The sequence below is a fragment of the Silene latifolia genome, chromosome X (genome assembly GCF_048544455.1).
Source record: "Silene latifolia isolate original U9 population chromosome X, ASM4854445v1, whole genome shotgun sequence".
NCBI classification, from domain to species: Eukaryota; Viridiplantae; Streptophyta; class Magnoliopsida; order Caryophyllales; family Caryophyllaceae; genus Silene; species Silene latifolia.
Genome location: NC_133537.1, coordinates 18,367,120 through 18,439,208, shown reverse-complemented (window position 1 = coordinate 18,439,208; position 72,089 = coordinate 18,367,120). Strand labels below are relative to the sequence as shown.

Sequence of the window (72,089 nt, the reverse complement as noted above, 5' to 3'; positions counted from 1 at the left end):
AAAACCCAAAAAATCCAAATAAATAAAAAAAACCCAAAAATCCAAATAAATCAAAAACCCAAATAAATCACCCACTCCTCTCATCTTCATTCACCACCACCCACCACCACCCCACCCGACACCAACTAACCACCCACCACCCCCGCCGCCGCCCCCACCGCCGCCGCTCCACCGCCGACTTTTTTTTTTTTTTTTTTTTTTTCAACTCGGTTTTTTTTTTTTTTTTTCGTTTTGTGTTAATTTGTATGTTTTGAGTTGTTTTTTCCATTCATTATTTTTTTTGTCTTTTATTTTATTTTATTTTAGTTGTCTTTTATTTTGTTAGTTCTCATTTTTTATTCATTTTCTTAAATCTCTTCTTGTTATACGTTTTTTTTTTAAGATTTCGTGTTTTAAATCTCGTTTTTTTTTGTGAGATACTTTTTTTTCATCTAAGACAAAAATGGACTAAAGTTATACAAAAATGAACCAAAGTTATACAAAAATAGACCAAAGTTATACAAAAAAAGACTAAAGTTATACAAAAATTGGACTAAAGTTATACAAAAAATTGGACTAAAGTTATACAAAAATGAACCAAAGTTATACAAAAATGAACCAAAGTTATACAAAAATGGACTAAAGTTATACAAATATGGATTAAAGTTATACAAATATGGGCTAAAGTTATACAAATAAGGACTAAAGTTATACAAAAATGGACCAACGTTATACAAAAATGAACCAAAGTTATACAAAAATGGACTAAAGTTATACAAACATGAACCAAAGTTATACAAAAATAGACCAAAGTTATACAAAAAAAGACTAAAGTTATACAAAAATTGGACTAAAATTATACAAAAAATTGGACTAAAGTTATACAAAAATGAACCAAAGTTATACAAAAATGAACCAAAGTTATACAAAAATGAACCAAAGTTATACAAAAATGGACTAAAGTTATACAAATATGGATTAAAGTTATACAAATATGGACTAACTTTAGTCCATTTTTGTATAACTTTGGTTCATTTTTGTTTAACTTTGGTTCATTTTTGTATAACTTTAGTCCAATTTTTTGTATAACTTTAGTCCATTTTTTGTATAACTTTGGTTCATTTTTGTATAACTTTAGTCCAATTTTTTGTATAACTTTCGTCCATTTTTGTATAACTTTGGTTCATTTTTGTATAACTTTGGTTCATTTTTGTATAACTTTGGTTCATTTTTGTTTAACTTTAGTCCAATTTTTTGTATAACTTTAGTCCAATTTTTGTATAACTTTAGTCTTTTTTTGTATAATTTTGGTCTATTTTTGTATAACTTTAGTCCATATTTGTATAACTTTAATCCATATTTGTATAACTTTAGTCCATTTTTGTATAACTTTGGTTCATTTTTGTATAACTTTGGTTCATTTTTGTATAACTTTGGTTCATTTTTGTATAACTTTAATCCTTATTTGTATAACTTTAGTCCTTATTTGTATAACTTCAGTCCAAATTTGTGTAATTTTAGTCCAAAATTGTATAACTTTATTCCATAAGAGTATAACTTCAGTCATTTTTTGTATAACTTTAGTCCAAATTTGTATAACTTTAGTTCAAAATTGTATAACTTTAGAACTATAAATTCAAATTTGAAACAACACATAAGAAGATGATATTAAAAAAAACAATAAGTCAAAAAAGTACAATAAAAAAACTTCAATAACAATAATAAAAAATTAACCAATAATTAAAAAAAAAAAACAAATAACAAAAAAAAAAACCAAAACCAAACCAAACAAAAAAACCAACAAAACAAACTTGAATGGTTGTATAACTTCAATTTATACAATGTATAACTTTAGATGTTAATAGTGTAACTTTAATGTAAAAAGTGTATAACTTTAGTTATAAAATGTATAACTTTAATGTTTTAAGTGTATAACTTTAGTCATAAAATGTATAACTGTAGTCATAACATGTATAACTTTAGTCATAAAATGTATAACTTTAGTCATAAATAGTAAAAAAATCAAACAATAAAAAAAAAAATCAAAACATAACACAAATCATAATGTTTCAATGGTACAAATTTAGTCGTAAATAGTATAACTTTAATGTTTCGAAGGTATAACTTTAGTCGTAAATAGTATAACTTTAATGTTTTAAGTGTATAACTTTAGTCGTACAAGACAGATTTGAAAAAATATAAAACATGATATCTAAAATATACAAATAACATAAAATCAAACAAAAACCAAAAACTTGAATAACAATAATAAAAAACTAACCACTAAGTAAAAAAAAACCAAATAACAAAAAAAATACAAAAATAAACCAAACAAAAAAATACAAAAATAAACCAAACAAAACAAATAACAAAAATAACAAAAACCAAAATAACAAAAATAACCAAATAAAAAAAAAACAAAAAAAAAAAACATGAAATATGGACAACACAGCCGAGATCTAAACAAAACACAAAAAAAAAAAAAAAAAAAAAAAAAAAACGACAAGGAGAAAGGAAGAGCAGGGAGGGAGAAAGGAAAAAGGAGAACGGTGAGGCGGCAGCAGGGAGGGAGAAAGGCGGCAGCAGGGAGGGAGAAAGGCGGCACTACTACAGAATTCATCAAGGACATCGGACTTCTAGACACATGGACATCGGATTATAGGCCGATGTAGAGTTCAGTCCCGTCCATATGGGGTGTAATGGACATGGGACTTTAAACCGATGTCCATTAATAAAAGGACATCGGATTTTTAAATATATCCGATGTCCATATGAGTAATGAACATCAGATTTTAACAGTAATCCGATGTCCATATGTGTAATGTACATCAGATGTTTATAGAAAGCCCATGTCCTTTGAAGCTAGAATTACATCGAACTTTTATAAATCCGCTGTCCTTTATATTTGTTTTTTTTTAAAAAAAAAATTTAAAAAGAGCAGGCCAATTCATATTGCATTACACCAATTTGAATGCCAAAACATTAATACAAAACATGCCAACTGCCATTCAACCAAAATGATCGATTTCAATTAATAAAAACCGATCCCAATCAACATACAACGCAACCGTCTCCATCATCCGAATTCAACAACTAAAGAACAACAACAAAGGGCATAACAAATCCCAGCCAACATAACATATGGTCTTGCAGATCATGTAATCAGTTTTTCAAAATGCAACTACCTAATACATTACTACGCTAGCTAGCTATCTACGGCTAGATATTGAGAAAATAGTTCGCCCACAAGTCCCGAACCTCATCTAATTCTTCTTGTGAATATGGCGTGGTGTCTTGAAAAACCCGTAATGCATATTAATGACAATGGGGCGATCGGACATGGCCTCACAAGGGCGCTTCATATAAGCTAATAATTAAGGGAAGAGGGTGCGGACTAGCTCATTGAATTGCGTGACGGTTCGCCCACAATGCGTATAGGCAAAGCAGTCAAAGTAGGATAATTACTTGAAAAAATACCGAGTTTTGCTATAATGTCGAAACTGACCTCATTGATAGCTTTTGTTGGATTAGAACGCGTGACGATTTCCGATGTACCTCATGACGTAGTACCCGCATTCTACAACACCTTGTTGACGAGCACACTAAAACAACAACTCGACAAGAATTAAACCAATAACATGACTTTGTCAATTAAAAGTGATTGATGATCAGACATTGAATTTGTCGTCATAATAAGCAACAACTTACATTATGTTGCAGCCATTGCGGTGCTTGAGAACGCATTCTTTCCCCACCATTGTAGCCGTATACTCTTACCGATCTAAATATAAACATGGTTTCAAATAAATGATTGTCAGCCAATAATAGTTGCCATTTTTAATGTTCTAATCAGTTGAACATTTATTTATGTGCATATCAATAAATGAACTATTAAGATGAACTTACGCATTAATTAAAGATCTCAACTTTGACGGCACTGACTTTCCTAGTGAGTCGAACCAATGCACTTGATTATGATCAGCAACGTCAGTCACAACGAGCATCCAATGATCACTGTAAATAATTTGTAACTTGTTTACATGATAATCAATCAATAATGTGTATTTCTGAACTATCAAGCAGAAACAAGCCAGTGCTGCCAATTCAATTAAAGAAACCAATCATAAACACTAATTGCAAACAACACATTTCTAGAGCCTAAATTATCCGCCTAAAAAGCACTTGCCACTGTTTATACACCATAAAGACTTTTTAGATGGTTGTGCGCCTCAAATACAAGCAATGTGCAATATAAATCGGTCCTCTTAGACACTTTAGCATGACACGTAGAACTCAGAGCTGGCAACTGAGAACTGGCAAGAATAAATAAAATCCCTCAACTGAGAACTGGCAAGAATACCTTAATAGTGTTATATATTCCACTAGTAGCCAGAACAGAGTCACATGGATGGGAATGGACACAATTGACCACTGAAAACAAGGCGAATAGAATTTAAAAGGCAAGGTTGATCAGCACTTACTCATCGTAATATGGAGCGATGTAAAATTTCCTTTTCAAGTCTTTCATCCTTTTAGAAAGTATGGTTACTGCTTTATCTGAGGCATAGCCTATTTGTGAAATAATTTCTGGACATAAGAACCCGTACATTTGCTGGTCACAGATGCTATCCAAGTACCTATAACAATATACGTATAAGTATAACCAACATTTACGGTAAATAATCAACCTTTTCCATGGAAACAGATTAAAAGTTAAAGGAACGAGCGTAACGAGATGCAATAATTGTAGTATACATACCCAAGAAAAGTGTCAATGACTCCAAGGGAGATCTTATTCATGTTCAACAATGAAGCTATGTCTTCCTTGGCGAGGCGCAACCTTTTCTTGGATCCTAGGACATTCTCGATCAAATTAACATCGGTCACTTGATTATCGCGCATCACACTAACTACCCTTGCCATATGCCGGGAAGTCATTAATGGTGCAAAATATCATGGCACGTAGGTTAAAAGTCTCACCACGATAAGCATCATATACCTCTACCCCTTCATCCCATAATAACTTTAAATCATCCATCAATGGTTCCAAGTAAACATCTATGTCATTTCCAGGTTGCTTAGGCCCGGAAATTAGTAGTGACAACATAAGATATTTACGTTTCATGCATAACCAAGGAGGCAAATTATAAATTGTTAGCAAAACAGACCACGTACTCCAATCGACTACTTAGATTACCAAATGGATTCATACCATCAGTACATAGTCCAAGCCTTAAATTTCTAGCATCAGACCCAAATTCAGGAAACAAATGATCTATGCTTTTCCACTTTGAGTTGAATCAGGCGGGATGACGAATTTTGTCATCTAAAATTCTACCATCACCACCAGCATGCCAAATTAAGTTTCTCGCCTCTTTTAAATTTGCAAACATTCTTTTAAATCTTGGGATAATGGGAAGATACCACAAGACTTTAACTGGGACACCTTTACTATTTGTGGAATTCTTTTTCGGCAACTTATAACGTGAACTCCCACACTTTGGACATTTGTCTAATTCTTTATAATCTTTCCGAAACAAAATGCAATCGTTACGACATGCATGTATTTTTACATAATCAACTCCCATTGGACACAAAATTTTCTTAGCATCATACGTACGCCTAGGGAGTTCATTGCCTTCCTAACATCCGACCCAAAAACTCAAGCAAAGTTGTGAAACTTTTATCACTCCATCCATTTTTAGCCTTTAAACTATACAATTTTAAAGTTGCTGATAGGCGTGTGAAAGTTGAACCAGGGTACAAGGGTTTTATTGCATCACCAAACACCTATCAAACATCTCAATTTCACTTGGGTCTACAAATGGATTTTTTCAAATCATTTATAAGATTGTCTATTCGATCAACATTTTCATCAAAATCCTCTCCCTCAAAGTCGCTATCATCCCCTAAATTACTACACAAAGTGGGCGACATCCTCCCCATGCCAAATCCACCTTGTATAACTCTTGTCAATACCATTAATTAGGAGGTGACTTTCCAATTCTACCGCATCAACATACTCATTATTCCCACATTTAACACATGGATGAAAAAGTTGTTCCACATTCTCTGCATTATTCATAGCATGTCTAACAAAATATTCCACCCCTTCCCTATATCTTGAATCCAAACGATCAACAAACATCCATTCGCGATCCATATCCATACTCCAAATTTACTGCAATAATAGGGAAGAGGGTTAAAATCTGTTTACTATTTTCAGAGTTCATCACTTCACCTAATTACTTAACTCTCTACTCCTTAATTAACATTCTACCTTACTTTTACTCCTTACTTTGTTTATTTACATGCTTTTTATGCTACAAACAGTATTGACCTGAAAATAGTAAGCAGATTTTCAAACATGCTAATCACAGACCATACATTCACTACACATTCACACATGCTAATCACATACCATAGAAACCCCCAATTTGAGCATACATTCACATACATTCTTTCACAGACCATATATTCACACAACTACCAACTAATCTGCTCATACAACCACATCAAAAGAGACCCAATTCAACTAAACATTAGAATGATAAGTTTGATAATCAAGTTTAAGAAACTCCAATGAATCATTTGCTGCCAATTGCCCTCACTGGTAACTTTTCAGATTCTGATCGATCTGAGGTTCAGGACTAGTAAAAGTGTGCTCTTTGAGTTACATAAAAAGGGAATACGTACATGAAATGGAAAGGAACACGTCTTTGGATTACTGACACTAATGTCGGTAATATTCAATCTTTACCGTTTGAGTTATATATGTATATTAGTATAATATTTACGGTTTTTTTTTTTGTCGAAATGATCTTTACAAGTTTACAAAGACTTAGTTTTTGACACTATTTTTTGCTGCTTAACGGCTTGTAGCATGAGGCAATGTTAGATGCTGCACTGCAAGGGAATATATGTGCCAAGTTTCCTGTTAAACTATTTGAGCAATTTTCCTTCTTTTGTGTACTGTTCTTAACAGGAAGCAGCAGGAAATCAGGTATTATCTGCATTCGTGGAGATCGTGTTTGATAATATGGACATTTGCATACTTGTATTCAAATAGTCAAGTTTCGAAACTTTCTGAATGATTATTAAAAAACTAAATGGCAAAATTCAAGCAAAGAAGTGCCAAAATAATTAATACAGCGGCTCATCTGTTTATACACAAATTCATCACTTAAACAAACAGCAATTCAACTAACAACGAGTATCATTCATATATAAACCAGGAATATAAATGCATGTAATACAATCATAGCAATGTATAATAATAAACCCCCAATTAGATTATCAATTAAATTATAACCTTATAATTCATTTCTTCAGTCAAAATTACAAACAAATCAAAAACCATTTCAGTAAAATATTCAAATAAACCATAAAATGATCGAGAATAAATATATAAATGATAGGGGAAGATTAATTACCTAATAATAAAGAGCGAAGAACGAAGCAGCAGCAGCTAGGGTTTGATGTCGCGAGGTGATGAGAACGAAGACTGATGATATCGCCGGTGAAGAGAAGAAGGATGATGTCGCCGGTGATGAGGGAAGAAGGGATGAACGATGAAGCAGCAGCAACAGCTAGGATTTTGGGTTTTTGATCGGGTTTTGAAGTGAACAAGCTAAGGGATGAAGGATGTATAGAGAAGAAACGGATGGTCGAGTAAAGCTAAGGGTTTGGGTTTGTCTCAGTATGCTAGTAAAATAATTTGGGGCGGGGAATTGTTTTCATTTGCGCCCAAATTGAGGATTATATGGACATGGGTTGTAATTTAATCCGATGTCCATTATAATGGACATGGGTTGCAAAAAATAACCGATGTCCATATAATATAATTACATCAGACTTTTATAAAAATCCGATGTGCAAACTTATTACATCTGTTTTTTCAAAAATCCGATGTCCATCCACTGATGTCCTTGATGAATTCTGTAGTAGTGCGGCGGCAAGAAGGGCTACAAGATCCGGTGTCGGGTGGTGGTGGGCGAGTTGTGGCTGCCGGCAGAGGGTGGTCGGGATGTTGTTGGTTGTTGTTGCTGGTTGTTGTTGCTGGTTGTTGTTGTTGGTTGATGGAGGGAGGGAGGTGGGAAGGGAGGTCGGATGGTGGGATGGTGGGGTTATCGGTGTGTGGCGGCAGCAAGGAGGGCGGGATGTGGGTGTTGTCGGTGTGTGGCGGCAGCAAGGAGGGCGTAGTGGGTGTTGCGGGTCGGGATCGAGGGAGGTCGGGATGTGGGTGTTGCGGGCTGGGAAGAAGGGAGGGAGGTCGTGGTGGTGTCGGGGACGGCTGGTGAGGGTGGTGTCGGGGACGGCTGGTGAGGTTTTTTTTGGTTATTTTTTTGTTTTGTTTTAGTTTGGGTTTTTTTTTGTATGAGTTTGGTTTTTTTTTTTTTTAGAGAGGGTGGGAAGAAAATGATAGAGAAAGAGTGAATGTGAGAAATGAGAGAGGATGAGTGAATGAGGAAGTGAGTTGGGAGATTAGAATGGTGGAAGAGTTGTACAAAATTAGGTAGAGTTGTACAGAATTAGTGAGGGAGATTAGGAAGGGAGATTTGTAGCCCTCCATTGAGATGTAATCTCATCCCTCCATCCCTTCCATCCAAAGGCCCTTATAAGGACTTAGGGACTCAATGGATGTAAGGGACTCAATATATATATATATATATATATATATATATATATATAGAGAGAGAGAGAGAGAGAGAGAGAGAGAGAGAGAGAAGGGTTCTTATAAGGCCACTACATCTTATGAGTCCCTAAGTCCTTATAAGGGCCTTTGGATGGAAGGGATGGAGGGATGATATTACATCTCAATGGATGGCCATAAATCTCTCTCCCTAATCTCCCTTCCTAATCCATGTACAACTCCATCCTAATTTGTATAACTCCATCCTCCTTCTAATTCTCCCTTCTCACTTCCTCATAATTCACCCTCTCACTTCTCTCTCATTCACTCATTCTCTCTCATTTCCCTCTCATTCTCACAAAACAAAAAAAAAACCAAATCAACAAAAAAAAACCCAAAAAATACCCACTCCCTCTTCCACACCTCCGGCTGACCACCACCCAACCCGGCCACCACCTTCCTTCCTCTCCTCTTTATCACCCACCACAACAACCTCACGACCACACCCTGTGACCACCCAACAACCTCACGACCACACCCTGCGACCACCCACGACTGACCACCCACGACCCAACACCACAAACACCACCGCCCCTTCCCCACACCAGATCTGTTGCCCGTGCCACCCTCCCTCAACCACCCCGCACACACGCATCACCGCACCTCCTGTTGTCGACCCCATCAACACCCTCTGCGTCCAGATCTGGGCGAGTCACCACCTCACGCCGCAAGAACGACCTTTCTTTGCCGCCACTTCTCCTCTGAACCGCACGCACCAACACTCACCACCACCATTTTCGTTTTTCAATTTTTATTTCAGATTCGTTTGCTTTTTTCGATTCGTTGATGCTTTTTTCGATTCGTTGCTTCTCCTCCTCAAACCGCCGCTTTTTTTAGATTTTTATTTCAGATTGTTTAATTTCTCATGGTTTTTAATGGTGGTTGATGAGTGTTGGTGCGTGTTTTTTTTGTTGCTTTATTTTTTTTTTTTTATTAATTTCAGATTTCGTAAATATTATTTTTGGTTTTTATTGTTTAAATTTCAGATTTGTGGTTTTTGGTGTTGTTCTTTGTTTTTTGTTTTGTTTTTGTTCTTTGTTTTTATTTTTTATTTTTTTATTTGGTTGTTATTGTTATTTGATTTTTTGGACTAAAGTTATACATTTTGTCTATTAGAGTTATACACTGCGTGCATTAGAGTTATACACACGATATTTAAATTTGGTTTTTTTTATTGTTATTTGGTTTATTTCAGATTTCGGGTTGGGTTGGGTTGTTGGTTTTTTGGTTTTATTATTGTTATTTGGTTTTTTGTTTTTGTTATTATGAGTTTTTTTGGTTATTGATGGTTGTTATTTAAATTTTTTTCAGATTTAATATTTGTTGATTAATTACGATTTTTCATATTTATTTGGTTTTTATAAAAGTTATACTATTTACGACTAAAGTTATACACTTAAAACATTAAAGTTATACACTGGGTGCATTAAAGTTATACATCTTGTCTATTAAAGTTATACACTGCGTACATTAAAGTTATACAATTTTGGACTAAAGTTATACAATTTTGGACTAAAATTACACAAATTTGGACTGAAGTTATACAAATAAGGACTAAAGTTATACAAATAAGGACTAAAGTTATACAATTTTGGACTAAAGTTATACAAATTTGGACTACAATTATACAAAAAATGATTGAAGTTATATAAATAAGGACAAAAGTTATTCAAATAAGGACTAAAGTTATACAAAAATGGACTAAAGTTATACAAAAAAGGACTGAAGTTATACAAAAATAGACCAAAGTTATACAAAAAAAGACTAAAGTTATACAAAAATTGGACTAAAGTCATACAACAATGGACTAAAGTTATACAAAAATGAACCAAAGTTATACAAAAATGAACCAAAAGTTGTACAAAAAATTGGATTAAAGTTATACAAAAATGAACCAAAATTATACAAAAATGAACCAAAGTTATACAAAAATAGACCAGAGTTATACAAAAATGCACCAAAGTTATACAAAAAATGGACTAAAGTTATACAAAAAATTGGACTAAAGTTATACAAAAATTGGACTAAAGTTATACAAAAATGAACCAAAGTTATACAAAAATGAACCAAAGTTATACAAAAATTGACTAAAGTTAGTCCATATTTGTATAACTTTATTCCATATTTGTATAACTTTAGTCCATTTTTGTATAACTTTGGTTCATTTTTGTATAACTTTGGTTCATTTTTGTATAACTTTAGTCCAATTTTTTGTATAACTTTAGTCCAATTTTTGTATAACTTTAGTCTTTTTTTGTATAACTTTGGTTCATGTTTGTATAATTTTAGTCCATTTTTGTATAACTTTGGTTCATTTTTGTATAACTTTGGTCCATTTTTGTATAACTTTAGTCCTTATTTGTATAACTTTAGCCCTTATTTGTATAACTTTAGCCCATATTTGTATAACTTTAATCCATTTCTGTATAACTTTGGTCCATTTTTGTATAACTTTGGTTCATTTTTGTATAACTTTGGTTCATTTTTGTATAACTTTGGTTCATTTTTGTATAACTTTCGTCCTTATTTGTATAACTTTAGCCCATATTTGTATAACTTTAATCCATATTTGTATAACTTTAGTCCATTTTTGTATAACTTTGGTTCATTTTTGTATAACTTTGGTTCATTTTTGTATAACTTTAGTCCAATTTTTGTAAAACTTTAGTCTTTTTTTGTATAACTTTGGTCTATTTTTGTATAACTTTGGTTCATTTTTGTATAACTTTAGTCCATTTTTGTCTTAGATGAAAAAAAAGTATCTCGCAAAAAAAAAAAGAGATTTAAAACACGAAATCTTAAAAAAAAACGTATAACAAGAAGAGATTTAAGAAAATGATTAAAAAATGAGAACTAACAAAATAAAAGACAACTAAAATAAAATAAAAGACAAAAAAAATAATGAATGGAAAAAACAACTCAAAACACACAAATTAACACAAAACGAAAAAAAAAAAAAAACGAGTTGAAAAAAAAAAAAAAAATGTGAGCGGCGGTGAGGCGGCGGCGGCGGGGGTGGTTAGTTGGTGTCGGGTGGGGTGGTGGTGGGTGGTGGTGAATGAGGAAGAGAGGAATGAATGATTTATTTGAGTTTTTTGATTTATTTGGATTTTTTGGGTTTTTTATTTATTTGGATTTTTGGGTTTTTTTTTATTTTTTTGGGTTTTTTTTTAGAGTTTGAGAGAAGAGAGAAATGAAATGTGTAAGATGAAAGAGAAATGGATGAGTGGAAAACAAATATATAGTAAATTAGTGATTAATTAGAGTGGATTAGTGAAGGAGGAGAGAGATGGTGAGATTAGCTTATAAACACACTTTTTTGGGGTTGATCTCATCCCTCCATCTCCCTCCATCCAATGGCTCACAATAGGACTTATGGACTCATTATATATTTTGGCCTTACATGATCTCTTCTATATATATATATATATATATATATATATATATATATATATATATATATATATATATATATATATATATATATATATATAAGAACGACCAACAACTCGACTATCACTTGCACTTTTCTCATGTCATTACTCAAATATAAACCAACATGCCTATCTATTTATTCCTCCATCAATTACCTTGTCAACAAACATCAGTTATCAAACACCCAAAAGTAGTAGATTAATCACTTACACACAAACAACATAGCATTCGTTTACATTAATTTCTTTAAGTCATTCCCATTACTCAATCATGCAGCAACAATTCAATTATATAACAACATTATATAACAACTTTTGGACAATTACTTGGAAACGAAATACAACAACATGATAATTTATCAACAATTGCCAACAGTTACACAATAGTCACTACTAATTACTCACAAAACTACTCAAAATACCATAAGATTGTCATAATTAAGTCATTTTCCCATGCGACATTACTCTTCCTCTCTTAAAAGGAACTTCGTCCCCGAAGTTCACCATCAAAACAACTGTAACTATTACACAAGGCGATAAATTTTATTCCACATTGATATTATGAACAATTCATATTATACAGTGAGACTCACAATGACCATGACACTTCCTTGACATTACATAGATATGACTTTTATATGAAAACCATCAGAAAAGTGAATAATACAATTACGCATTCTGTTATCCATTGCCATACATGACATCAGATGATTTCTTATGCAACCACACAAATTATGCAACAAGAATTATAACCACCATACGACATGTTACTTGAGGTAATTCAATTTAGTATGCAAGATTTATAAACCATACCTAAATTGTTTAAACCACATATTTATATACAATCTCATAAACCACACTTGAGACCCGACGATGCTGTCTCCCACCAAAACAATGAACATTTATCATAAGGACCACAATCACGGAGACCGAAAACAATTTTAGAGCGGAATAACCATCATACAGGGTTACTTATGCAGCATTACAAAACATGCAACAAGGCTAAAACCACCGTTCAACATGTTACCTGAGGCAATTTAGTTGATGATCTCAACAAGGGTGAAAGCACAAAACCATGTTTATATCGTAAAAACCGTACTTGAAACACAACAACGTGATCACCAACAATAATGAAGGAACATATTATCAACAAAGTACACAAGCATGACAACCCAAACCAAATTTAGGACGAAATAACCAACACACAGGGGCACTCGATCGAGCTGAGAAGTTACTCGATCGAGTTGACGTTACTCGATCGAGTTCATCAGCTACTCGATCGAGTACGTCGAGATCAGAATGCATTTCTAAATCACCCTTTTAGTTACTCGATCGAGTGAAGGGCACTCGATCGAGTAGCCACAGGTCAAAATTCTCCAAACGCGCACTTTGCATAACCAAGGACACACATGTAAGTCGGAATTTCATTTCCGACAACAACTACCTGCATAACAAGTCCGAAAATCATCCAAATACGGCCTTATGGCCAAAATACAAACCAAAGTATAACAAATATATCAACCACAACAAGTGCCAACTAACTATAAATCCATGAAAACAAAGAGGAAACAAGAGAAACATCATCACTCCAAGGTCGGCTCCTCCATCATCTCATCACCACCACCTCCACCGGGTGTGCCAGCTCCTCTAGTCTCCTTGCCTGTGGTAACGCCTGTGCCTGCATCTGCTCCCACTCGCCTAGGTGCCAAGCAACCGAAAAGGGTAACTCTGAGGCTCTCCTCAAGTAGTCAAATCCACCCCAAAAGAGTGAAAGACTCCAATGTCATCACCAACACCTCTCCACCACACCGATTGGGCCGAGTCTGTCCCGATACCCTGCACATAAGCCATCTCGTGTAGGTTCCGGAGTGTCAAGGTGGCAAATACCCTTGTTGTAAGCTCGCTCACCCGCATCTTAGGACTGAAGGGTAGATGGAAAACTGATGCTGTGGAGGCACGAGCTGCTTTTGTCAGCAACTCTCTCCTTCACCCGTCTCGGACCCCTCCCTACCCTAGGTCGCCGATCCTCAGGTCTAGCCTGTACCCTCTTTGTCGGCTCTGGCATCACCTCCAAAATATCGGCATCAATGAGGTAGTACTGCCGAGTAGGAACCTCCTCATCATCATTGAAATCCGATGCCACTACCGCCGCCATCAAGGTCTTAGTCGCAGGAAGGTGCTCGGGGTCAGGAATCCTCATCCAGCTCATCCCCCATACTCTCCAAGCCAACCCACCACCCTCCAACGTTCTCAACCACTTCTGGTCGAGGAAGTAGTCTCGGTCCAAGGTAGGCACAGACGGTGCCATGGGTGTAAGGGTCGAGGAGGCCTCAAAGGTGGTCAACCTCTCAGCCAACCGTGTGGCAATTGCACCACAACTCAAGTATCAGGTCCCAGAGGTGACCATCAAAGTTAGGCTAGCACAGACTATGGCCGAGGCACTGTAAGAAACTTTCGGGGCTCGGGTGGGGTTGAGGTAGGTAACAAGTGATACGTGCATTTTATATAGCCTTTTTAAGTCTCTTATGCACGTATTTCTATGCGATTCCCATAGTTTCATGCTACGAAATGCCCCGATTAGTCTACTTTGGTTTGTTTGGCTTTATTTGCAGAAATGGACCTGAAAGTAGCGGAATCGAGCCTTTTACTGTCCTTTTAACTGCATTCAGAAGATGAGTGGATTTGGAGCGGAAATACTATTGCCTTGGGATGCGTGAAGTCATCTTGGAAGCAATTCAACGTTCAAATGAGCTGGCTAAGTGGTAAATGCTCGATCGAAGACTTTTGCTGATTTACTCTATTCGATCGAGTAGATTACATGTGAGAAGATCTCGATCGAATAACTTCTATGTTCGATCGAGAGGTGCTAAATAGGAGTTCCTCGATCGAGTACTTTTGTACCTCGATCGAGAGATTTTTGCAGGAAGTTGCTCGATCGAGTGGTTCTAATATACGCGATCGAGTGACTAGTTATTAGACGCGAGATTTTATTATCTTACGTCGTGTTTTAGGTTTAATAAATATCTCCCCTATAACTAGGAGAGACATAATTAGGTTTAGTTATCTTTCATTCAGGATTAATCAGGCGTTACTCCCCTCCTTTCTGGATCTGAACTTTTTTAATTCTTTCTTCCCTATAATTCTAGTATTATTTCTCTTCCTTTCGTCTTTATACTATGGTTGCTATTGTTTTATCCTTCTCTATTGTTTCATTAGTTATTATGCGTAATTAATCCCTTAATGCTAGGATTAGGGGAACCATGGTAGTATAACGATAATGCGATAGTTGGTTTAGGAGATTTAATATGAGAATTGATTCGTAGTAATATAACTGTAATCGTTTAGTTGGATGCATGCAAATGAATTAGTTAACCTGGTTAAATTCAGACCTAGATCGAGAGATTGGACTGAACAGACCTGCTATGAACAATAGATTACACTAGTGAGGGTGAAAGCTAAGCTAGTAGTACTTTAGGGCGGATAGCGGACCGAGAGGACCTTTCCTTTACCCTTCTCACATCAGACCGACTGACCTACTTTTAGCTGATCTGTATAATATCATGGTGAACCGACACCCTATTATCTCTCTTCCTATTTTCTCTCAATCCTTGCTTTTATTTCAATTTATTAGTTTACACAAAACAACTCAAACCCCCCATTTTGTGACCTTAGATAGACCGAGTAACAAGTAGATAGTGTCCGCCTCCCTGTGGATACGATACCCGACTTACCTCTGCTGCATTAGTAGAGCCAGTTGGTTTTATTTTTGATAGGGTTGCGACAGCCGTGTCAACAAGCAACATCACCTCATGTGAGTTTAGCTTACTCACATCCTTCCGGCCATAGAGCAAACAAGTCAAGGCACGAAGAAAGTTCTTCAAGGTGACATGTTGAACATCGTTTATCAACATATTACTAGAGGTGGGGGCACTCTTACCGGTAAAGCAAGGCATGTAACTACTGGTTCCACATTTAGTCGGGATATCCCTAAGGGCTCCCTTCTCCGGTCGGGCAAGGCCAAGCTAGGTAGCAAACATGTCCATGGTTAAGAGGAAACTAGTGTTCATGAGACGAAATTAGACGCTCTTAGCCGCCGCATCATAGAGGAAAGAACTCATGAACTCCAAGGTCAAGAAGGAGTAAGAATACTTCCTAAGGTGATACAAACTAGTCAAACCCAAAGTCTCAAATATATGCCTCACATCCGTCTCCACCCCTAAGTCCTCTAAGATGGTGGTGTCGATACAACGGGTTGGTTTCATGCGACGTTTCTGTAACTCGACAAAAGCATCTCTTTGCTTGAAATCAACAAAGACAATGGTAAGGTACTCAGATCAGGCACAGATGGAACAGTGGGTCCCTGACTCCCCTCACCAACCTCGGGCTCAAAAGCCCTTCCCCTCTTACTCTGATGGGTGCCAACTGTAGGTCTCGGCATCTGTTCAAATATACTTTTAGGTAAACAAACGGACATTACTTGAAGAAAATAAACTTTCTATGTATACGTATGGAAGAAGAAACAACTATATACATACACTTTCACCAAAACAACCCAAAAGTTTTAAGCATCTTACTTCCACAATTCATAACAGACGTTCTTTATAGCTTCCAAAATATGAAAAGTGTTAACATTAATTAACAAACCAACTACCAAATTAAGGTATTAATCTTTTCAAATTAGCTTCACAAATAGGCAATATCATAAAAACTTTCGGGCGGATTTCAGCTTGGGGCACTTTTAAGACGGAGTTTAAGACAAAATTTTGGGCAAAACTGATCAAAATCAACAACAAATATGATACCCACAACATACATTACTCAATTTTCCCTTTTCCATACTCAAAAGACAAACACAAATTCAATTTGAATCCCAAACCCTAGAAATTTCGGTCCACATATACCCCCATATTGATTCGATTTTTTTCTATTTCTAGCATCAATAATCAACATATTAAAGCAATTATACCAAATTACAACCATTGTAAACAAGAATACATGAGCATAAATCGAATTTTCAGAAAAATCCAGCACTTTATATAGTTCTATTTGATTAAAAACAAAGAAAAAGATGGACATTCTTACCCTGATTGATTAGCAAGTGAATAGACGAATTAAACAAGAAGAAACAAGCAAATCTGGCACCAATTCACCAAGGTTATGAGAGAAAAAGAGAGATGATAGAAGTTAGGGTTTAGAGTTATGAAGAAACAAAAGAAGAAAACAGATAGGAAGGGTATAAGAATCCTGTCTTATTCCGGGTACTGTAGCACTTACTCGATCGAGTAAGTAGGGTATTCGATCGAGTGGCCTCTACTCGATCGAGTTGGAGCAACTCGGTTGAGTTTTCGCTGGTAGTTCCAAATTTTCCGACCTAATAACTCTACAACTAGATTGAGTAAGGTCTACTTGGTCGAGTAGGCACTCGTACTCGGTCGAGTAAAGATAGGTACGAGGTCAAAAGTTACGAGTTTAGTTAACGATCCCTGCAAAACAACAACTCGTGTCAATTCCAAAATATATTTGGAAATCGTCACAGATTATTTCATCCAATCACGACACATTACTACCACTTAAATGCAACGTAACTATTTCATTCAAACACTACATGTATCCTTCCATCCTATATCAATCATTATTCAAGACAATTTACTATGAATCAGCTTATACATACATATACAATCATCACATTATTCCATATTTGTTTGCGCATTTGTAAATGCAATTATCCGACTTATGTGTACACTATTTGAAGTATCCATCTAGCAACATAATTACCACTTACTACATAAGTATGCTCAAAATTTCTAATATGTCACAACAATTTATCAATCAAACATCTAACATAACTATGCCATGTCACAAGAGTACACAACAACATTTATCCATTGCATCTCCAAATATTACTTGCCAACTTCAATAACTAAAACCCATATAAAGACTCACAATTCATTATCATCACCACATTGTCCAATACTAGCATGCAACTATTAACACCTTCACTATCTTTATCACATCCATGCACACTTCCAACTATTCACAAATCTTCACAGTTCATCGTCACTACTGTTTACATGCACTAAACATTATTATAGACTCCATCACAACTATTTCTAACCTATTTATCATACACATCTACTCACACAATTCCCGACTCGACATCCCCATACTCGGTGGCTGGCCTAAGCATATTGGGGTCATGATTTTGAAATGAGGGCGCCTTCTCACCCAAAATCAAGCATCAGCTGGGGCTCCAAACATACATACACCAGGTTCATTTTATTAGACTCACTACGTTGATTGGGCTCATTAGTTACAGGTTCTAAAATCGTCGCTCTAATACCACTTTGTAACACCCCCATCTACCAAGGAGCCTTAACAAGATCTTCCCTAGCAGATAAGGGCGTTACCATCTCGGTTGACCGAGGACAGTAATAATCAAATGTCGATAATAGAACGATTATGTTATATTACAAGTGATTTAAACCAAACAAACGATACAAAAGATACAACTCGTGACAACTACCAACTAGGTGAAACTATCTCTGCCATGACTCGTGATAGACTCGTCCCTCCAAGCACCCTGCCGTGATCCATACATCAACCTGCTAAGACTGACTGCTCACCATAGTGGATCACGGGAGACACAACACAAGAAGACAACACAACAATACCACACAAGGTCAGTAACTGAGGTAAAAAGCACAAAAGCAGACACAACGAAAACAGTAATACACATACACCACCTCCTCCAACAAACGACGCATCTCTGACTGCCCGAACGTCCAGTCCTTCTAGTGGGGCCCCGCAGCCATTCCCACCTAAGCCCCGTTCATCTATCTGAGCGATAACCCATGTTTCTTAATGTGCACATCCCCTCTGTGGCGGGTTCCACAGAGGGCTAATCAAGGGCGTGAAGCCACTCCCGCAAGTGACTCTACTCAGCCAAGGACGCACCTCGAGAACCACAGACAACTATCTATAATCAATCACACTATACAACAGCAGCAGCCAACAACAACCAATCTACACCACCAACAACGACACTAAACCAATTATACAGCAACAATAGACACTCTAGACAACCAACAGCACTGAGTAGGAAAATCTACCTTTAGCAAACCGCTGCGAATCCGCGCACGACCATTAAGAACACAAGCAGCCACCACAATCACCTATTACAACCAGCATAACCACCTATTATAACTACCACAAACATAACTGAAATCAAGGGAGACGATGATGATGATGACAACATACCTATACAAAGCAATCCGGCATCAAGACCACTACCCGACTCAAGCATCCCATCCCTATGGTGTAATCACTTTCAAAGGCCTCAAGGGGATGAACCACGGTGAAGGAGGAGTGGAATGATGACATCTAGGTTTAGGAAGAAAGGTAGAAAAATGATTTGGGTTTCACAACTTAAGATTTATAATTCCCCGCTGAACTCACGTTACTCGATCGAGTAACTCACTTACTCGATCGAGTGGCCTCTACTCGATTGAGTTCCCAAGCTACTCGATCGAGTAGCCTCCGCTAGATCGAGTAACACGAACTCAAAGACTCACACCGTCACAAGATTTCACCCGTAAGGTTTCCGAAGGTCTTGATAGGTGTCTTAGGTCAGTCAACGTCGGTCAACGGGTCTCTAAAAGGATGGGTATTACACAAATTATGACATAGAGTCTCTAATTCTATCATTAATAAGCATTCAAACTAGTACTATCTCTATGTGATAAGATGGTATGCTATCTTTATTTTTTCTAACTTCATAATCTTTCCTCGTATATAGAACATGACAATTGGATGGTAACTTTCATTATTTAGTGCACTACTCCTGTTATGTTTCTCTTATTTTACGCAATTGCTAAATCCCACACACAATTTTACTACATCCTACACATTTTGGCTCTTTCTTCCAGCATTACCCCTCATCTTTAAAAAAAAAAATCAAAAGAAAACCCAAAATTTCGACGACATCCATGCATCCCCTAGCCCGAGCTCCCGACCACCCATCCCCTAACCCCGACCTACCCCTATCCGTCGACCGTCCCACGCCGCCGTGAGTTCCCTTTTCGAGGCGCATCCTCTACTATTCTCGTCGAACACATCGTGTAGGGGTCTTTCAACCAGATCTAATACCTGATTTAACATAATCAACTAATCAAGTGGAAGATGTTTCTTGCCATCAAGTCACCAACAAGTCTGATTGTTTGATTGTTCAATTATTGTGTTGAATTGAACTCGTCAAATTTCTAGGGTTTTTACAGATATTTGGGTATTCCGATATTGAACCAAGATAAACAGAGATAATGAAGGAACACCGGTTCACATATGGAGGGTGGTGCGTGGTAGGGCATTTCGCCGGTGGTGGTGGTGTAGTGTGTGGATGGTAGATTGGTAGGGATGAGATGAGGAAAGGAGTGGTGGGAGAAGAGGGTGAAGGTTTTCTCCTCTCTTTTGGGATATTTGTGGGTAAGAAATGTGAGGGGCAAAATTGGAATAAGTCGGTAATTTGTGTAGGATTAAGTAAAATGGTGTACGGGATTTAGCACATCCCTTATTTTATTGTAATTACGTGAAAATCATGCTATGTCAACGTTTTAGCCTTGCGTTTTATTCGTTATGTTACACGCATGATACTATTTTGTTAGTGTAAAGTCTTAAAAAAAATGCGGTGTGTTTATACTTTATACATGTGTATTATTTTGAGCATGCATGTACGTTTTCATTACCATGGTTAATGCATAAATCAGAACAATCTAACTTTTATTTGGTTGCGGGAGTCGTCGTCAATTATTCTCCAATCTTTGTAGTTTTTGTTCACATACTTAGTCAGTAGCGTATGCATGCATGACCTATCTTGAATTTATAAATATTGATTTACAGTGATACAAGTAGATTATTTATATGATGGTATGAATTATAATTTACTGGCTTGGTTGATCATAGTTAATAACATATGCATATTTTTTTTTGATGGCTCATCGTAAATTCATACTTTGATAATTATTAATGTCGATTATATATATATTACGAAATTATAATTAATCATCTTATCATATATTTATATAATAAAATACTTAAAGAGTAATATAGTCATGTTTCCCGAAGGAATATTGCGATGTTTGTTTAGTCTTTCCAATATAAATGAGACACCAGTTAGTGTCTCATATCACATCTATTGTTTATCTGGCCAGATACAAAAGAATTATTTTGAATTCATATGATGAAATGTTGCTAATTGGAAGTTTAGCACTGTAATTATCGTCAACTTCAAATTTGGCACATGATATGACATTGCTAACCAGAAGTTTAGCATGAGAAACAAAGTCAACTAAAAATGTGGGATGTGATCAGAGAATTTATTGAAACACGGCCAATGCTTATGAAAGATTGCCATGGACTGAGGGAAACTAAGAAAGTTGACATGAAATTGACGGTTAAGGCCATCCAGGTTCTTATTATACCCGTTTTGATAAACCTGAAGTTTATCTTAAAGGAAAATATAAGTGCTGAAATTCTCTCGTGTAAATTTATGAAAGGCAAGACATTACACGGAGACTAAGTATATTTATTGGAGATCTAACAACTACTCGGAGTGTAATAAAGAACTTAAATATTCATGTATTGATTGACACTATATTAAATGGTTTGTAACCACATAATGATTGTTCTGAGTAGTTATTGTGTAGAAATCATTGTTTGGTTATTATATGAAATTGTTAGTCTCCGAATTGGGCATTGTATTCAGTGCATTTAAAATCCAATATATTGTTATTGAACAAAAGATGCCCGTATAAATTCTCATCGGTAATATGAGAAATTAAGGTCTAAGATGGTTATAGTTTTTACCACCTTAGAGGGGGAATGATAAGGATAAGCTGGTAAAAACAAACAAGTATGTTATCCCCAACTGAACCTGAAGTTCAGCGGTTTGTTTTCAATATGAAATACATCAAATAGAGGTTCACGGAATTAGAAATGATGGTATTCATTTGGTTATGAAGATGTATTATGATACCAGTTTGATCATTTTATCAAAATGTGATATGTTACATTAAAATCTATGATTTAATTATAGACAGATTAGCCCTATATGTGGTATACCGAGCTATAAATTAGTCATAGAAAGTATATGTAATGAAAATGGAGATTCTCGCCAAATTGAACAATAACCGCACATGAAAAGTAGTGTGAAAGTCATATCGGTTCACATGTTTCAGGTAATAAAAAAAATGGCAAACATGAGCAGTTGGTATTCCTATGGAGTAAATTAAAGAAATGTGGATGTCGCGGGAGTGACATAGGTATCTGAATGATAATAGATGGCCTATAAAGATAAGGAATGGTACCAAATATATTCAGATATCAATGATTCAGTACTGATAATATCACGAGATGTTGAAAATTGAAATTATATCGATGTGGTTAAGGAACCGATATGCATTTGCGCGCGGAATTTAATGGACTAGATAATGGGGATCTTATAAATAAGTCTAATTTTATTGTCGACATATAATCTTTGATTATAAATGAGCTCATGGACCTGAAGTCAATCCATTGACGTGGAGTCAATCGAAATTATGAATATTGAAAAAGGAAATTGTACAGTTTGCATTTCGAGTCATCATCATGTGCATATAGATAGTAAGTTCATCATTGCATTTAAGTTTTAATATTTACATTATTACATTGTTTAGAATATGTTATTTAGAAATTTCTTTTATATCATATGCATGTACATGTTAATAAATGTTTAAAAGGGAAAAATGTTATTTTATGAGATACTATAACGAGGATAACTGCCTATAGGAGCCTCTTATAAACGATCATCAAATAATGATGTTTGATTAATTGAATTTTGGGAACTCATGATTATATATAAACCTCTACGATACGATTGAAAGATTATCGTAATTATTTTCACGATGGAATATTCAAACTCCTGAAGAGTTTACTTGAATTATTATTATTGCCTCAACCTAAAGTTTGAGCATATGAGAATTCATACATGAATGAATTTCTTGCCGAATATGTGAAAATACTTTATGGTCCAGAAGTACCATAATAGTTGGGAGTAGTGAAAATCTACAATGAGGATGTCAATCCATACAACAAGGTGATTTGGCAAGAAAGGTTAATTATTGTTCAAGATGAAATGTGAATTATTGGATTGATTCTCCTAAATACAATGAATTCAGGATTGATAGCTACACTCTTTTTTCCTTCGACTAAGTTTTTGTCCCAATGAGTTTTTCCTAGCAAGGTTTTAACGAGGTAGCACAGTAAGCGCATTGATACGCTATATGATTATTAAGATGAGTTATTCTTGACATATAATACTATGTCATCTATCGAGAAGTTCTCTATCACTATTGTGGAAGTATTATTTGAAATAAAAATCCAAGAGTCATATGAAGATTGAAATTATCATGGATTTGAAGATATCAAGTTTATCAACTACAATGGATTTTATTCAACGGTCGAGAAAATACGTCAAAGGATGGTTCATTTTAAGATTTATCAAGTTATGTAATCATCAGGGGGAGTTGACATACGCTGTACTCTTTTTCCTTATTCGTGGTTTTGTCCCACTGGGTTTTCCATGGAAAAGTTTTAACGAGGCAGCTATTATTATGCGTGTTTGAAAATTATTGTACTCTTTTCCTTTCTAGCGTTTTTCCCGTGGGGTTTTTCTAGTAAGGTTTTTAACGAGACATGTTCTTCAGTAATGGACATCCAAGGGGGGGGGGGGGTGTTATGAAATATTATTATTATATGGATGTCCATCTTATAGGATTATAGAATATATTATCTTTATGGAAACTCTACCTTTTGTATTGTATATATATACCCTTCATAATAGAATAAGAATACAGTTTTGTCTCTCTTATATTCTCTTTAATTTCTCTTTACAATTCTCTTCTCTCTTTATTTCACAACACACAAACAATATTAATTTTCTAGTTAAGGATGTGTCTTGATCGCAAAAGTTGAGGAAATTGGATGAGATGGGAAAAAAAAAAGAGAAGGAAAAGAGGGGGGAGGTGAAATGCAGTGCAAATTCTCTATCCCATTTTGTGTCTCATCTAATGTCTCATTACTTTTCCTTATGATACATCATTACTTTAATATAAATCATCACTATTTTTATTAATTGAAGTATGATGATGTGTCATGAGATTAAGATGGTGGGGTACAAGATGAGACATAGATGTGGAATAAGTGATATGGGTAGTTGATGTTTGGATACAATTCCCTCCAAATTTTTCCTATTGTAAAGAGGTTTTGGTTTGCCTTTCAGAAGGGAAAATGGATCTAAATCCCTTCCCCTCCACTTCCGTCCACTAGACCTGGCAAGCGGGTCAATCGGGTCAGGTCATTTCGGGTATGCGGAGTCCGGGTCGGGATGGGTCATTTTGGGGTTAACTATTATCAAGTTATTTGTGGATAATAATCAGTCTGCAACAATAAAAGTTTGGGTCAGGTTATACTGGATCGGGTCAATTCGGGTTCAGTCAAGTTCCGGTCTTCAGTTAGAGTGTCAGGTCAATTTTACCATGTCTATTTTCCACCATAATCTAGTATCCAAACAAGGAATTTTAATCTCCACTCTTCTTCCCTTTCTTTTCTCTCCAAAAGGGTCGGCCCAGTTGATAATTTAATTTAGCGTGGGTTTTAGCATAATTATCAGCTTGACTTAGTGGTAAGAGTTATGGTATAACTTGTCAAATGGTCTTGGGTTCGAACCTTGCATCATGTTTAATTTTGTTAAATTTTTACACAATGGGGTTGTTCAATTTTCAACAAAATAAGGTTAATGGGAATCGAACCCAGGTTGCATTGCTTCTTTATTATGCAACTAACCATTGTGACATTTACTTGTTGTTGAAGAATTGAAAAGACAATTTATTTATGTACTACATTTCTTTTAGAATTGAGACATAAACTAGCCTTATAAATATTACTTAAAATAGTTAATATACGTTTTTCTAATTATTCTTTTACGAGTAATAAAAATGGTACCGGGGCCTCACTTTAAGATTTCGCACAGAACCCTCAAAACTACAGGGACGGCCCTGCTCTTCAATATCCTCAATCCAAACACGCTGCATCCACCATTGACTCAACTAAATCCTAATGCGTTCAGGAGCTCATCTTAGATCACAAGTGTAGTATAACACAAAAATTCAATTACAAGAAAAAGAAGAATAAAGGAATCAAATGAGATGTTATACGTACTTTCACTTGAATTTCCACCTTGTGATTTGATTTGTGTGGTGTTGTTTTAGTTTTGAAGATTTGAAAATTAAGAATCGTACTAAATTATGTGTTACTCTGTATCTAATTGTGTAACGGCAGCAATTTACCACCATTGGCTCATATCAACATCCTTTTGTCTAGTTCAATAGGCACTATTGTAATAATGCACTCCATGATTCGTGTTTTGATAACAATACTCCATTTTGCTTGTGACGGTTACAAGCTTGTGATCTCTTAGATTCTTACAAGTCAGAACCCTCTTCCACTTGTCCTCTCACTTGTCTCTTTGTCTCACGTCACAAGCTTGTAACGAATTTTGTCCGTAACAAATGAGAATTTGTGTTTTGACAGTTGTTGGCTCACAATATGTCTAACATCGGTGTATAGTGAATAGTACTATAGAGTATAGTGTCCAATAATTTTGTTATACTTTCTCGTCTTAATTGTTTGTTTATCTTTTCTAGTTATTTTAAAAATATTAACGTATGCGCTTTATGTATTGTTGTCACTTATACATAGTTATAATGAGGCATACAATCAATTATTTTATTATGTGATTATTATACATTATATTATCGTCTACAACATATCAATTGATCGTTAATCAGATTTTTTTTCCTAATTACTTTTAATAATTCTTATGCGTATTTTTGTTCGTTCTAAACATATTACCCTTTACACCCAATGGCATGAAAATAGAACACTAATTTTCACCGTTAAATTTGGAGAAACTAATAATTAAATTAAATTAACAACTTAGAAATCATGGAGGCAGTAAAAATGGCAAAATAAAAACTAAAAATATTATCATGGGTAAGAAACTGTGACACGTGGCACCTACAGACCAACGTGGCCAAATGAGTAGATACCACATAGCATATACTAATTTGGGAAACGATTATCATGGAGTTGATTTCTCTGCTCCCTTGCTTTCTTTATCTCCATGTATTTTTAAAGCACACTGAATTTTCACACATTTGCAATACGCAGACAAGTTTTCTTGTGTAATTTCTAACAAAGTAAATATAAAAAAAAAGGTAAACATGGGTAGCAAAAGAGCGGGTTTGATGAGGTGGTTGTTGTTGGTCGTCGTGGTAGCGTTGGTGGTCGCTAAGGTTGCCAACGCTAATGAAGATGAATCTTGGACTGGTTGGGCTCGCCAAAAGATTTATGGTTCCGGGTAATTTTCCCGCTTTTTTGCATTTTTCTAAACACGGAATATTATGTAAGACGCTCATATCGACTTATATAGTACTCCGTATTAATAGTGACAAGAAGCTAATAACCTGATATGGAGTAACTTATTCGTGTATAAGTCGTGTTATCAGAAATATAACACCCACCTAGTGGGGAAGCCAGGATTTACGGTTGAGGGGCAAAAAATTTTAGCGGGGCGAACTAATGATGGCATAATGTATAACTTTTAAGAAAAGTTGGAAATTGGGAGTAAAACTTTCGAATTTTTCATTGGCCAACAGGGCGAAGTTGGCTCAGCTCACTTGATATTATAAACGAGTTGATGTAACAAATAAATTGTGACCCAAATCCATTAATTATTTCCTGCTGGATTGTCCAGCTTATAATTTCGTGTTGGGTTGTGTCGTTCTAGGGGCTACGTTAGCTACGTATTAGCTAATAGAAGTTTTTTCGAACTTGGAGGGTTTCCTTAGATACTTTTTCGTCTTTGCAATGAAAATGTGATTCTAAATCTGTTAAAATTTACGTTTTTAGGCCTCATCTCAATATCCATTTCAATTTTAGTTTCCGTTACCAATCTAAGACGAGGGAGCCTCTTGATGAATCTAGGTGTGATACGAATCTAAAATCCCCGCAGAAAATTAATTAAGATTCTCTCCATTTGTTTTTCCATGAGAAATGGAGCTACAATGGTACACTCTTTATCGTTGATTGAAATTTCATGTTAGGACGATCTAACAGTCATAATCTATATCTATATAAAATAATAAAACAACAACCATACCATATTTTTATCCCCTCCAAAACTTCACTCCACATTTAACATAGATTTTAGGATTCTTTAAAAATAGGTCCGCTAACTAAATAGCCCAATATATAAAATTTATTTTATGTTGTTAACATAAAATTTATACCACCATATTTTATTATTGTTTTACTAACTTCTCTATATTTTAAGGTCTCCATAATATCATAATTAGTTTTAGAATTTTGTGGTTTTTTTAAATAATTTTCATATCTTATATAGTATATATAATTGTTTGATGGCATGAATTTAAATTTTTTAAGCATCATGTTTTTACTCGATTAAACAATATTGTTTAATCATGCAATTTAGATAATTGTTAGTCTCAAAATCATTCCTTTTATGTTTTTAAACCGGGGTGAATAGCCATTTGTTAAAATGGTCAATCATATTGAAGTGTTCATAACCTTCAATCTAACTATCTATACTAATTAATAAAACAATAACAATTGACATAGTATCTTGATTAATTTTTTGTTACTATGAACTTAATGTTTTGTTGCCGATCTTCGATTATCATGTTATTATAGCATCTCCCCTTTCCTTGCACGAGTAAGTTGAATAATCTAACAACTAACAAATTGAAATTGAGAAGCATTGGGTAAATGTCTTTAGAGAATGTCTCATAATAAATTTATTATGAGCTTATTTTATAATTATAATACAAAATAATACCATGGGCAATAAAACAGATGAATACATGATTAAAAATAAAATGGGTACACTTATTATAAGAATATATATACAAAGTTAAAGAGTCATTTCAAGTCATGATTAACAATATATTTATATAATGGTCATGAAAACGATAAATGATTACAATGTTATATCAATAACTTCTTTAGAGACTATCTCCGATTTTCCTCAAAAAAATTTATTAGTTAATGCAATTTATACGAATGAAATTTGATTATGAGTAGGTTGACATTGTTTAAACATTAATAAAGGATTAAAGGGTATGTATTAAAGAGTTTTGATTGGATGTATATTTAACGTTAACGAACATGAATGGCCTAATTCTAGAGTTTACACTCTAGAGTTTCAATGGCCTAATTCTCAATCACAAATTATACTATGATATGAGACCCTAATATGGCGATACTACAAAAAAATGACCATTTTATGGTAAAAATTTAGCTTTTGATATTAAAAGTTACCACTATTTTGTTACTAACAGTGACTACTTAAAAAAAACAATTATTTTTACACATAATGTTCACTATTTCTTATAAATTGGTCACTTTTACCAGTCTATATTCTACTTACATTGATAAAAGTGATCAATTTCTTATTTCATATAAATAATAAAACACAAACCATAAATATCTTTTTTAATTTCCCGCCTAAATACTCACCTCATACTAAGCACAATTTTAGCAAAATTCATTAGCCCACTAATCAACTGGCCCACAATGATCATCAAATTTATATCTACTAACTCATACACGACTAATATTAGCTATGAAATGAGCCCACCATGTTAACAAAAATGAACCTCAAATTGATTTTTAAATTGATTTTGTACCAATTTCTACCAGTCAAATATTGAATACCTTGAAACTAAAAAATAAATTCAACTTTGTTTATGACTTTTGAATGTGTACATCAAAAGATATGAGACACGAGTAATGTTATGGGACATAAAGACCAAATATGTTTCGCGATTAACGGGTCGTAAAATAATTTCAAAAGATCAGAGAGGTTTTAGTATGATCATTTACATATACTGATTAGTATATCAAATATAAAATAATTTATAGAGATATCATAATGTGTAACTCATAAGCGTTCTTTCCTTTTATAGCAAGTTTTCAAGTGTATACGTTAACTGATATTGTTTTGACTTAATTCGTAATTCTACTTTTTATTTTGTCCTAATTTTAATTTTAATTTTTATGCAAACATTTCAAAACTTATCCTATATGGTAAAATTTGCCGATATTTGAAATTATTAACATGCTTTAACATAGGTGTAAACATGTCGGCATATGCATGCTCTAATCAAAGATATGAGATACGACGGGTGTAACCATAATATACAACAAGAGTATAACTATGTTTTTACAATTAATACTCTCTTAATACTAATGTTATTTTGAAAAAAAATGAATACTATAATTTAAATATGTAGATTATACTGTTATAGAAGTATTGTATTTGTAATTGTAATTGTCAAGTATATAATTTCCATGTAACATATGGGAAATCAATTACTTCAAATAAGAAACCAAAACAATGTTGTAAATCTAAGAATTTACGAAAAATTTTAAATATACAATCTATACACGCCCGTGCAACTTTGCACGGGTCATAAACTAGTTTCATTATAAAAAGTACGCCTTTGGTAAAAACTTGAGAATAAAAGATAGTTGTAGCACTTGGGATTTGCATTTTATGTCAAATTTATCATGTTTATGTTTCTCATCACACGAGGATTTGTGATTCCATGACATTAAAAGCATTACTCGAAATTTTCTTGACAGAAAATGGACCGTAAAAGAAGGGGCTGAAAATATGGTGCATAAAGCTGAAGATTCAGCTTCTGGTAACTTAATTTCCTTTACCGTCACCAATTTACGCAATCTATTAACATTGACGATTCGTCTTACTTGTATTCCTCTAATTTGCAGAGGCTTCAAATTATGTATCGGACAAGGCCAAAGGCGCAAAAGACTCAGCTTCCGAGACGATGTCCAGTGCTAAGGGAGGTGCTAAAAAAATGATGCACAAAGCTGAAGATTCAGCTTCTGGTAACTTAATTTCCTTTGCTGTCACCAATTTACGCAATCTATTAACATTGACTATTGTTCTAACTTCTATTCCTCGAATTTTCAGAGGCTTCAAACTATGTATCTGACAAGGCCAAAGGCGCAAAGGACTCGGCTTCCGAGACGATGTCCAGTGCTAAGGAAGGTGCTAAAAAAATGATGCACAAAGCTGAAGATTCAGCTTCTGGTAACTTAATTTCCATTGTTGTCACCAATTTACCCAATCTGTTGACATTGGCTATTCTTCTTACTTCTAATCCTCGAATTTTCAGAGGCTTCAAATTATGTATCTGACAAGGCCAAAGGCGTAAAGGACTCAGCTTCCGAGACGATGTCCAGTGCTAAGGGAGGTGCTAAAAAAATGATGCACAAAGCTGAAGATTCAGCTTCTGGTAACTAAATTTCCTTTGCCGTCACCAATTTACGCAATCTATTAACATTGGCTATTCTTCTTGCTTCTAATCCTCGAATTTTTAGAGGCTTCAAATTATGTATCTGACAAGGCCAAAGGTGCCAAGGACTCAGTTTCCGAAACGATGTCCAGTGCTAAGGGAGGTGCTAAAAAAATGATGCACAAAGCTGGAGATTCGGCTTCTGGTAACCTATCATTTGTTATGACCAATTTACGCATACAATCTATCAACATTGGCTATTGTTCTAACTTCAATTCCTCGAATTTTCAGAAGCTTCAAATTATGTATCTGACAAGGCCAAAGGCGCAAAGGACTCGGCTTCTGAGACGATGTCAAGTGCTAAGGGAGGTGCTAAAAAAATGATGCACAAAGCTGGAGATTCAGCTTCTGGTAACTTATCCTTGTCTATGACCAATTTACGCATGCAATCTATTAACACTGGCTATTCTTCTTACATCTATTCCTCGAATTTTCAGAGGCTTCAAATTATGTGTCTGACAAGGCCAAAGGCGCAAAGGACTCGGCTTCCGAGACGATGTCAAGTGCTAAGGGAGGTGCTAAAAAAATGATGCACAAAGCCGAAGATTCGGCTTCTGGTAATTCAATAGTCTTCTTTTCTTTATTTACAGCAGCTTCATCTAAATTGGCAATTACTTATACTGTAACTGTGTAACGTGTTTGTATTCTTATATTCCACTCTCCATTACCATTTTCAGATGCATCAAAATATGTCTCTGACAAGACCAAAGGTGCTAAGGACTCGGCTTCGAAGACGGTGGATAAAGTTGAAGATTCGGCTTCCGGTGACTAATTTTTCCTTTATATTCAACCATTTGCTTAAGCAATTTGACTATGATATGTTTCAATACTTTGATTACACTTCACACATTCCTTTTTACTTGTGTAAACAACCTATATGAAAAGATAGACTACGTGAATAGCGAATACATATAAACGTTCTTGTATTCTTCTCCAATTTTATTTTCAGAGGCATCGAAATATGTATCCAAGAAGGCCAAAGGAGCCAAGGACTCAGCTTCCGAGACAATGTCAAGTGCAAAGGGAAAAGCTGAGGTGGTGTACAATGAGGCAAAGGACAAGGCCAAGGGCGCTAAGGATTCCGCTTCAAAGACAATGTCAAGTGCCAAGGGAAAAGCTGAAGGCATGTACGATGAAGCAAAGGACTCGACTTCCAAGACGATGAAAAGCGTAAAGGGTAAAGCTGAAGGTATGTATGATGGGGCGAAGGACAAAGCCAAAGATGCAAAGGACTCGACGTCCAAGACGATGGAAAATGCAAAAGGGAAAGCTAAGGGGATGTATGATGGGGCAAAGGACACTGCCGGAGGAATGTACGAAGGAGCGAAGGACAAGGCCAAAGATGCAAAGGATTCGGCTTCTGAGACAATGAAAAGTGCAAAGGAGAAGGCCTCAAATGCTGCCGGTGAGGTTGGCTCAAAGCTCAGGGGGAATTGAGAAGTTTTTCCAATATAGTTTTGCTAGGTATTTAGGCATAAATGTAATGTAAGGTACTTAACCTTTTAGAGTATGACATGGTGCCTGTATGCCCTTTTTGGACAGGGCACATATAAGAAGCAAAATACAATGTCATAATACTGTTAGAATGTAGTCTCCTAATAATAACTAGGGGTGTTTCCATACTCGTAATAAAGTATGTGACCACACTCGTTGTAGAGTAATTACTCGTAGTAGAGTATGAGACCGCACTCGTTGTAGAGTACGCTGCAAAGTCGGTTTTATATATGAATATATAGTTTGTACATATAAGTTTTGGTAATCTCATGGTTTTATGTTATTTGGAATCTAAAGAGAAATTTTTATATACGTGAGTAATCCTTATTTATCCCCTTATTATTCTAGTGTTTGACTTGTGAGTTGTAGATCACTTGTTTGATGTCAAAATTGATCGGTGTGAATGATAATGACCTTCATCTTTTATATAAGTGGTTTGGAGTAAATAAGTGATTAAGAGTTCGATTTCTAAGTCTTGTGAATGAGAATGTATTTATTCATTAAGTTGCTTTCAATAACTCAAAAGAGGATGATTTTGATATGGAGCTGGAGAAGGGAATGGACATCGCAGTTAAGGAAGGAAATGATGAGATGTACACGAAAACAAATGAGGAAGTTAAGGATTTTTCGAAGGCAACTGCTATTTTCTGGAGACAAAGAGCAAAATTGAGATGGATGGTGGATGGGGATACGTGCACTAAGTACTTCTCGGCAGGCAGAAACTGGGTTAAGGGTATAGCAGGCAGAAACTTCATTCTCGGCATTAAGGGGGAGGATGGAACATAGGTGTATGATCCTGAAAGAGTATGTAATATTTTCCAGGCCAACTTTAAGGAGCTTTATAATCCTATTTGTAGGAGCCAGATTGCTAATAATTCATTGATAATGGAAGAGCTCGTGAGTAGATGTACAATTACTATTTGAAATGATGATGCTGACTGGCTGAAGCGACCATTCACTGCACAGGAGGTGAGAAGTGCGGTTTTTCAAATGAGCGCTCTTAAATCTCCGGGCCCGGATGGGGTACCGGCTGTGTTCTATCATAAATGCTGGTTCCTTGTTAAGAAGGATGTCACAAAAGCTATCCTTTCGATCTTGAACTCTGGTATGATCCTTAAGGAGCTTAATAGAACATTCATTACCTTAATCCCTAAGTGCCATAACCCGGAAGGTGTACATGAGTACCGACCGATTAGCCTATGTAACGTTTTAATAAGGATTGTGTCAAAGTGTATTACTAATCGGTTGGCTAGGGTGATGGGTTAGTTAGTAGGAGAATTCCAGAATGCCTTCATCCCCGGTAGGCAGATATCGGATAATATCCTAATCGCACATGAAGCCATTCACAAAATAAAGTCACACAAGAAAGGAAAAGGGGAAAGGTTAGCTTTTAAAGCAGATATGAGTAAGGCTTATGATAGGGTAAATTGGGATTTTCTAAAGGCGGTTTTGCTTAATGTTGGTTTCCCGATAAATTTAGTATCTCTAATTATGAATTGTGTGACTACGGTGTCCTATCAAGTCTTGTTCAATGGTGCACCGCTGCAGTTGTTTCAACCAAAATGTGGACTTAGGCAGGGTGACCCACTTTCTCCATATATTTTCGTGTTATGTATGGTGTATGGAGGTCATGTCAAAGAATGTGGTGCGATATCAGCATAATGGAAAGTTAAAGGGTATCAATTTAGGAAGGGGAGAACTCCAGTTAACACACTTGTTTTAGCGGATGATGCGGTCTTTTTTCTACAGGACAAAGAGGATTCGATAAAATTTTTTTGTAATCTTCTGAACAACTATTGCAAAGTGTCGGTCAGATTATAAATGAGGAAAAGTCGGGTATTATCTTTAGTCCGAGCACGAGACTTTTACAGGCAAGGAGATGTATGAAAATCCTGAAGATAAAGGGAAATAAGGGGATGGGTAAATATCTGGGTTTACCTATTGAGTTTCAGGGATAAACAAATGAGTTATTCAAGGGTCTGGTTGAACATGTTATGAAGCGGATCTCGTCGTGGAATGGAATTTTTCTGTCCCCGGCTGGGAGGTTGACTATAATCTCTTCCGTCTTATCAAATCTCTCCAATTTCTTTCTATCGGTATTTAAAATACCCGTAAGTGTGACAAATAGACTCAACTCTATTTTGTCACATTTTTGGTGGGCGGGGTGTAGAACAGGGAAAACCATCCACTGGTGTAGTCAGAAATTCCTTAGTCTTCCGAAAAGTGAGGGTGGCCTTGGTATAAGAAATATTGAATGCCTGAACCAGGCCTTGCTGGCGAAACATGCTTGGAGGATTGCTTCTGGACATGACTCCTACTTTAGCCGGATTTTCCGAAAGATTTTATTAGGAAATAATAACCTAGGAGCTGATAGGGATATAAAAATTGGAATTAATTACTCATGGGGAGCTACAAGTATTCTCTATGGGTTAAATTTGATCCTACAACATATGGGATGGAAAATAAGGACCACATCGGAGTTGGATGTCTGGACCAACAAGTGGGTTGAGGGGGATTACCCCGAGGTAAGGGATGAGATTCTCTCACTCGATGCGGTGCATATTCGGAACCTTAAGGTGGGGGACCTAATCATAAGGTGCGAAAGCGAGTAGGGTAGAAGATGGAATGAGGAAATGGTACGACATATGTTTGCTGATGAAACTGTGAGTAAAGTTCTAGCCATGCCCCATTCTAGATCCCGCAGTGTTGATGAGGGCTATTGGCCACATAGTAGTACGGGTGATTATAATGTGAAGAGTGGATATGGAGTCCTCTTCACAAGATTTATGGAATTAAAAGGCTCGGTGAAGGATAGAACAAGAGTAGATGAGGAAGGAAAGTCCTTTTGTAAAAGAAAGCTATGGAAATTACCGGGTCCGATGATGTGGAAGATCCTTATCTGGCAAATTGTAACGAATAGTTTACCGGTGGGAAGTAATTTTGAGAGGAGGAAAATTGAAGTGGATACGAGGTGCAAACTCTGTACTAATGAGGAGATGACTTCTGAAACCCTGGAACACCTTTTTAGGGATTGTGAGGTTGCAAAGAGGATATGGGCTTGCACAGAGTTAGGTATTAGGGACTCTCAGGTTAACAATATGGACATTGGAAAGTGGATTATTCATTGGGTTAATTACCTGGGCAAACTTGAGGATGTCAATACTCGATTGATATGATTTGTGGCGACATTATGATGTCTATGGTGTGTACGAAATAGGATTCTTTTCAGAGGGGAGAGCTAGATTCCACCCAAATCTTTTCTTGAACTTATGGACATAAGTGGTAAGTAATGCTGACAAGGCGGTTCTTGAGATTAATAAAGGTGAGGAGATGACAAACAGCGCGACTTCAGGCATGGAAGATGAAAAAATGTTGTGGCTGAAAGAGAGTAAGCCTTTTTATACGATTGGATCAATGTACAATTGTGAATGTATTAGAGTTATGGTTTACGCAGGATGGAAATCCAGGGATAAAGCTGGGGTAGGATGGGTTGCTTTCACGAAAACTGGAGCCAAATTCTTTGAAATTAGTAAGGCAATCAAAGCTGAATCTGCAATGCAAGCGGAAGCTTTAGGACTCCGGGAGGTGATTTACTGGGCAAGAGATAAAGGCTTGTGGCATTTGGAAGTCTCTTCGGACTGCCTCCCTTTAATTGCGTTTTTTGTAGGGATCGAGCGAGCTCACCACCTCACTAAGGAAATCCTTGCGGACATCATCTTCCTTAGCGCTTTGTTTCATTGCGTGTCTTTTAGTTATATTCCTAGGTCGTTTAATTTTTTAGCGCATGGTCTTGCTTGTAAGGCTATGCTTAGCTAGAACATCTTTATTTACAGCTGCCAAAAAAAAAAAAAAAAAAAATCTCAAAAGAGGTACTGCCTTTGATGTGATAACATCTAAAAATAATTTTAAGGAGACGAGGACATAAAGAATCGTCTAAATAATCTGAAGGAAATGAGTATTTATTGGACATAAAAAATGTCTAAAGTAAACAATAATAATATTACCCTAAAAACACCGATTTTTATTTAAGACGGGCGAATTCATCTTCAATATAAGACGGGTGCTTTTAGAATTTGAGAAATATAACTTCATGTAACTCAGAGTTCAAATTCATGACAATTTGGTAATCTATGCCTACTCATTTGAAAACCCAAAAGAAAAGTAATTAATTTGGGGTAACTTAATACCTCTCGCAATCCCCTATTATTTTCACCTCTATTTTAATCAGTGTATAAACTAGTTTAGATCTCGCGCAATGAATGCGCGGTATTTATAGAGTTATTAATATAGACCTCGTGCAATATATGCACGATATTTATAGAGTTTTACTTTTTTAGTGTATATCCTAAAAAAATCGGAGATAAATTTGTGGAGAATGTGAAATATTAAATGTTATAAATATTTAAATATAAAAGATTATATCCATTTATAACTTATCATGGCCACACCTATAGTATATACTAAAAATACCAAGCACTATTCTAGGAAATATGTTTTAGACGGGAAAAGTTGGAGTTTCGCCTATTCATTTAGTAAATAGGAGATTGTGTTAAGTTAAAACAATCTTAAATAAGAAATTTCCCTCTAAAAAAAATCTTAAATAAGAAATGGTTGTATATCTATACATAAGTACCAAATTGTAACACTTGGCAAAATTTAAAAAATTGGGTGTACAATCAATTGCAATGGAGGAAAGTCACGTAGGATAAATAAGACCGATTATTAATTGAGACGAACATATTCATCGTATAAATAAAACTAACCAAATAATTAGATGAGACAAAAAAATAGAACTCTTGAGTCTTCTCATCATTCACCACCAAAAGTATTTAACCCATTTACATTTAAAACGAACGAAGACAAAACGAATAAATAAAACTTGAATTGAAAAAACCCCAATTAAAGTTTACAATTTATTTTTTTTAACTGTCAAAAAAAAAAAAAAAAAAGTTCGGATGTAATCAAAATTCCACGGCGAAGAACATGGCCTTGAAGCTCTTGATATGAAAACCTACTATAATCCTCAGATGATGAAAACATGGATTGTGTAGCGTATTGGAGAGAATTAACATGATGTTATCTCGGAATGGAATTAATATCTTCAAACAATTTGAACAGCGATTGTGAACGCATCAATTAATGGTATATTATGTTCACTTATTTACTGTTCTTCTTTCCTTAATTAATTTTTTATTAATCGAGTACAGATTTCTTCCAACTTTAATAATTTATTGTTCATTATCGCACCGTTGATGTTAATTTTGCATATATATTTTTTCCCGGCGATCGTTCTCATGCTTGTAGCTGAATTCTATATTTCTATGCACGTCTTACTCGGCTTCAACTCTGGAAGTGTCGGATACGCGTCGGAGTGTCGAATACGGTTATTTTCTGCGTCATTTTCAATTTCTTTTTGTTTAAAATTATGTGTTGTGCTAAGTACATGGAGAAGTTTCGGTGTAACAGACTAACAGTGGTTGAGTCCAAGTAACATATTTGTGTTAAAAGTATTACCTTCGTTCCAATGAATAGTTATTTTTTTTATTTCTTGTGAGGAGTATTTTGATAACAGGTAAATAAGTATCGGAAGGAGTAGTTCTTATTAGGCCTCTATAGTCAATAACATTTGCTGTATTTGCTTCAGTTGGATGATGAAATAAGCATGTCAATGAACATTATTAAACGGAGTAATTAGGAATAGGCATAAGAACAAACTCAATCGTTCATAAAATAACAAAGTAATACAAGAACACTTGACAAAAGGAGGATTATATGGTGTTCCTCCTTAATGTGTTAGAACTGAAATGAACACAGAAATGACTGATAAAAATGCGCAATACAACTCCAAGGTAAAAGGGTCAACTTGAAATCTGCTTGTGCTTTAATTTTTTTACAAGACCAACATAGGATAAATTGATGCAGCATAGCCAGTGCGACTCTAGCACCAGTGTAATATAGCTGTAGCCTGCTGCACAGAAGAATAAACTCGCATCAGTTTCAGAATTTGAATAACTTCAATGCATTGCGATATTATGAATTGCAGCGGAAACAAGCAGCAAAAGCCGGGGTTAAGGGAGGTTAATATGTTAGCATTCCTCAAACTAGTTTAGAAATGATGCTTGCATAAAGTGTATTTGGTTACAAAAAGATGTGGCTCCAGGTGAGGACAAAGAGCTAAACCTTTTCACTACTTTATAAAAGCTCAGATACTTGAAAGTGAAGGAGAAAAAGCACAGGACATGCAGTTGAAGTATCATAATCATAATCCAAAAAAAAGTCTATCTAGTATTTGGAATAAAAAAAAGTTGTTTGGACTTGCAAGCTTTAAGAAATAAGAACTCTAGGCCATGTTCCAGGTGTTGGGGCATCAACTTGTTTTCTTTTCTTTTTAGGATTGAGGACAGGATAAGTAGTTGCACAGTAAGTGGTCAAGTAGCGTTGCATCGACTGATGTGGGAGATTTCGTATCTAGGGCTTTGGATGTACGGAGTTTTATCCTTGGTTGTTTCATACTTTCATGTAACCCAAAGTGGAAATTGGGTTGAGACTTGGGTCAACGATCAACCACTACTTCACAGTTTTAGAATATAAGATGCACATAATACTTAGTGAATTGTTTTGCTTTATTCTATCATATTCGGAGACAAAAATAGTGAGTCTTTTTCCCACTAAGCTTCCTATTTCTTGATGATCATTCTTGAACTAACCTATATATGGGAATGTTTATGTCATCTGGACTGATAAATAATGAAAACGGGTCAAGGAAGATTGTTAGTTTGTCAGCTGACTTTTGATGGAGGCAATGGTCACACTGTGAAATGTTGTATATGTGTAAAATGGTATGCATTTTGATGCTGGTGAGCAAAGAGCTTGTTTTAAGAAGCCGAGAATCACACTTAAGAAAACAAAGAACTATGAGCAGTATGTAGGTTCTAGCATAACGGAGTATATCTTTATGATGTATATCGAGTGAGAAGAGTAATGATGCATGTCATTGAAGTTACAAGTTACCTTCAGTTCTAGCTGTCGCGCCTGTAAGGATAAGGGACTTGACCTGACTCTATTTGTTTGACATCCTCTACTAAAATTTCGTAATGCCTCTTCACTTCCTCGGGAGTCTTTCCAACAACCCTAGCAACCTTTTGCCAACGGTCTTGGGTATCCTTGTCGAACTGAGCCAAGGCCTTCTCAAACAGTTTGTTTTGCTTGGTTGTCCATGAACTGTATGATGAAGATGCCATTTGAAACAACTAAGCTGACTAATGTAACTCGACAATGCTAGCAACTGTAACTGAAGGAAAGAAGTGATGACTTAAGTCAAGAAAGACCTTTCTTTCGTATTTTAGTGTGTTACTTGCTATGGTTACAGAGAACAGAAGTTGCTCCTTATAAACTGGAAGAAAAGGTTTGTTCCTGGGGTTACTCCAGCTGGGAGAATATATTATTCTTGGGGACTACTAGTGTCATATCCTACTTTTCAAGCCACAAATTGTGTAGGACCCAGGAAGAGAATCGGTACATAGTAGAGTACATAACGAGCCACGACCAGATTATATTGTACATCATATTACGACGTATTAGATTAGTAATTCTCTTTTCTATTGGTTTTTAGTCTCTAACATTCTTACCACAATGTTGTTTGTGAAGGGCCAGTTTAACTATATTGTTGTAGTCTTGATTGATTTAGTCTATCAATCGTCATTTATTCTCTTGAAGTATCTTTTCTGATATGTCCTGCAGAGTAACACCGACCTGACAAAATGTGCTTGATTCGTGATTTCTAATTGTTGACATGTCTGATGATAGGCTCCTGTAACTGAGTTCTTGTCTTAGCTTTACTTTACTCAGTATTTGTTATGAATAGCGACTCATGATCAGTTATTCGTTTCTTATATTGTGAAGTAGGCAACTAGCAGTTAATTTGCGCAATTCTCGACTCATTTTTAGTCTTCTACAAACGACCTCCCTTTTTTCGACACAGGCTAAAGGCTCCATACTTAAAATCCCCCTAACTTTGTCACTAACAGGAGATATTGAGGTGATAAATCAATGGTGTTGTGATTTTATACAGTCTGCACACTATCCAGTATCATTCTAATGCAATCTGATTATGAGCATACAGCATTTCTAGACTAAAATTGTTAATATAGCTGTAAATGCAGGGGATTTACAGCTAAGTTTGGGTTTTTATTTATGTCACTCTTTGCAGATTCTTCTCAGGCTGGCCACTGATAGAAGAAAACATGAGGTGCCTGAATGACATCCTGTGCCGAGTTAAACTTGAGTGGCAATGACCCTAATCAAAAGGAACAATCAAGGTACAAATAATACTTGTATATCTTTGAATATTGTACCTAAGTTTTGATCTTTTATATCTATGCAACAATTTTTGAGAAAGTGGTCTTGACAATAAGATGTGATGAGAATTCGATGGTTTTGGCGCGAGTTTAACCATCCATCCCGACCTACTGTATGTCTTGCCTTTGGCATGTGTATGACTTGATCGAGGAATAAGGGTAAAGGGCTTTTAGCAACCAATCCAAGCATTCGTATCTAATTTCATATGACATAATCATGCATATAGGTTATTGAAGAATCACAGCTCGCTTTCTCTGCATTTTGGGTGGTCTAGTGGATTTGAAAATTTACAAAAATAAACTTTTCTTCTCATTACTTTGTACGGATGAACAACCTTTATACCTACAGGCTACAGACTATAGGATTCCTTTTAGGCAATATCGTATACGTATATCATAGGCAGTCATACATTACATGATTCTTAAATCTTGCATGGATCTTGATTCTTCCACTTGATATTATTCATTGAAGATATAAGTAGAATTTCTACTCTGCCTATGAAGAACCATATTATATCTGTAGGAACATGTGGCATATACTTGAACAAGTTGAGATTGATTTTCACATTTTATTTGCTTGTTGTGCAAGTGGCTTGTAGCATCTAACTCTCTGTTAAGTGGAGGAACAATAGTCCACTCATTTATATGAAATTCAGGTACCCCTTTGTCCGTTGTGGTAGCCTTGTTACACGGACTCGACTGCACATGTCAAAGTGTTAGATACGATTATTTTGCAAAAAAAAAAAAAAAAATCATGATTTTGACCTAATTTGAAGACTGAAGTGTATTATAAATTTATAAGGGAATATTGTGTCATTAAGCAACACTTAGCCAAAGTGGAGCGTTGAAATAACAGTAACAGCTTTTTACTACGAGGTGGAATTCTTCCTTTGAAGGCTAAGGTATAAAATATGTGCCTATGAGTGTTTTAATAATATGGAACAGAGCACCATTTGTAGCATTATTATTAGATGCTTAATGTGCTGCATATAGATGTTTACGGAGTATCCGTATAAGTTAGATAGGTGACGTCGGGCATACATAGTCTTTTTCCCTACAAACGCTGTTTCTAAGAGATCCATAGCCGAAAAAAGGATGATCATTTACCATTTTATGGAAAACAAACCGAAGCCATCAGCGATAGGTGGACACGGATGATCATCTACTAGGGGGGTACAGGGCTTTTTTTGGATTCATCAGAGATAGATGGACATGGTCTCCATGTTGTTAGTGTTAGCAGCCGACGAAGATTTGAAGATAACAAGTGGCTAACTATATAGATTTATGATAAATCTATTTATGGCCACTGTCATAACTCATGAGGTCAGGTTGGGAAGAATGGGCACACTTGACCTATGTGGCTTATTTATTTTACTCCAACTTGGTTGAAGTGTTGGACAATATGGACATGATATGGTTCTTAGGGGTCGATACGGCTATTTTGTGAAAAATAAATCCATAATTTTGTTGTAAACTAAGGCCTTGTTCTTTTGGACTTAATTTCAATTCTAATCAATTTAGTTCAGTTCAGCTCCATTTAGTTCAGTTTAGTTCAACTCAATTCAATTCAGTTCAGTTCAGTTCAGTTTATTTCAACATTACTATTATTATTCTTATTGATATTCTTATTATTATTTTTATATTAATGTATTTACTATTGTTATTATTATTATTATTATTATATTATTATTTTTATATTTATTATATTACTATTATAGTTATTAATAATTAATTCGTATTGTTTATATTATTATATATATATATTTAATACATTTATTATTATTATTATTATCATTATTATTATTATTATTATTATTATTATTATTATTATTATTATTATATTATATTTATTATTTTATTAATATATTTATTATTATTAATATTATTCATAACATATTTATTATTATTATATTTATTATTATTATATTAATAAGTTATTATTTAATATTTATTATTTTATTAATATACTCATTATTAATATTATTAATCACATATTTATTATTATTATTATTATATTTAATATTATTATGTTAATAAGTTATTATATTAGACCTATTATTATTATTATATTATTTATTTTTTAGTTATTATTATTAATATATTATATTATTATTAATAATGTTATCATTTATATTACTAATATATTATTATTATTACTTTATTTATTATTATATTAATATTTTATTTTTTATATATCTTATTAGATTATTATTATTATTAGATTATATTATTAATGAATAATATTATAATAATATTTATTATTATTATTGGTATTATTTTTATTATAATATTTATTATTATTATTATTATTATTATTATTATTATTATTATTATAATCTTTTTATTATTATTTCATTCGATTAATTTCAATTTTCAAATTTCCCATTAAGTTCGATTCGATTCGATTCACTCCATTAAGTTCGATTCGGACAATTTCAAAAAAAACAATGGCCTAAGCCTCTGAACCTGTGGTGGTCAAGTCTCGGACATCTGACATGGGATTAAAGTGAAGTGTCGAAGTAAAATAGTAAATGAACCTCGCTTACACCAATATAGCCTTTATTACTCTCACTACCTCTTTTGCAATGGGGTCATCAAGGATATTTTGAAGGATATTTTGAATGCTTGAGGATTTAAACCTATGTCACGAACACAACCACCTTGCAGATGTCAGATGGTTCAGCTTGTAAATTCATAAGAGGTGGTACTCATGATCTTGATTCAAATCCGTCAGCATCAAATATGCCCTTTGTGGGTACAACCACCTTATTACCTACCTAATGATCTAGATTCTAATATTCGAAGATAATGAGAGTATGGAGAACACACTTAAGTTTAACATGGAAGTTACCTTTGATTTTTGATCATATGATATATGACACAGGAATGGGTGGTTAGTTTAGAGCCTGTCCTTGTGTACTGGGTTGCAGCAAAGGGGATCAGAATATTGAGAGATATCCACTCACTCACTCACTCTCACTCACTGTGCGTGGTCCTTAAGGTTAGACGATCATTATTCCGATTTTCCGAATCTCTTTTATCTTCTTATCATCTTCACTCTATTGTCAATGTCTACTCTCACGTTTCATCATCTGCCATTTTCTTATCTCCACTCTTTTCACCTACTTATACATCTATGATGTCACCTCCACTCGTAGTTATACCACAAACTTCTTAAATTATTTTGGAGTGGCGAAAATTAAAATTACCATTTTTGGGTATCGAATGAAACCAATAACAAGACGATTCACTTAGTTGTTTTCGTTTACCATATTACGGTAAGAAATAACCATTTCATTTGTGTTTTCGAACAAGGCTTTACTTGTGTACATCCGACTTTCCGTTTTGGGTCATAAGCATAATAAACTTATAAGATAGCCAAGTACTACCATTGTTGTCATGATCGCTAGACCTTGCCGTGTACGGTGTACCCCTGTATTTGGCCTGCCCTTGCGATGTGTAAGGACTAAAAAAAGGAATAAAAAAGCCTTTTTACACAAAACTTATGGACCTTATTATGTCAGTGGCCTAAAATATCGTACTTTTTGTCTGATGTCTCCATCTTATAAGCAGAATCTTTGAAAAGCTGCCAGTATACACGGATATCATCGAACATTAGTACCTACTTTTGGCAATCAAAACAAGCTTAAACTTGCAGCAAAAAACTGCATTTCTTGGGGTGCAAGTGCAAGTGTGCAACTAATAGGTCTTATTGTTGCTGATATTTTGGAGTTTTTCTTGTATTATAGTGTTGTTGTGCCTTGTCAAGGAAACCGTCTTAAAAGTTCAAGGCAGATGTTGCCGTCTTAAACAAAAATTTGTGATATTTAAACATGTACTCCCTTTGTCTCTGTATGTTTACTTTTTCCTTTTGGCACAAAAACCAACGAAAGAGAAACGACCATTTGTGGCGGTTAACGACTTAAGGGATGACAAGTGAACAATAATGAATGTGGAAGATCAAATTACTCATTAGAAGCATTCCTAATATGGAAAGATAAACAAATGAATGTGCACCCAAATAAGGGACGAAATGTCACCAATACTTCGTCTTGACTATTAGGCTAAACTTCGAAAATTTATACCGAATACTATAATTCCTTCATTATAATTCGGTTTTGTAATTTTGGTTTAGCTCCTAAATGAATTACCTATCCATCAAAAATATTAGGGTACTACAGCGAATAGTATGCATCAAGATTCGGAACATATTACCTCTGATCAGATACCCATCATTATATATTCAGAAAAAAGACCAATTTTGATTTTTGATGATTTCTACATTTATGCAGGCCATGATCTTAAAGGTGTTAGCAACAGCTTAATACATTAACAGTTTAACACTACATTATGCCCCCAGTCGAAATTATGGAGCAGGTGAGAAAAGAGAGTTACAAGAAGCACCACAGGGTCACTTGACGGGACTACATAATTCTTACATTGCCGAAATGAAAGCAGCACTGATCATTTCTGCCTATCACCAATAGTATACATCCTCGGCGTTCTGCAAACGCCCAATACGGGTCCAATGAACATGGGGTCTGAGGATTGAAATTTGGCCACAGTGGGCCAGGTGCATAAAGCGCATTATTAGGTGACCCACAAGTCATTCACATACCGGTTTTGTGTCAAAACTGCTGAGACAAATTGCAAAGGCTTGGAAAGCAGAGAGTGGATACCGATAATCCATGGTAAATATGTCTTTCCCAATCTTTCCAAACTGTAAAATTACCTTTTCTTGTTCAGAAGCCAGGATGTCATGGTGCGGCTCAACAGCTGCCACGAGCTGGAAGTTCTTGACTGAAGCTACAGTAACTCGACCCTTGAAGTTTAAGCACCAGCATTGTAGTTGCTCATGCCACCTTGGAGACTTGTTTTTAAGCATAAGTCGATCCCCTGAACCGACCTGGGTTGGTTCAGGTGGACTGGTCGGGTTGAAAGTTAGGCCTTGGTCTTCCTTCCTTGGCAGGCTTGGTGAAGGTGGGGCCGGTGGGCACTTATCATAAGTTAAGTGAGGGAAAGCTTTTGGTGTTGGGGCAGTTCCCCCTTCTTGGATTGAAGCAAGAGGAATCGAGTGCATGACACAATGGAGTCTCCTTGGGCCTCGGGTTCGGAGAACATTAAGCTCATATGAGACGGTTGCTATGCTGTAATTGCACGCAGGTAACCTCGGGGATACCTGTTTAGAGTGAAACCTCCGACTAGGTCGGCCACTTGCCTTGATTGTTGCATCACATGGGGGTTGACTATCGTATATGGTAAATTTGGTTCCAAGAAAATTTGACCTGGAATCATGATAGCTTGTTACTACTAAGAAGGCTACCTCAGATTGTTTTTTTTTTCTTTTTATAATTTTGTATAGGGAGCGACATGGTTTTCATATTCATGGTTTTCGAACTTCAACCGTGAGTACCACCTTTTAATGACTTTACCAGCTGCCATTGTGGTTAACCCAACAATCACTGTGGGTATACAAGTCATGAATGACGAAAGAGAAACTTGCCTGAGTTTTCCAACATAAGCAGTGCTGCCTCTTGAGAAGTCATCTGCCACCAACGACACTACGAAATCTGTACTAGTTGCTCTTCTGATCTTTCTCGCAGCCAATAACAACTTATCTTTCTCATCTTCAGCTGTGAAGGTTATAAACAATATACTCCATATCAATTAGAGATATACTCATACAGCTGTGTGTGAATGGAAATAAAGGGATATTAGTTATAACTTATAATCCCTTGTTAGCGCATCTTCCGCATGTGTAGACAAGTAGAAAGACATTATATCTGGTGTAAGATGATTTCATAAAAGTTTTTATTATAATAAGTCGCTGAAACAAGGATATGAGAATGACTTACATGGCGTCAATCCATAGAAGAGGCGGAAGGTGGATGTCGCACGATCCCTTTTGATAAAACACTGAATATGGTCATCACGCGGACCAGGCTACAACAGAGGCAGATAAAACAATCAGAGATTACCAGTGGAGAAAGATTAAAATCACAAATATGTTGAAATTACCAAAAATAATTAAGTGATTTTCTAAGCTACAGTGCTACACACAACCTGTTTCAAAGAGATGGGAAAAGTAAGTTTTCCACATTGCTCGGGAGTCTGAACAATTTCCTTGGTGACCTCTCTCCACGATCTGCAAACCGCAGCACAAAACACGACCACATTCCTGGCAGGCCATGTTGTCTCACTTCCCTCCACCCTGCGAATTATATCCAAAAGCAACTCCGGAGGCAAGTTCGCCCACTGACCTTGCTCAACTTCATCGGGCTGCGCGGCCTGATCAGGGGCGATATGCGACCTTGATCTCCCACGCCAAAACTTCCCTTCCCCTCCTCGTCTTGATAAGTTTCCGATCCCATCTTTCATCTCCTTAACAATGCCCATTATGGACATGTCTTTTAACTATATTTACACCCCTTCTGGCTACAAGTTCACTGCACATTTAAACAATTCACCATCACAAAATATTCCTTCTTTAAAAGATCAAGAACATTATTTAACCAACAGAGAGCTGCAGGAAACATCATTTAGAAGTAGCAAAACATAAGTAAAATTCTTAGTCAGGTGAATGGTTGAAACTTAAAACATACTCTCTTCGTCCCGGTCATTTATTTACCTTTGGTTTTAGCACAAAGACCAAGAAAAGGGGAGGGGACCATTTATGGGTGGTGTTACTGAGTGACAAGTGGACAATAGGTTATATGGATAATCAAATTACTCTTGAAACATATCCCTATTATAGAAACGTAAACAAATGAATGAGACACTCATAAATGGAATAGATAAACAAATGACCGGGACTGAGGAAATATATCAGCAATTACTCCTTATCGTATCCTAAACGTTGTAAACAAATGAATGAGACACTCATAAATGGAATAGGTAAACAAATGACCGGGACAAAGGGAGTATATCAGCAATTACTCTGTATCGTATCCTAAACATTAGGGGCAGACATGTTTGAAACCCTCTCCCCTTGTACTTGTTCTTCCAACAGTACTAGATCATATACCACATCATAAACAACTGTATTACTAAAAGGAGTATTATCTTTGTTAAAACACTACAAGTACTCTCTCAAAATCATCAATCCCATAAATGTTGTCCTTGATTCATTTTTGGTACATCCCAAAATTAATTCCCTTCTGTAGGTTATAATTTTCTATATCTAGTAATCTACTCCGTAGTATACAACAAAGAATTTTTATAAGCGGTATTTTAATCAAAGACAGACAAATAATCGAGACGGAGGAAGTACAATCAAAAGAATAAAGCTCAGCCCCAGAACCTTTTAGTAAATTTTTTGTAGATCTGGAAAATTTTATAAAAAAAATTGTCAGAAATTACACCACCTAGTGCAAAAGTCCTCATCTTTAACAACATTAATAATCACAAATTAATAATCTAACATTACCCATAAAAGTAATAATTAACATAATGAAATAACCCACATTATAATAACCAACTATTACAAATCACAAATTTAAAATAAAACAAATCAGCATTAATTGATTAATTAACCACAAAATCATCACAAAGCTTTATTCTAATACACCCATTTCAAGATCTGATTATTATTAAAGGGGCTAGCAGCCGCGGTCGCCCCTAAACAAACAAATTTTAAATTTCACAAGCTAACGATAAATCCTGGTTCTGCCACCAGTCATAAACTATTTACAAAATTAAATACCCGAAAACTTGAAAAGGTGGGTCAAATCAGGGGGATTGACCACCAAGAAAAAGCCATACCGGGCAGCACAGCACAGCCGAACCCAGCCCGAAGTGACCGTGGCCCTGAAAAAACAAGTAAGTTTCTCTCTCTAAACTGCCCTGTCCTGTGTGAATAATTTTTTCGAGATTGAAGATGGCTTTGGGGTTCTCTCTCTTGTTACCCTAAAATTAGGCTGTTTAGAAACGAGAAATAATGAGTGGAGTATATAGTGTAATTAATGTAATTAATGATTTAATGATTATTTGATTAATTAATGGAGTAAATTTCCTATATATAATACTCCGTACGAAGTATATAAAGTAGTATTTTCCTTGGCCACAATCCGTTTAAGTATCAATTATATACCATTTGTGTATATAATAATATATGAGAAAAAGCAATACTTGTATAGTTGTATACTTGTACTTCCGCTTTGAGTCTTCCCTTTGCTTTTTCACCAAAAATAAGAAAAAAATAAAACAAAATGAATAAAGTAGCGTGGGTTGTGGTGAGAGAAAATAATAAAGAATGACAAATGAATAAAGAATGTATAAAGTAGTGAAAGTTGTTGATTTTTTTAGGATAGATGATGAATAAAGAATTAATAAAAGTATATCAAAAAAAGAAAGGGGAAGATAGAAAAACAGTCTCAAAAGGGAAATAAGCAATTCATGGACTATACAACTAGTTGTATATGTTGTACGGTGTAAAATCTGAACTTTGTGATAAAGTATTCGAGCTTTATGTTAAAGAATATGAGTTTTATTAGAAAGTATTGAGTTTATCCATTTACACATTAAAAACATGAACTTTGAATTAGCTCAGGAAGAATACATATAAACTCGAATTCTTATACCTTGGTTGTATAATGTTTATGGTACAACTAAATGTATAATCCTATATTTATTTATTTTTGGTTGTGAAGAAAAAGTTCATGTATAATCCTATTTGTGGAAAATATGGAAGATTGAAAAAACTTGGAAGGAGTATATCATATAAATAAGAGGCATGATATTAAGGCATCCCCTATTTACTAAAAGAATAGGCGAAACTCCAAATTTTCCCGCCTAAAACATATTTCCTAGAATAATGCTTGGAATTTTTAGTATATACTAGGTTATAAATGGACATATTCTTTTATATTTAAACTAGTTTTAAACCCATGCAAAATTGCACGGGTATGTATTTGGGCCGGTATTAATGTTTTTGGATGTATTTTTTTTTTCGCATTTCTATTGTATTTATCTAGTTAGTCTAAATCAGCGATCTACATAATTAATGTTTAAACTTGTTACAAATACGTGTTCACATGCAAGGTTTTAGAGGAAATAACGTAATCTACTATTGTAAATAAAATTTGCATACATAAAAAACTTTATATCTCGATAAACGAAATATAATTTAATAATAAATTTTAACATATGCAAATTATTCTAAAAATTGAAAATTTTCATACTCTGGATATGTGCCATTTTTGTGTGAGATAATCTCGTTGTTTGCACTCCTATTTATAAGCCAACATAACCTCTTATATAGCCCTAACTTCCCCACTACTGCCATTAGGCCACAACTCCACTCCTTGCAAACTGCTGCCATCACATAATTAACTGCATATGTGCCATTATGTCAGAATAAACTGATTCTTTGATTTTTATGAAGTTTCTGATTTGAAGTTTGGACGGTCCAAGTGTATTTAACCTGACTATATTAATGTTGCCTATAAAACGTACTTGTCGAAATAGAAATTACTCGGTAGCCTTTCATTGTCATCTTCCGAGTTCGGAGTGCGCGACTGATAGTAAAGTTGCCATAATTTTTGTTCCAAGTAAATAAATCCTCGGTGATGAACGACTTTCTTTACAGATCTGAGAGGATTTTTTTTATAAAAAAAACATATGTTAAAGTTTTACAATTGTTTAATTATCGTGTTATATTTTAAAAAAAAATATTTATTAAAACAATTGTTAATCATTTGTGTTATAATTTTTAAAAAATTTTAAATTTAAATATTTCAATAAATGTCAACATTTATTTGTTTTTTTAGAGAAATAAAAAGATCAATTTTGCTTGAAACGCTGGTTGAAGAATAAATTTACTCGGTAGCCTATCATTGTCACCTGCCATTTTCGGTGTGCGCGGCTGGTAGTTAAGTTGCCGAGTTTTTTTATTGTAAGTAAATACTCCGTCATGATTTTTTTTAAATATATCGTACTATCTATTTTTAAAAAATTATGCATGTAATTTATTCGCATTATATGTAATTCAATCCTGTAATTAAATATAAATCCTTCTCGTAATTATGTAATTTTATTGTTATTTTTTTAAAAAAAATTATGTAAATTCTATAATTGTAATTCATACCGCTTATATGCCATTAATTTCATTTATTCAGAATGTATAAAATTATTTCATACTATTATTTCATAGTATTTGTTCTAAGACGAAATTTGTCGCTTGTTTGTATTGACGGAATTCTGAAGAAATAAATATTTTGCACACTAATGGGTCCCACCATAACATGAATTTTCAAAAATAAAAAAAAATAAAAAAAGATTGTATTAATGACGTGGCACGTCCTGGATTGAGTATTGTCTTCTGAATTAATAAAGATAAGATATTTATCATTTAATATCTCACATTCTGTACAAATTTATCTCTTTTAATTATAAAGAAATTCTTTTTAAAATAACTTTATGATAAAAGTTCATTAACTTTTTATGATAAGAAGTTGCGGCTAAAAAATACGGAGTACGATATTAGTAAATATTTGTAAAATAACATCATTAATATCTCGGTAAAAAAAAAGTTTTCATAAAAATACTCATTTCATATCTTCTTACGATCTAAGTTTTTATTTCCCAAATAAAAATACAATGAGGATAATCATGAAAAATAATGAATTGTCAATTTAAATCTCATAAATAATACACTAAAAAGCAAAATTCTATAGAAAGCCCTTGGATAGAAAAAAATCATTAAAACAACTTGAGAAGTTTATAAAATTAAATTATTAGCTTTGTGAAAAAAAAAAAATCATTACACATTTAAAATTCATGACATTACTCAATTTTCTTTATTAGTTTCAGTTCAATTTTTTTTCTCATCAAAATATAATGACGTGAAATATGAAAAACTAATGAGGTGTTAATTTAGCATGAATAAGTAATACAAAAACAAAAGCTCTATAAATACCGTGCATTCATTGCGCGGGATCTAAACTAGTTTTAAGTCTAATCCGGATAATACCGAAAAAGTAATACGGAGTACTTGTATTTCATATAAATAAGTGGCATAATATTTAACGCATTTTAAGTTTAATCTAGATAAATTTTGTGTTTAAAAAGTGAGAGGAGTGTGCTTACGTGTAATTGGTGATGATGTACACTTGGCGTAATTAGAGTGAGAATTGTGATTGATCAGAAATTGGACGTACTGATTTGGATGCTTTTATTGTTGAGTTTGACTTCATTTATGTGGACTGTGGAGGGTTTATGATCCGATTTCAATGAAAATTGAAAAGCTTGAAATTTAGGTATGGCTATTATTTGACTTGACTTGTAGTTAATTCATACTTTGAATTTAAAATAGGCCACATATTTATTACTCCCTCCATACCACACTAATGGTAACATTGACCTTTTCACAGTTGTCGAAACACGTTTTGCAACGTGAATATCTTTCGTTACACATTATTAAAAATTATAAAAATATGATATTCTTATAGCATTCATGACGACAAATCAAACAAAATCTCACATGACTATATTTTGTCTTATAGATTAAGAATAATATCAAAAATTCCCTACGACCATGAATAGTGCCAAGATTCTCAATGTTACCATTGGTCTGGTATGGAGGGAGTATCTATAATTCAAAATAAATTTCATTTTAAATTATTTTTTTGATGAGGAAATTCGCAGCCGCTATCTTTGGTGTATACACTATTAAGATGAACATATCTATAATATGCTTAAAATCAGTCCAATTATGTTCAATGTAGATAGGTGAGAACTAGAGTTGTTCAAATACGGGGTCGGACCAGTCATGACTCATGTGTCGGGCTGTAAGGAAAGTTATGCCCTTTAACACTATAGTAGGCGGGTCGGGTGGTCGGCTAAAATTTTGGTGGCTTGTCTTTGCCCTTACCCGCCCTATTGTTAAAAGTCAAACGGCCTGCGGACTAGCTAGCGGACTTTCACTTATAAAATAAATTGTAGAACTTGAAACTTATAATACAATGGTGTGGCTGCTTAGAGGTTGATCTCTGGCGTCCGACTCTCAACCATGAACCTATAATCCAAGATCTGTTTGTTACTCACGTGTTCTGAAATTTATTTCGAATTCTCCATTTTTTCCGTCTACCTTTCACTTGTTTTTGGTCAAGATTTGAAGAATCGACTGGTTTTATAGGCACCTCCTTCAATTTTATCTATTGTTGTTTCTGGTCCAAACTTGTTTTGCATGCATCCTGGGTCGGTGTTCCCCTTTCCCTCGCCCCTTCCCCCATCCTTCCCGGTTTGTTTTTGATGATGAAGTGAACTTTTTCCAAATTCCCTGATGTCGATGGCCATAGGTCGACATGGTGTTCCTCTTCTCCAAGTGCCTTACCAGGACCACGTAAGGCATGGAAAAGCTACCATCTCGATTACCCGATGCAATGTATATCAAATAGACAATAAAGAAACATATTTTATTAAATATGTTTAATGCGATACAAGTCCAAAAACCAAAACTGAATAAAGTAAATAAAACCGTCTCTCAAAACTGTCAAACCAACTGAAATAATATAAAAGAATGTTCATGACATAGCGGAAGACTTCTAAACAACTCGTGGCGACACAACCCAGCTATCCCATGCGCATAAACTCATACCTGCTCAATAACTGCTCACCACCCCCGAATGGATTCATCACAGTTTCTAAAACATTTAAACGGGGTTAGTACTGATTACACAAAACAACACAACCGAAGCAATATATAATCCAAACTATCCAACCAATCTCATTCACAACTTCACACACCTGACTACACACTGTCCTGCCAGAATACTCATCGCAATAAGTATTCCACACCGCCAGTGGGGGACCGCAGCCGTTCCCACCTAAGCCTCGCTCATCTCATCCGAGCGATAAACCCAAGTTCCTAAATGTGCACATCCACTCTGTGGCGGGTTCCACAGAGGGCCAATCAAGGGCGTGAAGCCACTCCCGCAAGTGACTCCACTCAGCCGAGGACGCACCTCGAGTACCACAAACAAACAAACACAACCAACTACATTATACAACAACAATCACCAATTACCAATTCCAATACAATATGATACAACAACAAAAAACAACCATCAGCAATATTATGTAATCAATAACCGAGTAGGGAAACCCTACCTGGAATAGCAACCACAAGACCGTCACAGCAGCTAATCAGAAATGTTCCTCCACGAATCCTCCTCCTATAACCAATATACATACAATTACCACCTAATTCATACAATACACCCAAAATCCCTAAAAACTACCCAATTAGGGTTTTAACCAAACTCAACGAAATGCTATAAAAATTATACAAGAAGCTTACCCTTGACACGACGATCACAACGGCGTAAAGAACAAGACAATCCGACGATCCTAGCCCTTAGGATTTGTTAATAACGCGACGAGAGAGAACTATGTAACTTCTTTTCTTTTGAAAGGTCTTTGAAAGGTGAAAAAGTGATTAGAGAAGATGACAGAAACCTTTTATACTAATCATGCGTTATTAATAAAACCCGGCTAAAATAACCCGTAAGACGCACTTACTCGATCGAGTAAGTGACTTACTCGATCGAGTGCCCCTTACTCGATCGAGTGTCACACGTACTCGATCGAGTACCCATCAGGTCAGCTACTATTTTGCGTAAAAACTTACTTACTCGACAGAGTAAGCCCCACTTGATAGAGTACCCATAGACATAGAAAACCGTAGTATTACACCTTCCCCCATGTGTCGAGTTTATGATTGACTTACATGTCTGTTTTTTTTTTTCAAAATCGACATGCATGGCTGGTTTTTTTGGTTTCGGACTGACCCGGTTCGTGTTTTATGTCGGAGAATTTCTATTGTATCAATCGTTTTTCTGGCTATGGTTGTTGGTGTTGTTGGAAGGTAAAGAGGATTCATGGGGTTTTCTTAATTGTTTCTTTTGTAGGCTTTCGTGGATTTTAGTTTTTGTGGTTGATTGTTGGACTGAGGTGTTCAGTCTTTGGTTCGTGTTGGTGATGGTTGGGTTGGTTGCAGTGGCCTTCTCCAATGACAGCTGATCTTTGTTTGTGTCTTTTACTGTTTATACTAATAATAACCTCTCATTGGTTAAGGGTGTTATTTCCCTTAAACATAGGGGAAGTAGTTCGTAAGATTATTAAGGGATTAATAATGTTGATTGTAACATTGCATTCGGTTTGTGTTGTGGCTTGTGAGATAGTTTTGGTTAAGAGGTTGTTCAAGAATATTTTTCAATCGTTACATATTTACTTATTCGTTTTCCTTGGCTACGAGTTTCTTGTCACCTGGGATTGTGTTTCAAAGTGTAAGAGTTTTTTCTCGAATAGAAGCAGACCTTCATGGCATGTATTCCGCTTTCCTTTTCTATGTCCTAGTGGCGTAAGTGCACTATGCTAACCCTCAATGGTTCAAGGGTCTCGCTGGTTTCCAGTTGATATGTATCATAGTCAAGGGGATGAATCTCCGAGACACATTTTTGTGTCTTGTTGCAGGTAAACTTAGTTGATAAAAAAGAGTAAGAATTTGTTTGGTCATGTGGCCAGCTTTGATCGTCCCTTTAAGAATTTAGTGGATGTTGAAGATGATTTTCATGTTCAGCTGTCCGTACGCCATCAACACACTTTCGTTACCCGATGTAGTTACTTTGTTTCTTTAGGTTTCGGTATTGCTAAAATAAGTGCATTTGACCAAGTGAGTCAAATGTCATCGGTATAAAAATTATTTTTACGGCTGCAAAAAAAACAATGGTAAAATACACGAGTGGTGTCAACACCTTCGCTCAAGAAGTAGTATCAAGTGTAAGGTTCGGCTTGAGCCTATACCTTACCCTACATAAATGGTGGAGCTTGATGATTGGAAGACATATCATCTTCAAGTCACCGACGCGTAAGCTCGTCCTACTAAAATGTTTGCAAATCTTGAGTTCATGATGGTACATTGATAAAGCATCGAGACTATAACAACCCGATCCGCCACCGCCGTAACACGATTCCAAAAGATGAGATGTGCACTTTTGGTCCATTTTTTGTCCTCAATTAAGCACAAAATCACAAGGCCTTGTTATTAAGTGATGGGTGAAATCCTTTATAAACATATCATAAGCTCCTTATTTTCCCGATGTGGGACAAATTTCCTCTTAATCTCATGGGGTGTTACAAACTCTCCCACTTAAAGAACATAAGGTCCTCGTTGTGCCTCGAACTTGTCCGCAGCCAAGTCACATAATCCTCCCCCGCTAGTTGGGTGTGCCGGGTACCCCTGACCACAGGTTCACCACACTGTCACAGGGTTGCTCTGATACCATTTATAACAACCCTCCCGCCACCGTCGTAACACGATCCCATTAAGATAGGATGTGCACTTTTGGGCTATTATTTGTCCTCACTTAAGCCCAAAAGTACAATGCCTTGTTATTAAGTGATGGATGAAATTCCTTATAAACATATCATAAGCTCCTTATTTTCCCGATATTTTCCCGATGTGGGACAAATTTCCTTTCAATCTCATGGGGGTGTTACACAGACGATACTTGAAAGCGGGTTACAATGTAAAGCATGAAACTCTTAGAAAGGAGTGGAGCCTTCCTTAGTGTAATACTCCACTGAACCGAAGACGTTATTCGGGTCAGGTACCCCCTTGAAGAGGTCTATTGATAGGCTTAAAATCTGACTAGTGCTTAAAAGGATTGAAAGTACTTCTCATATCAACAAAGTGCACTTTCGTTTCTGGTTATCCATGAGAAAGAACTCCACAGTTAAGCGTGATTCGCTAAGAGTAGCCTTGGAATGAGTGACTTCCTGGGAGGTTCCCCAGGATGCGCATCAGTAAGGACAAAATGCGCTGGAAAGGATTCGTGTTGATGTGTGGGCCATGTACACAGCCTAGAAAGCTACTGTGAGTGACCACTCCCGACCCGATTTGGGCCGGGGTGTTACAAGTGCTATCAGAGCAACCCTGCGACCGTCTGATGAGCCTGTGGTCTGGAGTACTCGGGTCACCAACCTATCGGGGGAGGATTCTGGGTTTGGCTCAACTACAGTCAGATGCTGCCAGACGCAACGAGGAAGTTGCATTTTCAAGTGTGTGTGTGTGTGTGTGTGTGTGTGTGTGTGTGTGGGGGGGGGGAAGGGCAATACTCCACTGAACCGAAAACGTTATTCGGGTGGGGCACCTCTTGAAGAGGTCCATTGATAGGCTTAAAATCTGACTAGTGCTTAAATGGATTAAAAGTACTTATCATATCAACAAAGTGCACTTTCTTTTCTGGTTATCCATGCGAAAGAACTCCACAATTAAGCGTGCTTGACTGAGAATAGCTTTAGGATGGGTGAACTCCACAGTTAAGCGTGTTTGGCTAAGAGTACCCTTAGGATAGGTGACCTCTTGGGAAGGTTCCTGGGATATGCATCAGTGAGGACAAAATGCGCTCGAAAGGACCCGTGTTGATCTCTGGACCATGTACACAGCCTAGAAAGCTACCGTGAGTGACCGCTCCCGACCCGGTTTGGGCCGGGGTGTTACACTTAGAGCATAAAAGCCCGGTCCAAGACGATTACATGCAAGGTGACATAGGTTTGAAGGGAAGTCAAAGACCGTTCGTGAATAAGAAGTTTTGATGAGCTCAACCCTTAACAAGTTGGGTGTCAAAAGGTTTGGTAAGTCCTTTCCAGCTTAGTTGGATGTCTGTTATTTGGAGTATGTCGGTTAAAGGGAGATTATTAAAGATCAATAAATGCTCTGAGTGTCTATAAATCGGAACTGCACGGTGTGGAAAGTTCTTCATGGAGGTCAATATTCAAGTTAATATGTTGGTTATTGGTTTGAGGGAGATTGTTAGGTGCAAACCCGAGTCTCACGTCACTGGTGTAATCATGAAAAAAATATATTTATAACTGTGCATCAACTCTAATAGTACGGGGCCTTCTATGAAAGAGGCCAAGAGTAAATTCGTGAGTGTTTATCAGAAGGTTTGACTATCATATTACAATTAGCATAATTAATTTGTGTGTTTGGTAATTGACAGATTAGGATTAGTAGATTGTTAGTGTGACACCCTCATTTATCGCGGAAAAGTAAACACGTAATTCTAAAATAAAACTGCATGGATATGTTTGTAATAGGTTCATTTGGGTAAAAACCTGTAATTTTTAAAACCTGAACCTGTTATAAAGATATCCAAATTGGAAGGTGTCAAACATACAAGGTCTAACTAGAAGAGTCATAACATAACCATCGCTAAAGTCGCGAATAGCAAATTATACAACCAAATGTAAAGAGGGAGACATATGTCCCTAAAATATATGTGACATAAAAAGTGTTTAAGGGTCACAATAAAATAAAGCCAATCTAGGTTCCAGGGTTACTTTGCTCGCTAGCTCGTCCATGTACCCCATATATGCATCACCTACCTGTCATTCGCATTTTATACAAATACGAAAGCCACGATCGAGTGGGGAGTAACTTCGAGTTCTCCTGACCCACGAAATGTCATAATTAATATAACATGTAAACATAAGAATATGAATACGAATCACACAATGCCTTAGCATATAGATGCTAGACAATCGTGCTTATCATGTGAACAACAATATAACAACACATAGTCCTAGCATGCGAATACTAGACCGACTCATACTACACTATCATGTGAATCACATAACATCCAGGAATCCAAACTCTATCAACCATAGCCGGCTTGCATCTCACCTAGGGATGGCAATGGGTAGGGTCTGGGTAGGGTCCGCCTAGACCCGGACCCGACCCGAGTTTTTTCCTTTGGACCCGTACCCGACCCAGACCCGCAAGGGTCTAAAATTTGAGGACCCATACCCGGACCCTATGGGTAAGGGTAGGGTCTGGGTCTACCCGCGGGTCCGAGTTTCAGCCACTTTAGTAACAAGATTAACAGGTATAGGGTCTATAATCTTAAAAAAAAAAAATTCATACTACTTTAACATTATGAGTTTATTAATCTGCAGTTAATGGTGGTTGTCGGTCGCCGGCTATTAGAGATGTGGTTGTCAGTCGCGTATCGATCTTTGTGGTGGTGGTTTTCTTGTGTCGGTGGTGGAGTGGTGGTATTGTCGAGAAAGAGTTTGGTTGGGTTTTATCACTTTATGGGACGAGGGAAGAGAAAGAGACTTTAGTTGGGTTTCTGATCTGCCAAAGTATGAATTCGGAAAAGTTGTAATTTTGATTTTTTTTTTCTTTAATAAAGGGTCCAAGGGTCGGGTATGGGTCTCATAACTTAGACCCGGACCCGGACCTGAAATATTTTCTTAAGACTCATACCCGACCCATACCCATTGGGTCTGAAAAAATGAGACCCTTACCCGACCCATTAGGGTCCGACCCTCAGGATCTGGGTCGGGTCCCCGACCCACTGCCATCCCTAATCTCACCTTCTATGATTCATAGAATCATCAAACAAGAAAGGGCAATATATCAAAGACAGGCATAAGTTCTTAGTCCCATCAATAGTCACTCTGTAACTCGAGTCTATACCACGAGGTAGGGAAGGTAATCGAACCGGTATCTTGGCTCAGAGGTTCTATCAAAACATGGCCAAGACACAACACAACCCTAGCCTAAAATCTGCGCAGACCTAGACATGCGGATACACACCACCGCACCCAAGACCCACAATTTTTCTAAAACAAAGTGAGTACCCTAAGGAGTCCACCAAAGGGTTGGCTAGTACTTAAGCTGACCACTTACTCTCAAAATAAGTAACGAGGTCATGCCCCAACTTGGATATAAACCCACCAAGTCAGGAACACAGAGGCTATTAAGCAGTGAACATACACTCGTCAAAGACTATAATGACCTATCTATGATGAAGGCCGAAATACTCACCTAGGACCTAGTCCCACTAGTCCCACTTGAATACTTTAGCCCACACCACACAAGACAAGTAGGATACCCAATTCAGCTGACAATCCAACAATATCTCCATTATCAATAATAATCCAAATTCCAGCTAACCGTTAATTTCATAATTCATGAGAACAAGCTAAAATGGCAAAGAGGCAACAAGACTGAAGTATAAGGCAGCCAATTCATCCAACAACCAACATGTGAAATGATAATTACAATTATCAAGACATAACATGAAATTTCCAATAACAACCAATCTCACCTCAAAGACAAACTCTCGACCCGAGTCCCGCGACGGTCATCATCGGTCAAATCGAGGTCGACTTGGTTTAAACCTAGTTTGACCAAACTCGTTCGGTCAATCTGCCCACTCGAGTCTTGGCACTCGCTTTGGCCCAAATTACAAATTTATCACAATATTATTCTCATGCTATTTCCAATTTCTATCATGTGAAAAACGAAAGTAACACATTATCAATCACCTAAACACTTAACAAACAACAAACACAACATCAATTACTAATGTGACATTAATTCGTCGAGTAACTCGGAATAGTTACCTTACGCTAGCAAAGAGACAAGTAATAACTTGAGAAAGCTTCTAAAACCCAAAATTACTCTTCATCTTCAACCACATATGAGGCACCTAAAAATTATGTGAAAGGACGATATTAACGAATTATCTTTATATTAAATATGAGACGGAAATTAATTTAATTATATTTTATATAAGCCAAACTAGCGTCAAAACAATTTATGGACACGGCTCAAAAGTTATTATGACAACCTCAAACTCGGCCTAACCACCAACTACACATGGCCTCAAACTCGTGACTTAGCTAGGCCACGGCCAAAGCCACACTAGGCCACTAGGAGACCGACACGACCACCACCCGACTACCCATAGCCACCCTTCACCCTACTTCATAACCTGACCCAAAAATCAGTCCAAAACAGAACCCAAAAGATGCCTAAGTTCGACCCCAACTCCAGTCCTCAAATGCAAAGTGAAAACCCACGATGACAGCTCTCGTCCCTGCCCAAAACAGAGTACCAATCGTCCTCTTAAGACTCCATTCTCGCGCCTAAAAACAGTCCTAGCTGAGCCAACTAAGTCAGCATTTAAAACGGTTTTAGAGCGGAAATCCACAAGTATAAAGCAACTCAAAACAGGTCCTAAAGACTACCAAAATCGCCCCAACACGAGTCCAAATCGGTCCAAAACAATCCCTACATGTCGGTATACACCGTCTCAACTATAAAACACACCAATTATCACCCAAAACAATCCATACATGTCAAAGATACACCGTCTTAAATATACCACTTACTAGCTAGCATCCCAAATGATCCCTAGAGGTCGGTATACACCGTCTCAATCATCTCCACATATCAGTATACACCGTCTCAACTATACAACTGACTAATTAACATCCATAAGGATCCCTATATATAATTATACACCGTCTCAATTATAAAACAGACTAACCAGCATTCGAAATAAACATATTTTACAAGTAATATCGAGTAATCTATAATTGTTACCTTTTTCCGTTTGAACTAATCATTTATGACTAACAAATCTTCTACAAGACCGTCTATTTTAGTACATACAACCGTCTTATAATAAATAAAGCTGAAAATATAAATTGGGTTTGTAAAAATACATGACGAAACTGAATGTTACTTACATCGGAATGACGAGAACGACGAGAGGAGCAATATGGAACGAAAATAATTGATAACGGATGACAAACGGAGTGGCAGGATCAATTTACAATCTGATAAAAATTAAAACAGAACGAAAAGAAGAAAAAGGAAGGGAGAAGAAGAATGATGCGTGGGAAATGAGGGAGCAGCTTGCCTGCCTGCTATTTATTATACGTACGTTTCTTCATCGTTAAGTAACTTCGATATTTATTAAAACCGTTTCGAGTTAAATTTAACCGATTTAAATAAAAGTTTCAGTAATAAAACGGAATCAATAATAAATAAATTTAATGAGTGAAAATAAAATAAACTCAGCTAGTTAACGTAAATAATAAGAAATCGGCTTGAAACGGAATTATTAGCGATTTTTACGAAACTAACGGATATTAATAAAAAATTGTTAATTTAGTGAAATAAGCTCAAAATAGCTAATTGGACGGTTTTGTTCCCAAAATCCATCTCGGGTTCACTTAAAACAACTTTCATAAGGACTCGTAAAGAAACGGAAATTATTAAATAAATAAACCCGAACTAACTTCAATAAACTCGAACTAACTTTAAATAAACTTATTAATGATTATTAAAATTAACGTATCGAATTATGATGAAATTAATTAATTAGCTAAGCATATATATATAAATCGTTAAATGATGTAATTAAATTCAAAATAGCAATTAAAAGAATTTTATCCAACTTAATAAAATACGGGGTGTTACAATCACCCCATCTTTTAAAAAGTTTCGTCCTCGAAACTTGAAAGTATAAATGAAAGGTTATAAAAATAAAACTGAAATTGGAATCGGTAACCAAAACATTTAAAAGGTCACTTATCGTAAGAATCAAAATTCTTTCAAAAGTTTCAAATAAAATTTTCCGACAGAACCAGATTCTCATCAAAGGAACGGAAGTGTTCTCGTTGCGCATTCAAGAACATCACATTCCAAATCAAAGATAAGGTCAAAAGGCAAATCATTTATATGAATCAAAAATCAAAATGCTTTCAAAAACATTTATAGAGAGTTTTCGAAAATATAAGTCTCCTCCATGGAACGAAATTGCCCTTGTCGTGCACACAAGAGCGCTAACTTTCCATGTCAAAGACAGATTTAAAATAAAAATCATTCGCCGATAAGCGCATGGCAAGTTATTAGACGCGTTTAATAACGAGTCCTAACATCCCATCAACGTTAAAATCAAAATAAGAGAAAGGTAATCTACTCAAATTTTCTTTTGCAAAAAGCCAAAATAGAAATAAAGGTTTCACCTTTAAACTAAAAGGGGAGTTAAATTCCTGAAATATAATATTAAACTTTAACAAAGGCATCATGATTAGATCAAAGTGAATAGAAATTGGATAAAATTTACAAAAATCTCAGGTTTAGCAACTCAAAACCATGATAAAGAAGTCTATACTCAAAGAACAATTAGAGAATTATATCGAATTTTCATTTTCAAATCTTTAAAATAGGTTAGGTTTGCAGAAGTGACATAAACTTTTAAAAATGAATCGAAACTGGTAGCTTGAAAGTTTAGAAGTTGTACAAAAAGGAAAGTAACTTAGATAGCATAAAAACAAAGTATGTTAAGAGAGCTCAAACTTAAGCCTCAAGAGAGCTATAATGAATTTCATAGGGTAGAAATTGAAGTCAAAATTACAAGGATGTCAAAGATAGAGTTTCACAAGATACGAGTGTCAAACTTAAAGGAGGAGCAAGATGAAGCGAGGAAATGAGGTATGAACGGTAACGCTTATGATCAAGGAGAAAGGGAAATTAGACAACAAGGAAACTTAAGCAACATGTCAGGGTGTGAGACTAAAAGAGTCGAATCATAAAGATAACTAGTTAACAACCAGTAAGAGATATTAGAATTAGGAAGGTATTCAAGACAAGGAAATAATCGAGTAAACTTTTATACTTAAGAATCAAATCCAACCAATGTATGAACGAAAGGGAGGAAAACGATTAATGGTACGAAAGAGGATTTTAAGGCTTAATCCATACGCTTCCTAAAACTTAAGGTTCTCTCTAACAAGGTCACGCCTATTAGGGTATTGTACCTTTATAACACAACGACCAAATCCCAAAACAAGGGTCAAGGTAAAGTAAACGCTCGTTTAAGGGGTGATAAATCGGTTAGATACTTCTTCCACCTATCTTATCACATATTAGGATTTCCCTAAATCAAATCTACCACTCAAGTATAAAAGCATCTCTTTATCTCAAGCACTCGACACAACCTCAATGTTTTAAAAACCAAAGAATAAATTGACAAAGACTTCTCAACAAAGTTCTCAAGAAACAACTAACACCAAATCACATTCCCAATCTATACGGGATTGTTAACATCTAAAAATGGGTTTTCTTCCAAATTCATATTCTAAACTTATCTCATGTTTACTCCTAAGGCGACGACGCTCAACCTACTAAGCTTTCAAATCCCAAACATAAACAACAAAGCCAAGTTCTATAACTTTAATCACATAGGCAACTCATTCCTAACACAAAGAATCCACCAATCGATTATACTTACTTTGTCAAGGAACTAGGTATAAGAATCACTAAGTATGTCTCATCACCTTACCTAAGTCTTTCTAACATCACATCCTCTCAAAAACAGGGTTAAGGGTCAGACACAAACAATCTCCTCAAAAGTCGAATTTTCCAACCAAGGTCAACATTCCTCACAAGAAAGAGTACTATCTAATGGCGTTAAGGAAGGATAAGCAAAGAACAAAAGACAAGTTAGGAGTACAAGCGTAGCTTTTAAAGTAAAACAGAAGGGAGTTTAGAAGGAGGATAAGCACCAAGAGATTAAGAATAAGGCGAGATACAAAAAGAACGAGAAACATCTTCAAGGAAGTAGAAGCATTCTTCAAAGGTTGAACAAATCTTCAATCCTCAGCAATCGGCACTAAATCTTGATCTTCTTAAAATATAAGTGTCCTTTCAATGGAACGGAGATACTCTTGACGATCACTCAAGAACATCAATATTCCAATTCAAAGACATAAAAATACATTTTTACACAAACAAATGATAAAACTAATTATCAGACGTCTCCAATAACAAGCTTTAACACTAATTGACGTTAAAACCAGTGAAAAACATTAAAATATTTTCAAAACCTTTAGTTCAAAATTTTTTTTTATAATAAGGGTAATAACTCCATTAGCTATAGATAAGCTCACGGTCATTGATCCAAGAACGCAACAATTATTAAATGACAATCAACAAACAGGTTAGTACCTAACAAAGAGCAAACACAAAGAGACTACAACATAAGGTCCTAAGTCTACCCATCTTACCCATCTCTCAAGTTTATTATTTCAGGTCAAGTTATTTATATTGGGGTGCACAAACGTGCGTCGGGAGCAAATATGCTCTGATACCAACTGTGACACCCTCATTTATCGCGGAAAAGTAAACACGTAATTCTAGAATAAAACTACATGGATATGTTTGTAATAGGTTCATTTGGGTAAAAACCTGTAATTTTTAAAACCTGAACCTGTTATAAAGATATCCAAATTGGAAGGTGTCAAACATACAAGGTCTAACTAGAAGAGTCATAACATAACCATCGCTAAAGTCGCGAATAGCAAATTATACAACCAAATGTAAAGAGGGAGACATATGTCCCTAAAATGTATGTGACATAAAAAGTGTTTAAGGGTCACAATAAAATAAAGCCAATCTAGGTTCCAGGGTTACTTTGCTCGCTAGCTCGTCCATGTACCCCATATATGCATCACCTACCTGTCATTCGCATTTTATACAAATACGAAAGCCACAGTCAGTGGGGAGTAACTCCGAGTTCTCCCAGCCACGAAATGTCATAATTAATATAACATGTAAACATAAGAATATGAATACGAATCACACAATGCCTTAGCATATAGATGCTAGACAATCGTGCTTATCATGTGAACAACAATATAACAACACATAGTCCTAGCATGCGAATACTAGACCGACTCATACTACACTATCATGTGAATCACATAACATCCAGGAATCCAAACTCTATCAACCATAGCCGGCTTGCATCTCACCTTCTATGATTCATAGAATCATCAAACAAGAAAGGGCAATATATCAAAGACAGGCATAAGTTCTTAGTCCCATCAATAGTCACTCTGTAACTCGAGTCTATACGACGAGGTAGGGAAGGTAATCGAACCGGTATCTTGGCTCAGAGGTTCTATCAAAACATGGCCAAGACACAACACAACCCTAGCCTAAAATCTGCGCAGACCTAGACATGCGGATACACACCACCGCACCCAAGACCCACAATTTTTCTAAAACAAAGTGAGTACCCTAAGGAGTCCACCAAAGGGTTGGCTAGTACTTAAGCTGACCACTTACTCTCAAAATAAGTAACGAGGTCATGCCCCAACTTGGATATAAACCCACCAAGTCAGGAACACAGAGGCTATTAAGCAGTGAACATACACTCGTCAAAAACTATAATGACCTATCTATGATGAAGGCCGAAATACTCACCTAGGACCTAGTCCCAGCTAGTCCCAGCTTGAATACTTTAGCCCACACCACACAAGACAAGTAGGATACCCAATTCAGCTGACAATCCAACAATATCTCCATTATCAATAATAATCCAAATTCCAGCTAACCGTTAATTTCATAATTCATGAGAACAAGCTAAAATGGCAAAGAGGCAACAAGACTGAAGTATAAGGCAGCCAATTCATCCAACAACCAACATGTGAAATGATAATTACAATTATCAAGACATAACATGAAATTTCCAATAACAACCAATCTCACCTCAAAGACAAACCCTCGACCCGAGTCCCGCGACGGGTCATCGGTCAAATCGAGGCTGACTGGTTTAAACCTAGTTTGACCAAACTCGTTCGGTCAATCTGCCCACTCGAGTCTTGGCTTTGCTTTGGCCCAAATTACAAATTTATCACAATATTATTCTCATGCTATTTCCAATTTCTATCATGTGAAAAACGAAAGTAACACATTATCAATCACCTAAACACTTAACAAACAACAAACACAACATCAATTACTAATGTGACATTAATTCGTCGAGTAACTCGGAATAGTTACCTTACGCTAGCAAAGAGACAAGTAATAACTTGAGAAAGCTTCTAAAACTCAAAATTACTCTTCATCTTCAACCACATATGAGGCACCTAAAAATTATGTGAAAGGACGATATTAACGAATTATCTTTATATAAAATATGAGACGGAAATTAATTTAATTATATTTTATATAAGCCAAACTAGCGTCAAAACAATTTATGGACACGGCTCAAAAGTTATTATGACAACCTCAAACTCGGCCTAACCACCAACTACACATGGCCTCAAACTCGTGACTTAGCTAGGCCACGGCCAGGCCACAGCTAGGCCACTAGGAGACCGACACGACCACCACCCGACTACCCATAGCCACCCTTCACCCTACTTCATAACCTGACCCAAAAATCAGTCCAAAACAGAACCCAAAAGATGCCTAAGTTCGACCCCAACTCCAGTCCTCAAATGCAAAGTGAAAACCCACGATGACAGCTCTCGTCCCTGCCCAAAACAGAGTACCAATCGTCCCCTTAAGACTCCATTCTCGCGCCTAAAAACAATCCTAGGCGAGCCAACTAAGTCGGCATTTAAAACGGTTTTAGAGCGGAAATCCACAAGTATAAAGCAACTCAAAAACAGTCCTAAAGACTACCAAAATCGCCCCAACACACGAGTCCAAATCAGTCCAAAACAATCCCTACATGTCGGATACACCTTCTCAACTATAAAACACACCAATTATCACCCAAAACAATCCATACATGTCAGCATACACCGTCTTAAATATACCACTTACTAGCTAGCATCCCAAATGATCCCTAGAGGTCAGTATACACCGTCTCAATCATCTCCACATATCAGTATACACCGTCTCAACTATACAACTGACTAATTAACATCCATAAGGATCCCTATATATAATTATACACCGTCTCAATTATAAAATGCAGACTAACCAAAGATTCGAAATAAACATATTTTACAAGTAATATCGAGTAATCTATAATTGTTACCTTTTTCCGATTGAACTAATCATTTATGACTAACAAATCTTCTACAAGACCGTCTATTTTAGTACATACAACCGTCTTATAATAAATAAAGCTGAAAATATAAATTGGGTTTGTAAAAATACATGACGAAACTGAATGTTACTTACATCGGAATGACGAGAACGACGAGAGGAGCAATATGGAACGAAAATAATTGATAACGGATGACAAACGGAGTGGCAGGATCAATTTACAATCTGATAAAAATTAAAACAGAACGAAAAGAAGAAAAAGGAAGGGAGAAGAAGAATGATGCGTGAGAAATGAGGGAGCAACTTGCACTCGCTATTTATTATACGTACGTTTCTTCATCGTTAAGTAACTTCGATATTTATTAAAACCGTTTCGAGTTAAATTTAACCGATTTAAATAAAAGTTTCGAAGAATAAAACGGAATCAATAATAAATAAATTTAATGAGTGAAAATAAAATAAACTCAGCTAGTTAACGTAAATAATAAGAAATCGGCTTGAAACGGAATTATTAGCGATTTTTACGAAACTAACGGATATTAATAAAAAATTGCTAATTTAGTGAAATAAGCTCAAAATAGCTAATTGGACGGTTTTGTTCCCAAAATCCATCTCGGGTTCACTTAAAACAACTTTCATAAGGACTCGTAAAGAAACGGAAATTATTAAATAAATAAACCCGAACTAACTTCAATAAACTCGAACTAACTTTAAATAAACTTATTAATGATTATTAAAATTAACGTATCGAATTATGATGAAATTAATTAATTAGCTAAGCATATATATATAAATCGTTAAATGATGTAATTAAATTCAAAATAGCAATTAAAAGAATTTTATCCAACTTAATAAAATACGGGGTGTTACAGTTAGTTTTCTTTGTAAAATGAAATAAACTTTCCTATTTTACAATACGCTAAGTTGCTAACCAATATGTTGGGGTAAACAGCATATTGACCCCAAATATGCTGTTTCGATATGCTGTATACCAAACACTAAAATTAGTATATTGATTAGTTAAACATGCTAAAACCTTGAATATGCTAAAAATCGGCAATATGCCGTTTACCAAATACCCCTTTCTACTATATTAATCAAACATGTTAATCAAATCTATAAATCTATAAATTACTCCATATTTTTTAAAGTGGCCACTAAATAAATATTGACTTAAAGTAAGGCAATCTCATAGACTCATACGATGATTACGTAACACAAAAATTATACTCCGTATTATTTTGGAGTTGTGGCTTTATCGTTGTTGTCTTCCAATCGATTCTTTGTAATAGTAACATAATAACATGCTTATAGGTTATAAATTATAATCAGCCACAAATGCACCCAAATACTTTCTGTTGACGAATTTGCGAGAAGTGGAAGACAAACTTGTGTGTGGAAACTGGAAAGTACTGGAAATTGGATTGGTGGAATCCCATGGGGCCATGTATAACAAAGGGTATTGCTTGCAACAGACATTATTCGTTACAAGTTGAAGACGAATAATGGCCTCTCAAAATAAAACAAGTGGAAGGACAAGTGGAGGGAAATGGAGCACCCCATAAATAGTGTCACTTGCATATTGTGAGAGGTGTACTATTCGTCTTCAGCTTATGATGGATAGTGCCCGCTTTCAATGAGAATTTGTGCATGTCTAATTAGTTCAAACGGAATATACTTCACCCGTTTATGTCTATTATAAATGAGAATAATTGCTATCTTTATTAGTCCATCCCCAAGCAAAAGGTCGACTTAATCGGGTCAATCAGAATTTTACTCTTAATCACCTCTTATTAACTTGACCCATTTTCACCCTCCCAAGCAGAAGGTGGGTCAATTAATCCTATCATTTTCCACTTTCCAACATTTCTAATCATTTCCAATCATTTCCCACATTCTCTATCTCACTAAAACCTCTATCTTACTTTTTCAATTATTATTTACTAACTAATTATACACAAGTTTTTATTGTAATTTTTAAAAAATAAAAGTACTTCAATATATTAAACATTAATTTAATGACGTACACTTCGGAAAAAAATTATTAAATAACAAAGTTAAAATTTAATAATCGAAAAGACGATTTCATTGACAATAAAAAAACCGCATACATAATTAAAAAAAACGCATACATTAAAAAAACCGCATACTCTTTGTACTTTTAATGTTAATATATGAGTTTTTTTTATTGGATTTTAAATATTGTAACCAATTACAATTTGACACATGTAAGGTCAATTCTTGGGTCAATTTGAGCAAGTGAAGGTCATCAATTGACCTCTTCTCACCTTTTTAACCCTTGGGTCACCTTAATCTTTTGCTTAAATGTGGATTAAGGTGACCTTTCACAAATTGACTCTCCCAATTAACCTTGCTTAGGGGTGGTCTTATTGAATTTTTGAATTCTGATATACAACTTCTAGTACAGTAATCTCTTATTTCGTGAATCTAACATTCTTGCTAGATCTTAGATGTATTATTTTCCATATACAACAAGTCTTGCTATAGACGGATATATCCGTTTATAGCAAGAGACGGTAAAATACCCTTAAAGTGGTGATATTTTTGGGTCCCACCACGCAAGTTGTTATTTGTCTTATGCGTAATGTGGTATATTACTTGGCCCGTCTTTAGTTATAGGCGGATAGTTGCCGTCTATAATGAGATTTTGTGTTCCATATATCAAAGTTAAGATCAACATAAAACGAAAAAAATGTGCCCCCACAATTAAAATCCCGCCTCCGTCGTCGATAGAGAAAACAAAAATTATAATGGTCTTAATAAACACAAATAAAGTAAAAAAATATTTTATTAGGATAAAAGTTTTCAGAATTAGAGGTCAATAATAAAATAATCACAAATTCTTGTTTGTGACGGCACATATCCGTCACTCTTGAGTGACGGATACCATTTTACCTCACAAAGTACCCACTTTTTCTCTCTCTGCAACATTATTCATATGGTCCCCTTTCTCCACTAACCCATTTTATTACCATTTTATCTCACAAAATATCCGCCACAAATGGTAATCCGTCATAAAGGAGACCAATTGTAAAATAATTTGACACGTAAAAATATCTATTTAATTTATTCTTTAAGTACACCCGATTCATTGATTCCTGAGTTGAGAGTTGTGACCTGTGAATTGTGACTATGCGATTATTCATTGATTGGACGGAGCAACAATTGAGTGGATATAGAATGGGAGGGTGAGCATTGGCATTTTGACTTCTATAGTTCTACGGTCCGTACTGTTCTCCTTTCACCTACCTTCCCACTACTTACTCTTTGTAAAAAATCACAGACTTATGACAAAAGAGTGCCATTACAAATGAGAATTTGTGATTTCTAATAGCTCTATTGTCTATACCCTCCCACGTGCATTGCCTAAAAACTAGAAAATACGATTATTTGCGAAAGCCAAGCAAGTAATCCTAAAAGCAAAAGCTTATTAGGCCCGACCCTCTGACCTTTGGGACATCCTTAGTTGTTACTTCGTTTAATCCTGTCTTCCATCCCTTTAATTTTGCCATGTCTGCCAACCTATGCCCATTCATTTTTTGTATTATTTTTGCGACATTTTTCCAATTGAAACGACAAAGTTGGCGCTTCATAAGAATGTCATACTCTCTTTTTCTTGGTTAATTGTTATTATTTATTTTCTCTATTTTAATCAGACATAGAATGTAAATCATCTAGGTTTTATACTCACTCTGCCTCAATCATTTATTTACCCTTAATTAGTTCGAAAATGATATATATATATATATATATATAGAGGCCGGATCCGGTGAGGCACCTCATTATGGCGAGGCGGCCGGTCTCACCAAAATGATACATGTTGAGTGGACTGTGATATATTGCGCGCTACTGGGCTTAGATCAAAATTGACCCAATTACATTATTACAAACAACGTTCTTTCTTCATCATCAAAACTCCTCTCAGCCATCTTTCCCAAATCAATCTCCATAACCTAATCAATTGAAGCAATACTGAGAAACAAAGTTGCGAAGAAAACTCGTATATGGAGTTACTTTCAAAATCGATGATTCAAGAGGCGAAGATGAGTTTCAGTGGCAAAATTATAAAATTTAAATTGCCGATTTGTTGCATGATGTAGTGTGGTGAGCTTGGGGAAGAGTTAAGTATTGTAACTAAAAATGAGATCAAAGTTTTGGAATCGACTCGACATGTATCTTGGCACCAATTTAAGGGATCACGTGGTGAATATCCTGCAAAACTTTTCAATGCTAAAAAGGCGAGAACCTTTAATGTTGCTACAACTGGGAATCATATCACTAGATCCTTCCTTGAAAAGATCATTTCTAATTTAGAGTTCGGCAGGTCATTGCAGACACAGGTCATTTGATTTAAGTATTATTTTGAAAAGTCAATAGGTGAGTACGAGAAAAATTGAAACAATGGGGTATATATTAATTTTAGTTTGAGACGGCTTTGCAAAATTTGAGTCTATTTTGCAAAATTTGAGATAATTTTGCTCTTCTCCTGATTTATTTTGTGAATCTCGGTCCTTATGTTGTGAATCCTATAGCTTGTTTTGTGAACCTGTAAGATAATTTTCTAAAACTTGGTCATTATAGGTGTTAGGAATCACCTATTTTGTTCTTTGCCTTATTTTGTGAATCTCAGTCCTTATTTTGTGAATCTCATACCTTATTCAGTGAATCTTAAGGCTTGTTTTGTGAAACTTGATCATCATAAGTGGTTAAAATCACCTATTTTGCTCTTTTCTTTATTAGGTGAATCTTAGACTTTGTTTTGTGAATCTCAGACCTTGTTCAGTGAATCTTAGAGGTTGTTTTGTGAAACTTGGTCATCATAAGTGGTTAAAATCACGTTTTTTGCTCTTTTCCTTGTTTGGTGAATCTCATACCTTATTTTGTGAATCTCATACCTTATTCAGTGAATTTTAAGACTTGTTTTGAGAAACTTGATCATCATAAGTGGTTAAAATAACCTATTTTGCT

At 35.5% G+C, this 72,089-nt stretch overlaps 5 protein-coding genes and 1 long non-coding RNA gene across 8 annotated transcripts; 3 read left to right on the top strand and 3 right to left on the bottom strand.

Annotated features, from left to right (window-relative positions):
- Nucleotides 1-3,488: 3,488 nt before the first annotated feature.
- On the bottom strand, nt 3,489-4,894 carry LOC141621262 (uncharacterized). Its single transcript, XM_074437900.1, has 5 exons — nt 4,739-4,894; nt 4,461-4,616; nt 3,886-3,993; nt 3,688-3,760; nt 3,489-3,581 (listed from the first exon to the last, which is right to left on the bottom strand). The coding sequence occupies exons 1-5, from the start codon at nt 4,879-4,881 to the stop codon at nt 3,507-3,509; spliced, it is 555 nt and encodes a 184-aa protein (XP_074294001.1). The 5' UTR covers nt 4,882-4,894; the 3' UTR covers nt 3,489-3,506.
- Nucleotides 4,895-26,370: 21,476 nt separating this feature from the next.
- On the top strand, nt 26,371-32,353 carry LOC141621261 (uncharacterized). Its single transcript, XM_074437899.1, has 10 exons — nt 26,371-26,554; nt 29,860-29,921; nt 30,007-30,126; nt 30,212-30,331; nt 30,417-30,536; nt 30,622-30,741; nt 30,828-30,947; nt 31,034-31,153; nt 31,274-31,360; nt 31,546-32,353. Exons 1-10 carry the CDS (start codon nt 26,418-26,420, stop codon nt 32,031-32,033), a joined length of 1,494 nt encoding a protein of 497 aa, XP_074294000.1. The 5' UTR covers nt 26,371-26,417; the 3' UTR covers nt 32,034-32,353.
- A 2,370-nt stretch (nt 32,354-34,723) lies between these two features.
- LOC141616971 (uncharacterized) lies at nt 34,724-35,906 on the top strand. Its single transcript, XM_074434139.1, has 2 exons — nt 34,724-35,179; nt 35,391-35,906. Exons 1-2 carry the CDS (start codon nt 34,724-34,726, stop codon nt 35,904-35,906), a joined length of 972 nt encoding a protein of 323 aa, XP_074290240.1.
- Nucleotides 35,907-36,951: 1,045 nt separating this feature from the next.
- Nucleotides 36,952-46,286, top strand: LOC141623067 (uncharacterized). The gene is made up of 3 exons (XR_012533185.1): nt 36,952-37,232; nt 40,300-40,408; nt 44,740-46,286. It is a non-coding gene; the product is annotated as an uncharacterized LOC141623067 (long non-coding RNA).
- On the bottom strand, nt 39,102-39,432 carry LOC141623065 (protein RADIALIS-like 1). The gene has a single exon (XM_074439105.1). It carries the CDS (start codon nt 39,329-39,331, stop codon nt 39,110-39,112), a length of 222 nt encoding a protein of 73 aa, XP_074295206.1. The 5' UTR covers nt 39,332-39,432; the 3' UTR covers nt 39,102-39,109.
- Nucleotides 44,666-48,430, bottom strand: LOC141623066 (tubby-like F-box protein 5). Of its 3 annotated transcripts, none has more exons than XM_074439108.1 (5): nt 48,209-48,430; nt 46,511-46,893; nt 46,303-46,390; nt 45,951-46,080; nt 44,666-45,732 (listed from the first exon to the last, which is right to left on the bottom strand). In XM_074439108.1, exons 2-5 carry the CDS (start codon nt 46,850-46,852, stop codon nt 45,054-45,056), a joined length of 1,239 nt encoding a protein of 412 aa, XP_074295209.1. In that variant the 5' UTR covers nt 46,853-46,893; nt 48,209-48,430; the 3' UTR covers nt 44,666-45,053. The 3 variants fall into 3 exon arrangements, with proteins under 3 accessions (XP_074295209.1, XP_074295207.1, XP_074295208.1); XM_074439106.1 differs by having other exon boundaries at nt 48,150-48,398; XM_074439107.1 differs by having other exon boundaries at nt 46,511-46,970; nt 48,209-48,398.
- Nucleotides 48,431-72,089: the final 23,659 nt, after the last annotated feature.

Coding starts and splice junctions, on each gene's coding strand:
- LOC141621261 (XM_074437899.1), top strand. CDS start 26,418: ATGGGTAGCAAAAGAGCGGGTTTGATGAGGTGGTTGTTGTTGGTCGTC. Junction 30,332..30,416: donor AGCTGAAGATTCAGCTTCTG/GTAACTTAATTT, acceptor TCGAATTTTCAG/AGGCTTCAAATTATGTATCT. Junction 30,742..30,827: donor AGCTGGAGATTCGGCTTCTG/GTAACCTATCAT, acceptor TCGAATTTTCAG/AAGCTTCAAATTATGTATCT.
- LOC141616971 (XM_074434139.1), top strand. CDS start 34,724: ATGGTACGACATATGTTTGCTGATGAAACTGTGAGTAAAGTTCTAGCC. Junction 35,180..35,390: donor TAGGTATTAGGGACTCTCAG/GTTAACAATATG, acceptor AATGCTGACAAG/GCGGTTCTTGAGATTAATAA.
- LOC141623065 (XM_074439105.1), bottom strand. CDS start 39,331: ATGGCATCTTCATCATACAGTTCATGGACAACCAAGCAAAACAAACTG.
- LOC141623066 (XM_074439108.1), bottom strand. CDS start 46,852: ATGTCCATAATGGGCATTGTTAAGGAGATGAAAGATGGGATCGGAAAC. Junction 46,081..46,302: donor CTTCTATGGATTGACGCCAT/GTAAGTCATTCT, acceptor TAACCTTCACAG/CTGAAGATGAGAAAGATAAG. Junction 45,733..45,950: donor GCTTATGTTGGAAAACTCAG/GCAAGTTTCTCT, acceptor TCATGATTCCAG/GTCAAATTTTCTTGGAACCA.
- LOC141621262 (XM_074437900.1), bottom strand. CDS start 4,881: ATGCGCGATAATCAAGTGACCGATGTTAATTTGATCGAGAATGTCCTA. Junction 3,761..3,885: donor TTGAGATCTTTAATTAATGC/GTAAGTTCATCT, acceptor GTTTATATTTAG/ATCGGTAAGAGTATACGGCT. Junction 3,582..3,687: donor CGCAATGGCTGCAACATAAT/GTAAGTTGTTGC, acceptor TTGTTGTTTTAG/TGTGCTCGTCAACAAGGTGT.